Genomic DNA, 72,089 nt, shown 5'->3' with positions numbered 1-72,089 from the left:
CCACCATCCCTCCCACCACTCCTGGCTCAGAGGGAGGGGCTTCTGAGGCACCATCCTACTGCTCCTGGTCCAGAGGAAGGGGCTTCCCGGTAACCATCACTCCGGCTGCTCCCAGCCCACAGGAAAGGGCTTTTGGGTCACCATCCCTACTGCTGCTCCTGGTCCCTGTCCCACCTCACCCAGCTCAGAGGAGGTAATCCATGCAGGTGCGACCAGCCCGCCACCACAGTTAAAAAGAGAAAACACGAAAATAAGTCTCAAAATCAGACTTCCAGACCACCTACAGCAATCCCAAAGGGAAATAAGATAGAACACTCTGATACTCAAAAATCTGGAACCACTGAACTGGCAACAAAAGGGGATCTGGAAAAAATGAAATCAGAAATAATTTCTCAGATAACAGGAAAAATTGTGCCCTTAGTGCAAGACATGATAAATAAATCTAGAGAGGAGCTGAGGAACATGATGGAATCCCAACATAAGAAACAAATGGAATCCATAAAACAGATGCAAATAGATTTCCAGGACATGAAAAACTCCATTGAAAGTCTACACAGCAGAATGAGCCAGTGTGAGGACAGAATTTCAGATATAGAAGATAGGATTGCAATTAGTGACCAGGAAAAGAAAAATCGCTTCAAAATTATAAGGGAACATGAGAAATCAATCCAGCAGCTGCTAGATGATGCAAAAAAGAATAACATAAGACTGATTGGGCTCGATGAAGAAACAGGAGAGAGTGCAGATGACATAAAAAAAACTCTTCACAGAAATAATGGCAGAAAACTTCCCAAGTAGGGGAAAAGAGCTTGACATACAGATAAGTGAGGCATATAGGACTCCAAATAGCCTTGATCCAAAAAAATCTACACATAGGCATATAATTGTTAAGAATCCAGAAACACAACAGAAGAACAAAGTTCTCCAAGCAGTCAGAGAAAAGAAACAAATCACATACAAAGGAAAGCCCAGCAGAATCACAGCAGACTTCTCAACACAAACCATCAAGGCAAGAAGAGCTTGGAGTGACATATTCCAGGCCCTAAAAGAAAACAGCCTCCGACCCAGATTGATGAACCCTGCAAAACTATCTTTCAAAATGGATGGAGAAATAAGATACTTTCATGACAAAAAGCACCTTAGGAACTTCGTGAATACCAAACCAGCACTCCAAAGAATTATACACAATATCCTAGGAACAGACATTGAGGATCACAACCCCAGGGAGCAAAGCACAATGAACCCATCTGGCATGACAAGAAATTAAATGGAAAGGGGGAGAACCCAGCAAAAAGAAAAAGTCATGGGAATGATAAGTCAATACGTTTCAGTTATAACCATCAATGTTAATGGTCTCAATTCACCAATCAAAAGAAATAGACTGGCAGAATGGGTCAAGAAGCAAAATCCACCAATAGGCTGCATACAAGAAACACACTTAATTCAAAAGGAAACTCATAGACTGAAAGTTAAAGGGTGGAAAACAATACTCCATGTGACAGGAACCTGAAAAAAAGCAGAAGTAGCTATCCTCTCTGCAGATCAAGTAGATTTCAAACCAACACTGATTAAGAGAGACAAAGAAGGACATTCTATCCTTGCAAAGGGAACAATCCAACAGGAAGAGATGGCAATCATAAATATCTATGCACCAAACACTAGTGCACCACCCAACTATATAAAACAAATAATAACGGACATGAAAAGTCATATATGCACTAATACAATTGTAGTGGGGGACCTCAATACCCCACTATCACAAATAGATAGATCAACTAGACAAAAAGTAATGAAGTACTAGAACTCAATCAAACTCTTGAACAAATGAACTTAACAGATGTTTACAGAGTCTTCCACCCCACAAAATCAGAATACACATTCTTCTCAGCTCCACATGAGTCATTCTCCAAAACAGACCACATACTCATGCATAGAATGCGTTTAAGTAAGTGCAAATAAATTGAAGTTATCCCCTGCATATTATCAGACCATAGTGTAATGAAATTGGAGATCCATAGCAAAAGTAATTCAAAAAATTTCATAAACATGTGGAAATTCAACAACACACTTCTAAATAACCAATGGGTCACAGGAAATTAAAGAAGAAATCCGACAGTTCCTTCAATTAAATGACAATGACAATACAACATATTGGAATCTATGGGACACAATGAAACCAGTCTTACGAGGGAAATTCATAGCAGTGAATATGCATATTAGGAAAACAGAATGAGCCCAATTAAACAACCTGATGCTGAACCTCAAGCTTCTAGAGAAAGAAGAGCAGGACAACCCCAAAGCTTATACAAGGGAGGAAATTATAAAGATTAGAGGAGAAATCAATGCAATGGAGACTAAGAGAATGATACAAAAAATCAATGAAGCCAAGAGTTGGTTCTTCAAAGAATCAACAAAATTGACAAACCTTTAGCCAACCTTCTCAGAAAAAGGAAAGAAAAGGCCCAAATCCATGCAATTAAGAATCAAAAGGGTGAAATTACAACAGACCCAGCAGAAATCCAGAGGATCATCAATACCTACTTCCAGAACCTATATGCCAATAAGATGGACAACACAGAAGAAATGGACAGATTCCTAGATACATATGAATTACCAAAGTTGAACGAAGACCATCTAAACATTCTGGACAACCCAATATCAACCAATGAAATTGAAAATGTAATTTAAAACTTATCAACTAAGAAAAGCCCGGGCCCTGATGGCTTCACTGCTGAATTCTACAAGACATTTAGAGTGGAACTGCTGCCATTACTGTTTAAACTCTTCAGTGAAATTGAAAGGGAAGCAAGACTCCCAAATTCATTCCGGGAAGCAAGCATCACCTTGATCCCCAAAGCAGAGAAAGACCCAACTGGAAAAGAGTACTATAGGCCAATCTCACTAATGAACATAGATGCAAAAATCCTTAATAAGATAATGGCAAACAGAATGCAGAAGATCACCAAGAAGATCATACACCCTGATCAAGTAGGATTCATCCCAGGGATGCAGGGATGGTTCAATATACGAAAATCAATCAATGTAATACACTATATCAATAGAGCCAAGGACAAAAACCATATGATTATCTGCATAGACGCAGAAAAAGCATTTGACAAAATCCAACAGGCATTTATGATAAAAACCCTACAAAACATTGGAATAGATGGTCCCTACCTCAAACTGATAGAAGCCATCTATGAAACACCAACAGCCAATATCATACTAAATGGTCAAAAACTGAAATCCTTCACACTAAAATCAAGAACAAGACAAGGATGTCCACTATCACCACTCTTGGTCAATATAGTTCTGGAAACATTGGCCATGGCAATTAGGCAACAAAAAGAAATAAAAGGAATAAAGATAGGTAATGAAGAAGTCAAATTGTCATTATTGGCAGATGACATGATACTCTATATAGAAGACCCCAAGAACTCCACCAAAAGTCTTCTAGACTTAATAACCAAATTCAGTCAAGTAGCTGGTTACAAGGTCAACACACAAAAATCAATAGCTTTCCTCTACACGAATGGCAGACTAACTGAGAGAGAAATAGGGTAAATAATTCCTTTCACAATAGCATTCAAAAAACTGAAATACCTAGGAATCATCCTAACGAAAGAAATCAAAGACCTCTTCTCTGAAAACTATGGCACTCTGAAAAGAGAGATTGAAGATGATATCAGAAAATGGACAGACATCCCCTGCTCCTGGGTAGGAAGGATTAATATAGTGAAAATGTCCATACTTCCAAAACTGCTCTATAGATTTAATGCAATTCCAATTGAGATCCCAGCAGCATACTTCATAGACCTCGAGAAAAAAATCCAAAAATTCATTTGGAACAAGAAGAGACCCAGAATGGAAAAAGCAATTCTAGGTAACAGAGACATGGCAGGGGGTATCACAATCCCCATCCTGCAACTCTACTACAAAGCTACTGTGATAAAAACAGCATGGTACTGGCAAAGAAACAGACCTGAGGACCAGTGGAACAGAATAGAAGATGCAGAAACAACGCCAGACACACTCAGCCATCTCATCTTTGATAAAGGAGCCAAACACCCTCACTGGAGGAAAGATAGCCTCTTTAATAAATGGTGCTGGAGAAATTGGGCTTCAACTTGCCAAAGATTAAAACTAGACCTATATCTCTTACCATGCATTAAATTAAAATCAAAATGGATTAAAGATATAAATATTAAAATAGAAACTCTAAACCAGTTGGAACAGAGGTTAGATAGAACCCTTGAAGACACTGGTGTAGGAAAAGATTTTATGAACAAAACCTCAGTTGCCCATGAACTAGCACAAACAATCAACAAGTGGGAACTCTTCTTATTAAAAGGCTTCTGCACAGCAAGAGAAACCACCAGCAGTGTGAAGAGACAACCCACAATGTGGGAAAAAATCTTCACCTGCTCTTCCTCAGACAAAGGTCTACTATCTTGAATCTATAAAGAACTTAAAAAGATCAGACCTCTCAAATATAAAGCCCCAATCGAAAAATGGGCATCTGAAATGAACAGACATTTCTCAGACAAAGAAGTAGAAATAGCAAATAAATACATGAAAAAATGTTCAACATCACTGGTCATTCGAGAGATGCAAATGAAAATAATGCTGAGATTCCACTTCACTCCAGAAAGAATGGCTGATATGAAATCAACCAATAACAAATGTTGGTGGGCGTGTGGGGAAAGAGGAACCCTGCTGCACTGCTGGTGGGAGTGTAGACTGGTGCAAGCACTGTGGAAATCAGTATGGAGATACCTCAAAGAACTAGGACTGGAAGTCCCATTTGACCCCACTATTCCCCTGCTGGGGATCTTCCCCAAAGAATTAAAAGAATCATACCACAGTGATATATGTGCGCCCATGTTCATAGCAGCACAGTTTGTAATAGCTAAAACTTGGAAACAGCCCAAATACCCATCAACTAGAGACTGGATAAAGAAAATGTGGGTTTTTTTATAAAATGGAGTACTACTCAGCCATAAAAAATGAGAAATTAGAGGCATTTATAGCTAAGTGGATGCATATTGAGGCAATACTCTTAAGTGAAATAAATAGGACACACATGTAAATACTGAATAGTTTCTCTGGTGTGAGAAACTGAAAGTGTAAATAAGGACTAAATGTATAATAGGCAATGTGAAATAGGAAGAAAAGGGGCAAAGGGGAAGGAATTGGGAGGGCTAGGGGAAAGGATAGAAGGGAATGGGATTAATATGAGAAAATGGAAAAATAGGAACAAAATCTTTGTAAATAGGGAGGACTGGAGGGGTTGAAGGGAGGTCTGGGCAAGGGTGAAAAATAAGAACCAAGAGAGACTATGTAAAGGTGCAAATTTCCAATGATGAATGTCATTATATTGTATAGCTAAAATGTACCAATGATTAGAATGAATAATTGATAATGTAAAATAGGAAGAAAAGGTCCAAAGGGGTAGGGGTAGTGGGAGGGGCAGGGGAAAGGAAGGAAGGGAAAGGAAAAAATGCTGAGAAATGGAAAAAATGGAAATAAAGTCTTTGTAAATAGGGAAGGGTGGAGAGCATGAAGGGAGGGCTAGGAATGGGGAAAAAATAAGAACCAAAATGCATTATATAAAGGTACAATTCTCAATGAGAAATGTAATTGTGTTGTATACCTGCAATGTACCAAGAAAAGAATTTAATACAAAAAAAAATAAACCAATAAGCATGGGATGAAGAATTTATTATAATAAGTTATATAAATCATAAGATAATTATATAAATTATAACAGAATTCATACATATACTAAATTCAAGATTTCTGATTTAAATAAATAACAGCACAGCATATCCATTTTGCCTGTTTTTCTTAGCAAAAGCACAAATTACCCTTCCAAAATATTTTTCTTATGAAATATTTCTTAGATGAGAAAAATTTTTAAGCATTATTCTTGAGTGAAAAAATATTTTAAATTTCACAAATATTATGGCACTTAATTATATAAATATATTGCTTTTACTACTATCTCACTATAAACATTCCATTAGAGTATAATCTGTTTAATTGCAGATAACTGCACCTATGGATTAAATGGTATTTTCCTCATATGAAAGCCCTCTGGTTAATCCAAAACACCCTCATTAATGCTTGACCATATTGACAGTTTTTGGAGAAGTCATGCTTTTTATATTAAACATCAAGTTCAAAATACGATACACTTGCTATTGAGTATCACTAGAGTGATTCCCAGAAACTCTATCTGAATGCTTCTCCCATCTCCAGCTGTCTCTGTAAACTGTAAATTGAGTTCTGCTGAATTTTTAATCAAAACATATGATGAAACCAATACACATTTCTAAGTAGAACAAAAGATCATTTAACTCTTTCAACTTATTCTTTAAATACATTTAAACATTAAGATAAGAAAATGATTTCCAAAGACTGAAATAAAGGGAAATTTTTCTCTTGGGGAAAATAGCAATACATAATTATAGAAGTCTAAAGACTCTTTCCCAAATTTCCTTTAATGTGTTTGAGCCAGACTTGATTCAGATTTTGAGGGAATTTTTCCTAACTAACCTCAATCATCATTTTATAACTATGAAAAGTCTAGTATTCTCATGCTCTTCATTACACATTAATGGATGGAGTCACAGCCATTAGTCATGTACCCGGATCCAAGTGTAAGGGAAACTCAAGCTTGCTTGTGAATGACCTTTTTGGGGGGAGAAGGGGTCTCCTATGTTACCATGCCCACCAAGCTCTAACTGCAAAGCTCACTGGGTCCCTCCTACCTTGACCTCCTGAGTAGCTCAGACTACAAGCACTCACCAAATTGCTGGGCTTGCATTTGAAAGCCGTATAGGAAAGTTAGGAACATACACATGTAATCAATACAATCATTACATGTCTATGGAAACCATTTCATAGTGCTCCCTGCTAGAGAAGGTGGTGCAGAATTGTAAGAGACCAGAGACACCAACAGTTTGAAAACAGAAGGATTTATTTTTAGGTGTACACTGGTTCAACACATTCCTATCCAAAGGCAGAGCCCAGAACAAAGGAAAGGCTCTAGTTTTATACATGCTGTCCAGTTGGTTTGGTCTAATGACACAAAACTCATGGACAGAAGCAGAACAAACACAGTTAGTCAAGCTTGTGGTAGTTTTGTAACAGCATATATTGATGGCCTTGGTCTGGTGAAACCAGGATTTTATGAGAACAGGAGACTGTGAAACCTTACAGGGACCAAGTTATCAATTTTGTTTGTAATAGAACAAAGAACAGCAGCCATAGGGAGGGGGAAGTCTAAAGGGGAATTTTCTTAGAATGGGGAAACTTGTTTTTCCTTTTCTTTTTTTTAACTCCTGCTTCCCTTCCTGTCCCTTCTCTCTAGTGAAATCACTAAGAAATCACCTGAAGATTCACAACTTTTACTGTGCCTCCTTCCTTGGCCCTTCAAAATAATAAAAAGCATGGGAGTTCACAGCCTTCCCTTCTTGCAGAATAAATGATACAGAAACACCCCTAGACACATGCAGCTATTTGACCTTTGACAAAGGGGCCAAAAGCATACATTGGAGGAAAGACAGCCTATTGAACAAGTGGAGCTGGGAAAACTGGGTATCTGATGGCAGAAGATTGAAGAAGGATCCATATTTCTAAACATTGAAACAGAAACACTGGTCCAGTTGGAAGTCAAAATACATAAAACACTTGAAGTCATAGGTGTAGGAAAGGGTTTTCTAAACAGCCACAATTGCATAAGAAACAATAGCAAGAATCAACAAATGGGATTACATTAAATTATGAAGCTTGTGAAAGTGAAAGAAATCTATTAGTAGAGAGACAAAAATTTTTCCAGTTACTTCTCAGACAGAGGACTAATATACAGAATATATAAAGAACTAAAAAAAAATTAGACCACCTAAAATAAATGGCCCAGTCAAGAAATGGGTGACTGAAATGAACAGACACTTCATAGAGGAGGAAGTATAAATGGCCAATAAATATATTAAAAAATGCTCAACACTTCTGGCCATTACAGAAATGCAAATTAAAACAATGCTAAAATTCCACCTTGCTCTGGACAGAATGACAATCATCAAGAACTCAAAAAATGACAAATGCTGGCATGGAATAAGTAAAAAAGGAACCCTCCTGCATTGTTGGTCGGAATGTAAACTAGTATAACCATTATGGATATCAGTATGGAGATTTCTCAAAGAACTAACATTAGAAATTCCATATGATCCAGGTATTCCCCTTCTAGGACTCTTCCCCAAAGAGTTAAAATCATCATACTATGGGAATACATCCATACCAATGTTTATACGTAATACCAATGTTTAGCAGCACAATTCATAACTAAATCCTGGAAGCAGTCTGTATGACTATCAACAAATGGTTGGATAAAGAAAATGTGGTATCTTTACATAATGGAATACTCTTCTGCTATAAAGAAAGACAAATTCACAACATTTGTAGGAAGATAGATGTACCTGGAAAATAAAAGTTTGAGTGAAATAAACCAGATACACAAGCTTAAATACTGTACAGTATTTCTCATTTGAGGGATGGATAGAAGGAAATAAGGGGATGGATTTCTTGCAAATGGGAAGGGGTCTAGGAAACCAAGGGCAAGAGGAAAGGGAGAAGAGAAGGGGAAATACATAGAATAAAGTTAAGCCATGTACAGGAACCCAATAACCTCATGAATGTAAACATTATATACCACAATATGAGCTAAGTTTAATAATGTCAACAAGAATGAAAATTGGGATATTTGGTGTGTACATGTGCCCATGCCCCAAGATTATAGTAAACTTCATGTACTGCAAACATGTACTAATAAAAATTTAAAAACACAAGCCCAAAGAATATGTCTGAAGGGATTCTCACTAAATTTTTTGTACTACCCTCTTTTATTTCTTAAATTCTTTTATTGGTACATTTTAGGTATACAATATGTTTACATTTATCATTGGGTGCTTGTACCTGTATGTGATGTATCTTGGTTCTTATTTTTTCCCCATTACCTGTGAGCCCTTCACCCCCTCCACCCTTCCCTATTTACATAGGCTTCATTTTCATTTTTTTTCTCTTCTCATAATTTTTCCTTTCCCTTCTTTCCCCTTCCCCTCTCACCACCTCTACCCCTTTGGACCTTTTCTTCCTATTTCAAATTACTAATTATTCATTTTGGTCATTTTAATCCTTATTTACACTTTCAGTTTCTCACACTAGAGAAACTATTCAGTATTTACACGTGTGTCCTATTTATTTCACTTAAGAGTATGGCCTCAATATGCATTCATTGTACTACCCTCTTAGTAAACAATCTGTCCAACTTTTTTATAGTTTTCTGGTATGGGTCCTATCATGCAAGACAAATCTATTGAAGCTAAGCAAAGAAATAAAAGTGATTTGCCTTAAGTGATCCAGTCAAATTCATACTGATTACTGCATCCTACATTAAAGGCTCCTAAAATTTTCCTTTTTTGTGGTGAAACACAGACTGAGAGGCATCTAAAATACACATATACATATATAAAAAGTCCTGCACTTCAAAAGAACATATAAGGTGATTTAGTATAAAATATACTTTGGATAAAATAAAAATTTTAAATTTAAATGCAAAAATTTGACTTCAATTTGTTTAGTAGAATTAAAATTAATTTTTTGTCAAAGTATTGGAAATGTTTGTTATTATTTGTAATTGGCCAGGCTATATTTTTTAGATAGGTTTTCATATATGTTTCAAGATAGTTTTCCCATTCTCTAAGGTGCATTTTAACACAGGATTTGCAAAGCAAATGCAATGCATTAAAACTTTTGGGAGTTTTTTAATTGAAATATAGATTCTTATTGTTATTAAAATATTATATTAAAAGATACATTACCATTTATCTCTCTCAAAAAAATACCTTACTTCAAAAACACTTATCCCATCACTCTTGCCACTTTCTCAGGCAATTCTGAAAGATGTCTTTCATAAATATCTTTTGCTGTGTATTCATGGCTGTCTTGATGTTGTATTACACAAGAAATAATAACAAGAAAACAAATGGGATTATATCAAATTTAAAGGCTTCTGAACAGCAGAGGAACAATCACCAGCATGAAGAGATAACCAACAGAATGGAAAAATTCTAGCCACCCCTGGACAGAGGACTAATATCTGCAATATGAAAAACCAAAAAAATTACCCTACAAAAAAAAAAAAACCTAAACAAAATTGACCTATTGAAATTAATATACACTTGTCAAAAGAATAAAGACAAATGGCCAATAAGTACATTAAAAAATGTTTAACATATTTGGGCATTAGAGAAATGCAAATCAAAGCAACACAGATTCCATCTCAATCCAGTAAGAATGGCTGTCATCAGGGGCTCATAGAACAATGTATGCTGTTGAAATTGTGCAGCAAAAGGAACCCTTCCACATTGTTGTTACTTTTTTTTTTTTTGGTACTGGGGATCAAACTCAGGACCTTGTGCTTATGAGGCAGGTGGCAGAACCACTGAGCTAAATCCCCAGCACTACACTGTTGATAGTAAGGTAAACTCATACAACTACTATGGAAAATAGTATGGGAATTCTTCAAAAAACTAAAAATAGAAATTCCATTGTTCCCAGTTATACTTCTGGGTACCCTCATCAATGAGTTAAAGACATCAAAGCACAGTGATACATACATATCCTTGTTTATAGCTGCAAATTTATAATAGCTAAATTATGTAAGTATTCTGCATGGCCATCAACAAATGAATGCAGAAAATGTCATGTATATAATCAACGCAGTCCTACTCTAACCAGCCATAAAGAAGAGATTTGAGTCATTTATAGAGAAATGGACAGATCTTGATACCATAAAACTAAGTAAATCAGATACAGACAGTTAAATATCACTTGGCTTCTATTAATGTAAAATGCAAAAAATAAATAATTTAAAGAGCAAAATAAAGGGAGATGGTAGAAAATAGGGTGATAAACATTCTGGAGATGGAAAAGGCACCACAGAAAGGGAGCACAGAGGGAAGTAAATTGGGAAGGGAGTGAAAATGATCAGCTGTGATATGAATATGTACCAGTATTCCAAGTGAATGCAATTATTATACATTGCAAACATATACTAATAAAATAGGAATGATGACATAAGTATTTTCAAAATGAGGGAGAATATTTTGAGGGTGATTAATAGCAATGTCACTTTTACTGTAATATCATTTTCTTCTAAATTTAAACATTCACCATGTATTGTGATCACAATTGATACATCAAAATCAATAACCAAAAATTATGGCACCAGTGCATGGAGGACTAGCTGAACTTAAGCAACAGAATAGCAACAGAAATCCATAGGTGGAAACTTGATCGGCATAAAAATATTTCAGTTGAGGAAAAATTAGAGATTTGGATCCAGGTAGTACATTCCTTGTTTATTCTTGTAGAAGAAATGAACTTCAGCTCCTTCCTCCCTCCAAGTATACATACTTACACTCCCACACACAGATACACTATTCATCACAGACTGAGACTTAAATATGAAAAGCAGAACTTTAAATATTTTGAAAGAAAACATGAGAAAATAATTTTTGCTTCTGGAGTAGAGAAAATATTGTCAAACAAGAGAAAAAATACAAACTATATGCAAAATATTTCATTAATTATATTAAAGTTGAGATTTAGTATTCTTATAAAGGTGAAATATCTATTTCAGACAGTAGGGGATATAGTTAATACCTACAATTAACACTGATGTGTATGTGTGTGTGTAAAGATTATATAAATATATGCTATATACTCATGATTTAATAAATTTTATGCTGTATAAGTTTATTTTATATACTTATGTGTTTTATAAAGATAATTTTCCATTAGTAAGAAAATGTATATTCATGGACAAATACCCTAATCAAGCATTTCTAGAAAAGAAATGTTTACTATCTAAAAAATGCATGAAATATACAACCTCATTGTGGGAATATAGAGAAAAATCACAATGAAGCATAATCTTATACACAGTATACACGCATATAACATCCTGCAATGCTGATATTTATTCACTGTTGTTCAAAATGTTAATACTCCATTTTTCAATTATTCACTAAATGTGAAAATGTCAATCCAATACTCCAGAAATTATATTTCTAGGTATGGAAACTACATTAGCACTGGTACTTCTGTATTTAGAGAAATTATTGAAAACATTAATATCATACTTGGCAAAACTAAGGAAGCAGATAATTCAATTATCTTTGCCAGTAGAATAATAATGTTATATAAATGGAGTTCTATAAATGTTAAAACTGAGTGGCATATATATACATTAACTGATAATACAGAAATGTTTTTGTTGAAAAACTTTTAGAAGACTATATAATACTATTTCACATATATAGTATAAAAACGAACCATTTTGCTTAAAAATACAAAGAGTGAATAGTACAAATTAAATAAAAATTTGTCAAATGTAGGTTCAGGATATTTGATAGAATTAATCATGTGAAGTGGAGGTATTTTACTTGGGGACAAACACAAAGCTATCAGTTACCTTCTGAGCATGCTGTATTCACTTCATTACCTTTTAAATTATACGTGTACAATAACTGAATCAAAGAAAAAGAACCTCTAACCTGTTTTCTAGATCCACATGTGTTCCATCATTTTTGCATGGTTTTGAGGAAAACTCATTAATTTCAATTTCACATAGAGGTCCAGGAAATCTGGATCACAAACACATCTTTTAAACAAGAAATGCAATAATTCATTAGTGTAAATATATAAGATTAAATCTTCAATTAACTGTAGCATAGCTAATTTTTAATAATTTTACATGTCTAATTTTTCAGTTGACATTCTAAACATTCATGCACTTAGTACATCTAGATACATAGATATTTGGGGCTTTTCTTTACCTAAAACTGTGGGCCTCTTCTTCACAGTCACCATCATTGTCATCCATGTCAATTCCACAGCACACCCCAGATCCTGCAAGAGAGGTGAGACAGGTATGGAGGTGCAATATGTGCTGTTGAGTGGGAAAGTCAAGATCAGAGATTAAGGCTAGAGAATGTATGTGCTCAGGAGGAAAAATTTAAAAAGCCTCATAAAATAAAAGACCTGATCTCAAGGTTCTCGTATGTCTTTCAACATAATATGTGAATGAAATTATGACAGTTCCTAGATTAATGAGATGAAGTGAAAGAATCAAAGGAAAGTACCCTACTTAATCTGCTGGAAGCATATGGTGGCTGCTAATGTCACTATTATTTGATAAGGTGTTTAAATGTTTGAACAAGAGGAGCTAAAATGATCTGGAAAGCTAAGGGAGTTACGTGATGGCCAATCTTAAAGTAAAATTGAGCTTCAGTGATCAGATTTATTCAAGACAGTCAGCAGATGTAGCAAATTATTTAATTGCTTTTTATATGCACTGATTCAAGAAAACAAATTATTTTGATTGATAGCTACATAATCACCCATCCATTTAAACACATGCCAGTTGTACTAAATGATGAAGGTGAAAGAAACATACAGTAGAGGCAAGAACAACGATATCAACATAATTGTATCAGAAAAATATTCACAAGCTATTCCTTTTTAAACCTTTAAATATTTTAGTATTCATGATTACTATCTCCAGTTATAAAGTAAGCATAATGACAAATATACTTATTCTCATTTTTTCATGTTATATTCTTCATTATCTTTTCTGTAGCCATTTAAGAAACAAGATGATTTTCTTCTGTCTTGCTTTTTCTGTGACAAAACTAGAACTAAATAATTGCAGTAACATTATAAACACCAATGTGCAGTTGGCCTAATTTAGCTGGAGGAACAGAGCGTCAAAGTGACTTTAAGGAAACTCTGGTGAGCAGGTGTGTGGACTGAGTGGAAATGAGAAGTATCTGAAGGACAGCGTGGTCCAGCTGCCCTCGAAAGCTTGACTCCTCCCATAGTGCTGTACTTATCCCTTCCCATGTAGCTTTTGTTGCCTCTCCTGGGGTCACTGTCTTTTCAAGTGTAGTTTGACCTCATTTGTAATGTGAGCATGTGATGATATGGCATAACTTCCTCAGTCTCTGCACCCTGACTTTTCAACTTCAGCACCTACAGCTCAATGAATATCAACCTCCGGGTCTCCGTGTTCGGCGCCCTTGACTGAATACGAAATGGGACAAGTTCATCTCCAGGGCTCACAGCATCACCATTCTCCCTGGTGTCTGCAGTCAGATCCTGCTCCAGACCTGCCTGGCCCTGGAGTTCATCAGGGAGGCTGCTGTAACCTGCAAAATCTTGCTTGCACTTTACAGGTGACAATGTGAAAACTAAAAATTATTGAATTGGAAGAAAACAAAAAAGTAAAAAGGAACAAAGTACAGATGCAACAAATAGAAAACAGATAGGACGATTTTCTGTTTCTTTTGATTGCTCTTAAAAATAATTTTAAACATTCCAGTTAAAAAGCAGAGACAGGTTAGATAAAATAACAGAAGAAACTAAATACTACCTAAAAGAAACTCACTTAAAATGAAAACGCAAAGACAGATTAAACATGGAAGAAATGAAGGTGCACTATGAAACTCTAATCTAGCCGAGCACGGTGGCACAAACTTATAATCCCAGCACTCTGGGAAGGTGAGACAGGAGGGTCACAAGTTGGGGAGCCCAGGCTGGAGAATTTACTGACATAGGGAGACGTTGTCTCAAAATTAAAAAAAAAAATAAAATAAAAAGGGTGGAAATGTAACTCACTGTGAAAGCCTTGTGTTCAATCTCTAGTCCTTAAAAAAGGAAGATGAAGTACTAGTGAATATCAGTCCAGGAGAGGCAATAATTTGCCTTATATTTTTCTCAATTCTCTGAACCATTTCATTAATATTTGAGGCTAACATGCTTGCAATACATAATGTCATATGTTTAGATTTAGATGTCATATGTTTAGCATTAAAATAAAAAAATTATTTATTCCAAAATTAATATGGTTCTCTTCTTTTAGGTGAGCAGGTTGTCATTCCAAACCTCTTTTCCTTTTTCATATTTAGGAAACAAATGTGATAGTTGTAAAATACTCCTATTTTCAAAGGATATTAGTCACTTAAATATTTTACTGTTGCTACATGATTTACAAGATAAGGATTTAGAAAGTTGAGGCTCTGCAGCATTCCTACTTTTTGGATGATTGGCTTTCTTTGAGAAAAGGCATTTTGGCACTAAGATGTCACTTAGAAATGTGTTCTTGAGGTACCGGCATTTAAGGGCAGCAGCCTTAGGGTTGGCATTAGGGTTAGAGTTATGGTTGGGGCTGGGGCTGGGGCTGGGTCTGGGGATAGGGCTAGGGCTAGGGTTAGGGTTAGGGCTATGGCTAAGATTAGGCCTACGGCTTGGGCTAGGGCTAGGCCTAGGGTTAGGGCTAGGGTAGGGGTAAAGTAGGGTTAGGCCAAGGATGCCAGGAACCATCCACGATTTCTTCTGGTATGGTGAATAGCACATTTGGCCTAGGAGCTTGGATGCTTGTAGGACAGGCTTGTCTGCCTTGATTTTGGCTTATTCATCAAGGTTGACATTTCTGAGATGGAGCTTGTGACTCATTGCATGGTAATGGGTTGGAGGATATAAGAAAGATAAAATGCTGTAAATGTGTGTAGAAAAATAAGGTAAACATGGATGGCATTGAAAATAATCCAAAGCTTTACTGGGAAAGTGTATGTTTTAGGGAGTGGAAAGGAATGACGTGTACAGACAAGGTCTCAGGAACTCTTTCTGATCCTTAGGGCTAGTAGTTAAATTTCGTTCATGAAAAGGGTACTTAGTTTGAACATGCACAGTACAGTGAAAATATTGTCCAAACACCAGGCACAGTGCATCACTTCTGTGCTGTTCCTCAGTCCTTCACCCCTACCCAGAGCTATTAGGGCAACCCTCAGCGCTTTGTGTATATAGGGTCTTCACATGCACAATGCAGCATCTCAAACAGGTGGCATCTTGGTCCTGTCCTTGTGCTGTTTTGCCTATGAATGCTCCATGTGAATGTGAATGATTAATAAATAATATGATCTAACACTTTCCTGATTCTCCAAAACATTTAAAGTTAGTTATAAGGTTAGAAATAAAATCTAGGATCTATACCAACCTAGATTATAGTCACAATTTAAAATCAGTACATTTTCATTTCTAACAAGTCCAGGCGTTTTGTGTTCTGCTTTACACTGTAGAAGAGATAATAGGGGACAAAGTTTATTAACAATAGAGAAATTTTCATAAACAATTTTTGAGAAGCAATTTATCATTCTAGTTTAGTTTTAACATCTATCATTGTAGAAATAATGTCATTTGGAGTCGCTTGGAAGATGCCAAATCAGCCCGCTGTAGAAAGGCAGGTCTATGCATGCCCTACCTAGATCCTGGGTTGCACAGAAGGCATGGAATCACCCCACTACAGACAGGCAGCCACATGGTTCCACACTACAAAGACACAGAGGATACCAGACCACCAGACCAAGGTCACGCAGAAACGCCAAATCACCCTGCTACAGACAGGCAGCCACCTGGTTCCACACTACAAAGACACAGAGGATACCAGACCACCAGACCAAGGTACTGAGTCCCGTTGTTCCAGGCCCAGAGGTAGGGGCTTCTGAGCCATCGTCCCACTGCTCCTGGTCCAGAGGACAGGGCTTCCTGGTCACCATTGCTCCCACTGCTCCCAGCCCAGAGGAAAAGGCTTTTGGGCCACCTTCTGTCCAGCTGCTCCCGGCCCAGAGGAAGGGGCTTCTAGGCCACTATCCCTGCCACCACTCCCAGCCCAGAAGGAGGGCCTTCTGAGCCGCCATCCCATTGCTCCTGGTCCAGAGGAAGGGGCTTCCCGGCCACCATCCCTCCAGCTGCTTCCAGCCCACAGGAAAGGGTTTTTGGGTCACCATCCCTACCGCTGCTCCTGGCCCCTGGCCCACCTCACCCAGCTCAGAGGAGGTAATTCGTGCAGGTGCTAACAGAACCCTGTCGCAGTCAATATGAGAAAACATGTAAATAAGTCTCAAAATCAGACTTCCAGATCACCTACAGCAATCCCAAAGGGAAATGAGATGGAACACTCTGATACTCAACCACCTGGACCCACTGAACTGGAAACAAAAGGGGATCTGGAAAAAATGAAATCAGAAATAATTTCTCAGATAACAGGAAAAATTGGGCCCCTAGTGCAAAACATGATAAATAAATCTAGAGAGGAGCTGAGGAACATGATGGAATCCCAACATAAGAAACAAATGGAATCCATAAAACAGATGCAAATAGATTTCCAGGACATGAAAAACTCCATTGAAAGTCTACACAGAAGAATGAGCTAATGTGAGGACAGAATTTCAGATATAGAAGATAGGATTGCAATTAGTGACCAGGAAAAGAAAAATTGCTTCAAAATTATAAGGGAACATGAGAAATCAATCCAGCAGCTGCTAGATGATGCAAAAAAGAATAACATAAGACTGATTGGGCTCAATGAAGAAACAGGAGAGAGTGCAGATGACATAAAAAAAACTCTTCACAGAAATAATGGCAGAAAACTTCCCAAGTAGGGGAAAAGAGCTTGACATACAGATAAGTGAGGCATATAGGACTCCAAATAGCCTTGATCCAAAAAAATCTACACATAGGCATATAATTGTTAAGATTCCAGAAACACAACAGAAGAACAAAGTTCTCCAAGCAGTCAGAGAAAAGAAACAAATCACATACAAAGGAAAGCCCAGCAGAATCACAGCAGACTTCTCAACACAAACCATCAAGGCAAGAAGAGCTTGGAGTGACATATTCCAAGCCCTAAAAGAAAACAGCCTCCGACCCAGATTGATGAACCCTGCAAAACTATCTTTCAAAATGGATGGAGAAATAAGATACTTTCATGACAAAGAGCACCTTAGGAACTTCGTGAATACCAAACCAGCACTCCAAAGAATTTTGCACGATAGCCTAGGAACAGACATTGAGGATCACAACCCCAGGAAGCAAAGCAGAATGAACCCATCTGGCATGACAAGAAATTAAATGTAAAGGGGGAGAACCCAACAAAAAGAAAAAGTCATAGCAATGACAAGTTAATATGTTTCAGTTATAACCATCAATGTTAATGGTCTCAATTCACCAATCAAAAGAAAAAGACTGGCAGAATGGGTCAAGAAGCAAAATCCAACAATATGCTGCATACAAGAAACACACTTCATTCAAAAGGAAACTCACAGACTGAAAGTTAAAGGGTGGAAAACAATACTCCATGTGACAAGAACCCGAAAAAAAGCAGAAGTAGCTATCCCCTTGGCAGTTCAAGTAGATTTCGAACCAACACTGATTAAGAGAGATGAAGAAGGACACTATATCCTTGTAAAGGGAAGAATCCAAGAGGAAGAGATGACAATCATAAATATCTATGCACCAAACACTAGTGCACCAAACTATATAAAACAAATACTAATGGACATGAAAAGTCATATATGCACTAATACAATTGTAGTGGGGGACATCAACACCCCACTGTCACAAATAGATAGATCAACTAGACAAAAATAAGTAATGAAATACTAGAACTCAATCAAACTCTTGAACAAATGAACTTAAAAGATGTTTACAGAGTCTTCCACCCCATAAAATCAGAATACACATTCTTCTCAGCTGCACATGGGTCATTCTCAAAAATAGACCACATACTCACACATAGAATATGTTTAAGTAAGTGCAAAGGAATTGAAGTTATCCCCTGTATATTATCAGACCATAGTGCGATGAAATTGGAGATCCATAGCAAAAGAAACTCAAAAAATTTCATAAACATGTGGAAATTGAACAACACACTTCTGAATAACCAGTGGGTCACAGAAGAAATTAAAGAAGAAATCCGACAGATCCTTCAATTAAATGACAATGACAATATAACATATCGGAATCTATGGGAAACAATGAAAGCTGTCTTAAGAGGGAAATTCATAGCAGTGAATACACATATTAGGAAAACAAAACGAGCCCAATTAAACAACCTAATGCTGAACCTCAAGCTTCTAGAAAAAGAAGATCAGGACAACCCCAAAGCTCATACAAGGGAGGAAATTATAAAAATCAGAGGAGAAATCAATGCAATGGAGACTAAGAGAATGATACAAAAAAAATCAATGAAGCCAAGAGTTGGTTCTTCAAAAGAATCAACAAAATTTACAAACCTTTAGCCAACCTTCTCAGAAAAAGGAAAGAAAAGGCCCAAATCCATGCAATTAGGAATCAAAAGGGTGAAATTACAACAGACCCAGCAGAAATCCAGAGGATCATCAATACCTACTTCCAGAACCTATACGCCAATAAGATGGACAACACAGAAGAAATGGACAGATTCCTAGATACATATGAATTACCAAAGTTGAACGAAGACCACCTAAACATTCTGAACAACCCAATATCAACCAATGAAATTGAAAATGTAATTAAAAACTTATCAACTAAGAAAAGCCTGGGCCCTGATGGCTTCACTGCTGAATTCTACAAGACATTTAGAGTGGAACTGCTGCCACAACTGTTTAAACTCTTCAGTGAAATTGAAAGGGAAGCAAGACTCCCAAATTCATTCCTGGAAGCAAGCATCACCTTGATCCCCAAAGCAGAGAAAGACCCAACTGAAAAAGAGTACTATAGGCCAATCTCACTAATGAACATAGATGCAAAAATCCTTAATAAGATAACGGCAAACAGAATGCAGAAGATCATCAAGATCATACACCCTGACCAAGTGGCATTCATCCCAGGGATTCAAGGATGGTTCAATATATGTAAATCAATCAATGTAATACATTATATCAATAGAGCCAAGGACAAAAACCATATGATTATCTCCATAGATGCAGAAAAAGCATTTGACAAAATCCAACATGCATTTATGATAAAAACCCTACAAACAATTGGAATAGATGGTCTCTACCTCAAACTGATAGAAGCCATCTATGCAAAACCAACAGCCAATATCATACTCAATGGTCAAAAACTGAAATCCTTCACACTAAAATCAGGAACAAGACAAGGATGTCCACTATCACCACTCTTGTTCAATATAGTTCTGGAAACATTAGATAAGAATTATTTTTGTCACTGAAAAAATTTGAAATGTTTATTGAAGAAAATTGTAATGTTTTCACATATTTTGAAAACTCAGGTATTTGTTTGCTTGTAAAGTAATGCAAGGGTTCTCTTCTATAAAGATGCTGAAGAATGACATCAGTAATTTGAATCTTTTGAGATGTATTCAGCAACAGGTAAATGCCAAGTCAAATTGACCAGTCAGTTGAAAGTTGTATGTTGAAAGTAATGGGCTAGATTTTGACAAATGTGATACTGATGCCTATAAAATTGACCATATCAAGACATTGAAAGATGATTTTATCTTCTATTGGTTGTGAGTGAATAAAAACAAATGATCTTTTGTTTTTGCTTTGAATGCATAAGCTAATTCATTCATTTTCTCTCCCTCCCTCTCTCTCTCTCTCTCTCTCTCTCTTTCTCTCTCTCTCCCACTCTCTCTCTCTCTCTGTATTGCTCTAGAAAGCAAAATAAAGTCCAGTTTGGAGTGATGTATTATTATTATGATTAAATTCTTTTCTTCAAGATTTCCTAACTGAAGTGTACAAAATTGAATAATGCTGGATACAAAAGCCTTTATTACATCTGATTTTAAACTTCTGAATATTTATTCATGACTTTTATTGTTATGAGAACATCACAATGTGGGGTGTGTGAAATGGTGAGGTACAGTGCCTTGCTGGCCCAGGCTCTATCTTGTTTTCAGGTGCCCGGGTCCCTTGTGCTATTGGCCAGCTGGTGTCCCATTTTAGATCTCATCCCTTTTGATCCAGCTTGTGTCCCAGATTAGATCTCATCCCTGCTGCTTCCTTCCCTCAAATGGTAACTTTCTACAGCCTGTCTAGTGTGGCAAACCTATGGCACACATGTTATTTGTTGGGGGTTTTTTTGACAAAAGATGTTAGTGTACAGTTGCTTTTTTCTTCTAAACCAAACTCCCAGCAATCAGGTTTAACTGTAGTGTTGGCACCTTGCAATAAATAAGTGGGTTTGGGTTGCAGTTTGGGCTCTGATCTCTGAAAGTTTCACCAGCACATAGTCCTCAGATGTGTTTGGTGTTTAATTAACGCACTGCTCTTAATGAGTGTGGTAAAATGCTTATCCTTTTCCAACTCATTCATATTTTAATAAATTTTGTGATATCTTCATGTAGTTATATTTGCCAGTGAGTCTAGACAATACGTTAATACACTTGAGGACAATGGCCTTCCCAACACCGGGTACTATGTGAATTTTAACTGAAATAAAGAAATTCTCCAACTTCTATGCCAATCATAGTTTAGTGGTTTTCCACTCTTATCATGAAATTTCATTAATAGGGAGAACAAACACAGTGATCTTTTATAGGGCATTTTTGCTGGCTTGTTTTCTCTTTTTAAACATAAATCAATGCAGCATTGCAGAAACTGAGTTAACTACACTTATTAAATTTACTTGTGTTCTCATAAATTCTAAATAAGTAGCTTGACTGTTCCAGACTAGTCTTTTTTATTTTTAATTTCAGATGATAGATCCTAAAACATACACCTAGGAAAGCCATATGGCTGTTGTTACCGGTGGTCCCGACATATACCCATTCCCACTGTCCATTTCCTGTAGTTGATTTCACTCCAGTGGCTGCTCCTCTGGATTTCATGTGTTCTGTGAGAAGTTAATCTTATGCTGATGCTCTGTTCCAGGAGCAGGGCTGATCGCTCAAAGACAGTGGTTTTCACTTTAGGATACATATTCAAATCTCTGACTAGTTTATAAAATTCCTGGAGCTTAGACCAGACACAAGACAGAATGGATCTGAACTCTCCGTGTAGAATTCACGCCCCTGTGTTTTATAAGCGTTTCCAGCCTGCAGCAAGCTCTCCCTGGCTGTGTCTGTTAAGGATCACAGGTCTGAGTAGAGCTGACATGGAGAGTTATGGCATTTACTGTGATCCTGTGAGAAATTGCTCACCCTAACTAGGCACCTCCTGAAGCGATGCTTTAGGGGTGACGTCTGGTTAGTTTTGTCCTGCAGCAGTGAGTTTACAGGTACATTCCGCATATAGAAAGCTATGGAGCCAGGGAATCTCAAAGAAATGAGGTGATTTGTCTGCTACTGGGCTTCCAGTTAAACAAGTTGTTTTTGTTGTTAGTCAAAGCAGCTTGAATAATGTTTTCTTCCATTTACAGATAAAATTCTGCAGAATATACAAATAATATTTTAAAATATCTTGAAATATACTAATTTTATTTCATAAAATGTTTATTTTGTATTTGATCATCAGAGCCAAAAAAAAAGAAGGAAAGAAAGAAAGGAAGGAACTAAGCCAGGCCTGGTGCACATACTTGGTATCTCATCCCAAGCACTCTGGAAGCCCAGGCGGGGGATGGCAAGCTCGACCCAGCCTGGGCAACTTACAGATTTAGGGAGACACTGTCTCAAAAGTTAACTAATTCGGGATGGGGATTTAGCTCAGTGGTTTCGCCGCCTGCTGCGCAAGCGCAAGGACCCGAGTTCGATCCCCGGCACCAAAAAAAAATAATTTAACTAATTCATTAATGAAATAAAATAAATAAAAAAGGACTGGGGTTGTAGCTCAGTGTGGAGAGCTTGGGTTCAATCCTCAATACCAAAAAATTATAAAAAGACATTACCATTATTTTAATAGTTTGATGAATATAGGAAAAACACTCAACAATTGGTTCAATTGTAGTCGCAAGTTAAAACACACATGGGGTGGTTTTGTTTGGCAGAATGGAAGTAGAGCTATGAGACTGAAATCAATAAAATCTATAGATGTAATAATCCATACATCCATAATTGAGTGTATTTTCATCCATTTTCTTCTAGTGATATTCTACTGTCTCAAAGATGAGCACAAATCTATAATCCAAATTTGTTTAATAATTTTGGTCATTTCATATGCTACAATAATGCTATGGCAGGGCTGGGGATTTAGCTCAGTGGCACCGTGCCTGCCTCACAAGTGCAAGGTCCTAAGTTCGATCCCCTTACCAAAAAAAAAAGGAAAAAATAATGCTATGGCAATAATACTGATTACTTGAACTGAATTGCTTTTTTGGCTTTAATAATTTCATAATCTGTTTAAACTTCACTGTTATTACAAATAATTATTCTCAAGTTATTTAAAATACGTCATGAATGCCGGCTCACTCATATTTTCAATTATTCCTTCCAAAGGAATCACTATGCTGAAACTTGGTTTATTACTACCAAATATTTCTTCATAATTTTATCTAGTTATGTATCATTTAATAATAGAGTTATTCTTCTATTGTATTTTTAAGTGTGATCATATACTTTATTAATTTATATTTTGGTTCCTATTCCTTTTTATTCTTGTCCATTTAGATTTTAATAAAATCTCATATATATATAAAATCTTAGAAATCCTTTCTTTTCTACAGTTTAGGAATCCCTCTCTACCAGCATCTTCCAAAGTGAATCTGGATATGTTTTGACATTAAATCGTGTTGACATGTTGGCATCAGCAAATGAAACTGGATTTTAACTTTAATATAAATGATCATAATAATTTAGGAAATAATGCATGAAGACAAACTGTCCTGTTGACAAGGAATACTAGAATTTCAATCACTAGAAGATTTGATATATTCTAGAATTTGGCTGGGATTTCTAAAGGAAAATTAAAAGAAAACCTTTGGAAATGCTGGGGAATAAAATTAGGGATAAAAATGTGGAACATAGAGAATATTTATAATTCTTCCTTTGTAGGAAGAGACTGGATCTATGTTATTTCAGATGAAGACAGAAAAATAAGAAGCACTCATTTTAATTCAAGTGAAGAGCTGAATCCTCAGTAATGACCCCCAATTGCTCAGAAACACAGTGCTTAAAAAAAGCACAAGGTTCAAAATGACTCACAGTCCTAAATTTAATGTCCAAAACTATAAAACACATACAAGATAACTTCCATCTAAAATAAATCTCAAATCTAAATAAACCTCAATTTTAAAGTGTACAAATACTAAACTGACATTTCACAGAACAAGATACAAAGATGACAGATAAACATAGAAGATTCTCAGCATCATATGTTGTTGGGAATGGCAAGTAAGACAAAAGAAGACACCACTACAAACTTGGTGTGAGTAACATACAAAACACCAACAGCACTAAACTCTGATGAGAGGTATACCTCTCTCATTCATTAGTTGTAAAAATGCAAGATGCTACGGTAATTTTGGAAGACAGTCTGATAATTTCTTATGAAGCTAAGAAGGCATAATAGAAGTACAGAAATTTCACTCTTTTGTAGTTACTCAAATGAGTTGAAAAGAAAAATCTACATAAAAGCTTGTTTGTAGAAGTTTATATTAGTTTATTAATTATTATAGAATTTGGAATCAACCAGTGTGTGGAATCAATCACTAGGTGACATACTTTTTAAAACAATGGTGTATCCAAAAAAAAGAAGTGATACTCAATAATAAAGTGAAATTATCTATGAAGCTATATGAAGCTATACACAGCAGTGTGCTTTGCTGAGGGAAGGAAGGCAGGCAGTCTGGAAAAATGTACATATTATATGATTTGAACTCTATGATATTCTGCAAAATATCAGTAAAAAAATTCTATAGCCAAAAAAGGTAAGACTATATACCCAATAAAATGATCACTGTGGCTAATGTCCTGGGGTAGGGGGAGAAGAGTAGAAAAATAGAAGATAGAGCTCTTTTAGGACCTCAAAACTACTGTATGTTATACTATTATGATGTGTGCATTACACTATGCATCTGTCAAAACCCAAAAAGCACACAGTGAAGCCTTATACATACTTTTGGCATTAGTTAATAATAATGTATCAATATTGGTTTAAAAATGGACACACTAAATTACAAATGTCAATAATAGAAGCAAAAATGGTGTGCATGAAGGGAGAGAGGAGAAATTTGGGAATTTTTTGTACTTCCCTCACCCTTCTGTGATTGCAAAACTGCTTTAAAAATAAAATCTATTTCCAGAAGTATTTAAAAAATGGGCTGGGCTAGAATCTGCATTTTGGTCAATACATCTTTATTGAAAAGAAAAATCCTTGAGCTGAATGTGAACAGAGAATAAATATGAACACATTATAAATACATTAAAAGACAGGAGGAAATCTGTACAGAAGGTGCAAATAGTGGATTAAAATGAACTTCTCAGAAAAAGTGGAGAAAAAAACAGCTTCTGAGAAAAGCAATGTCTATATGATTTCAAAAGTTGAGAAATGCTACGTAAAGTAGTTCTATTTGAGAAGATCTATTTCACTGAAAGAAAATAACTGGCATTAAAATCATAATTTAGATAAAATGAATAGGATTAACTCGCCATCACTAAAATGTGTTTATAAAGGATCTACTAATTGAAAATAAAATGATGAAAGGTCTGGCAACACTCTAAAACAAGCAACTCAGTGGCAGTCAGGACAGAAATGCTGTTTAGTAACTATCAAAAAATATCCCCTGTCCACTGAGAATGTTTAAATGGCTATGAATGCAACACTTCTTTGTTATAACATTGAGTCATTATTCGCAAGCTGTCACTAGGTGTCTGCATTAGTCAGCTTTCTCCTAACTGGAAAAAAATACTGGACAGCAGCCACTTAACAGAAGAGAGGTTTAGTTGGGCTTGCAGTTTCAGGTGATTCATTCCACACACCCTGCAGAAAAGACATGATAAAGGGTTTGGTAGAAAATCTGCTTGCCTCATGGTGCGAGAAAGTGGAGAGAGCAGGGAGGAGCGGACACCAGAATGCCCCTGACAGGCTGCACCTCCAACAGCCTGTCTCTTCTGATCCCCCTGGCAGCTCGGTCAGCTGTAAGCTCATCAGAGGATTAAGCGCCGCAATGATGAAATCAGCTCCCAAAACCCCCGACTCTGAACCCGAGACTTTTGGAAGACATTTTACTTTTTTTCTATTAGTACAAGTCTTTTTTTTTTAGTATACGTGCTCCCGAAGCGAGCACAGTATGTCTTTAGCACATCACACGTGCATTTGTTGCAGATAATTGGTATATGGACATAATACATCTTAATTTATTTATATTCTCTTCATCTCTTCCCTCTCTCTCTCTCCCTCCATCTCGTGGTCCTGATTGGAAGACACTTTAGATCTAAACCATAAGATGCCCTTTTGGGGTATGTGAGGTGCAGGGGACACAACCCAGACTTCACACAGGCTAGGCAACTGCTCTTCCACTGAGCTGTATGCTCTGCTCACCACGGGTGTTGGAGCAGGCAGATGCCTGGGTGCAGTAGCACCGTGCTGAAACAGAGCAGCTCAGTGTCATCTGTCCACAAAGATGTACATAAAATAGATGCCTAGAGATGCAAGCAGCCGAAGTCTTCATCAATGCATGAAAATATATATATATATATATTTTATAAAAAGGTTTTGAATGTTTTGAATCAATTCAAGATATTGAGACAGTCACACCTGCACAACCAAGGCACTCATGAAAGAGGACTTCTAGTGCTGCTTTGGAAAGTGGCAAGAATGCTGTGATGATTGTGTTTGAAGCAAAGGGGGTGCATTTTGAGAGAGACAGAGGAGAAGAGAAGGGAGGATAGGGAAGGGAAAAGAAGGGAAGGGAAGGGAAGAGAATGAAGAAAAGAATAAAAAGAGGAAAGGGCAAAATACATTGGTGTTTATAACATATCTAAAGAACATCAGTTCAAAGTTTGTGAGAGTAGAAATTAGATAATTATTATGAATAATATACAAATATCTAAAAATCAGAAATATTTTGCTCTTTAATTTTACTAAAATATTTTGAGACCCATGTTTAAGTTATCATTTTATGCTATGCACTAACACATTAGTTCAGTTGTCAATTTTTGTGTAAAGCAATGTCTAATCACAAAATATATGTCTTCAGTGTATTGTAAATAGAGAAATGTTTAGGACCTAGTATATTTTATGTGAAATAACCACTCCAAAATCACTTCTATAGCTTCTAAAATTACTTTAAGTGGGTTCAAACTGTAAACACAAATTTGCTTTGGAAAAATTAAATTGCAAACATAATATTCAAAATCCATGAAAAAAAAGAAAGGTTGATACTTATAAGTGATTTCCATAGTAGGGGATATGTTAATTGTGATTTACTTTAAAAATGAAGGCAAAATATGAGGAATATATAGTTTATGCATATTATAATTTCTGATGACAAAAGGTATTTTCTTCTGCACAGTGATAATTTTTTTTGATTGTTGAGTCAAGGATGAATTTTGTGCTTGGATCTTTCAATACATGACAGTGACATACATCATGGACAATTAGTACAACTTTGCAAGAGATATGGAAATGTACAATGGTTATCTTATAAACTAATCATACAAGATAATGAAAACAATGTAACATGGTGACTTTGCAAAAAGAATTAATATTAGTTCAAATAATGTGCTCACAAGACATATGAAGGAGAAAAAGAAAAAAAAATATATATATATACTCGTGTTCAGTAGACATTCTTACTTCTTAGCTACATCCCCAGCCTGATTTCATAATTATTGCCTAAGCTTCAATTCTATGAGTTCATTTATCATTCTGGAAACTGATGGATCTTCAGGGCATGCATTTGAAATACACAAATTTATTAAGCAAAAAACACATGATTAGAAATTAACTTGGTATTTCAATATATCTAACATTTGTTAAATATTGTCATGTTCTCATAGACATATATAAGAATAGGGAGATGAGTTTCCTTTGTCCACTTTAGTTATCCTTTATTCAGATTAAATAAGTTCTTTCTATGACTTTATTTATTCTGAATAAATAAGAATGCAGATCTCTTTATGTATCCTACTATAAGGTCTATTGAAAAAATTTATATATTATTAACAACTTCTACATATTTTGGATCACAAATAACACAGGTTTTGCGAGTTAAAAATCACAGGTAGTCCAATGCATTTGAAAAGAAACTAATATATATAATTTTTGGTATTTTACTCTATGAAAGAAATAATTGCATGCTATCTGGCCACAATTATAGTAAAGTCAAATTTAAACATTTCTGTGAAAACTCTTGGTTAAACAAAAACATATAATTTATATGTATACAAATATTTTCATGCTGAAAAGAATGTATTTGTGTTCAAGGAATCGCTTACAAAGGCAAAATTTTAAAAATAACATGAGAAATAGAAAAGAACTCTAAAGGGACAAAAAGGAATTTTCTGGAATGATAAACATTTTGTATTATCTTAGTTACTTCTGTTGCTGGGACAAAGTACCAGACACCCAACAAGTTACAGGAGAGGTTTGTTTGGGGTCCATCTGTAGAGATTTCAGTCCACAGTCAGCTGGTTCCAAGGCAGAGGAGTGTGACAAACAGAAACGGGTGAGGGATCGAGGGAGGAGGAGGAACATGTGTCCAGCCCACACCTACAGTGACCACCTTTTCCCACCAGGCTTCACTTGCCAACATAAACCCAGGTTGAAACTCATCAGTGGACTAATATACTGATGATTATCACATTTAGCTATAAAATCATCAGTGGACTAATCCAATGATGAGTATCATGCCCCCATGATCCATCTAGGAGCAGATGAAGCTTTGGGGAAACATCCTGATACAAATCATAACATTCCCCCCCTGGTCCCCAATAGACTGATAGAGCAGTAACTGAATCTCTGCATCTTCCTGGTATTTGCAGAGGCCTCAGCATGGCTGAGTGTGATGAACTGAACTGTAGGGAAACAACTGCTCTTCCCCAGGCTGACCCTATCCTAGAACATGGAGCTCCGGGCCTCTTTTCTCAAAATAGTCTTTCACTTTTGCAAACTTGATGCTGAAAAGGTGAAGTCCTGCTTGTTTTTCTGATGCCCTCAGGCTATCTTTCTATTGTCCTGCTCCACAGCACTTGGGGTCTTTTACTCATTATTTTTTATTATTTTAAGTTTTTTATTTTGATTTATTATAATAAAGAAAATATAAAAGCCGTTCTGTGATAAATAATTTTTCATAACAAAAATTATTAGAGAATATGCTTTGTTCCATCTTTGCAGGTTGTAACTTTTCCAAAGCTTCCTATCTGGCCAAGCTGAAAACTTTAAATCATTATGCTGCACCATTTGTTGTTGATTTTCATGGTATAGCTGGTTAAAAGGCCCCAATAATAGCCATGCCACTCATTGAACACTACACAGCCTTAAATTTTTCCTGTCAAATTAATAAATCCACTGTCCTTAACCTCAGTATCCTGCAACGTCTCAGGATGGGAGCAAAATGTAGACAACATTTCTGCCAGAGTATAACACACATGGCCTGGCATCCAACTGCCTGTCAATGTAGTCCTATTCCTAACTGAAATGTTCTGAGCTCAGTCTTCACCAGCTCTATTTCCATCAGCATTCTGGTCTTCTGAGCTCTGACCAGAATCTCTTATTAAGCTCAGCCTATAGCATTCCAGGGGTGCTTCTTCAGCCAGCATTGAATCTTCCATACTCTTCTTGCAAACCAGATCCAAAGGCTTCTGAGCCACATGGCCAGGTAGCCTCATAGCAGTGATTCCACTTCTCTGACACCAAAGACTGTCTTAGGTATATTCTTGCTACTGGGACAAAATACCTGACATCCACTAGTTAAAGGAGGAGAGATTTATTTTGGCTTCCAGTTTGTAGAAGCTTCAGTCCACAATGGCTAGTTCCAGACAGATCAGCATGGCAGAGGGCCCTGGCAGAAGAGATGCATCAATGGCATGCTGGCAGGAAGCAGAGAATCAGGGGAGAAGAAGGGTGATATACCCTTCTGGGACCCACCACTCCACAGCCCCACCTATCAGCCCATGAACACTTGGGTAGGGGTGGGGCACCTACATGTAAACCATAACATCTGTACTTTGATCTTGCTGGTAGTTATTCAGGTAAATACACTGCCCAAATTCCTCTAAGTATAAATGTAGGATCTCTATTTTAATGCATGTGATCACATCTTAAAATAATTCAGTATCTTGTGAAAAGATTCTTGTATAACATTCCCTTCTCTGAAAAATGGGGAAAATCATAATAGAAAATAAACAATAAAGAAAAATAAGAAAAACATAGGATCTCCTGTACCATTTTCAAGAACACACCATCAAATTCTGATTAATCATCTTTCACAAAAGAAAGTACAGATTTTTCAGTAAAGATAATTATCATTTACATTCTTTCCCTTTTTTACACAACACAATATTATATTTCAACTATTTGATAAAATCCTTTTCTAGAAAACACCATAAACCTAAATCATATATTTTGTGCTTGCCATAGCAATAGAAATTGCCCTCACATGCAACATTGAATCTGTAAACAATGACTGATGTTTTTCAATTCATTTCTAATGAACCATTTCTGAATGTGTCTGGGTCATTTTTGTTTTGGTTTGTTTTATTATGTTATTATATATTGTTACATTTATTCTCACATTTTATGATTTCTAGGTTTTTACATAAAACTAGTCAATGTTCAAAACAAATGTTAAAGGAGAAGCAAAACAAAAAATGAAATCCAGTGTTTCATGAGTTGAAGTACATATTAAACTTACTCTCATGTAATTTTATTTTTAATTGATAATGAGATAATATCACTTTTAGTCTGGACTTTATGATATGGTTCTATTGAAATACTGAGATGGATCCAGCCTGCTCCAAGCAAAATGGCAGGGACCAGCCAGAAGGTGAGGACCACTTGCCACTGGCCATGCCCATGGTGGTGATCCACTTAGCCCCATGGCACCCACCCCCGGCTCTTCTGGTCTCTTGGTGGTACTGCCGCCTGGTTCCACACTATAAAGACACAGGGTACACCAGACCATCTATACTGGGTAAGTTGGAGGTATCATCACCTCCCATCAGAACATGGATTATCTTCACGGGAAGGGGAGCTGGAACCTGCAGTACAACCTTGCAGAGCTCAACCCTACAGGAGGACAGGCAGCTCAACATGGGACTTGCAGCCAGAAATCTGCCTGAATCTCATGGGTCTGTGACTGGCTTGCTGCGACTCATTGGCTTATATCTCTACACTGCTGCCCACATTGTCTATTGTGACAGCAGATACATACTCTGAAGAAGGCCCTTCATTTTCATTTTTATTTGTTATTCCCAAAATTAGTATTATTGTGAGGGGGTTGCTCTTATTTTTAATTTTTTTCCTACTCTTTTCAAATTTTTATTTTTCTCTTCTTTTTTTTTCTCTTTCCTTTCTCTCTCTCATTCACTCTCTTGCTGGCCCACATTGTTCTTCATCTTCATTTTTGTTCCTGTTCTGGCCCTAATTCTTCCTTATTTTTCTTTTACTCTCTTTTTCCTTCCCTCACCTGTGGCCTCTGGCCCCACTCCTAACCTTCCCCTATCTTTCTATCTATCCCTCCCTCCACAACTCCTTCTAACTCCCCATCCTGAAGGGTAAATTTGCTATGTTGAAAGTCTAGTCACTATAAACATATGTTGAGTAGGTCCTCAATTTTGATTTAATTCACACAGTTAAAGGTGATAGATTAATAACAATCACAAATTCTTTTCTAAGATTACTTGATGCTAGGGTGTTGCTGATTGTATCACTTGGGCTAAGGTGTTGTGATTGATCTAGTCAGTGATCCTTCCTGGGATAATGAAAATGAGACAGCCTCAGAGTCATTAAAGACTCAAAACCAAAAGACCAGCTATATCTGGAAGACACCTCTGAGGAGCAATCATTCCACAAGGGTTCTAATTACAAGCAACAAAGATACTTACAATAAGCAATTTCAAAATATGAACCCAGTAATTAAACCAAGGACAGTACCAAAAACAAAAATGAGAAGACATTTAAGCAAGGCACAAACTCAGACTTCCACCCCACCAAGGGTAAATTCTGGGGGAAACAAGATGGAAAAATCTGATAATCAACACCTGGACACCCTGAACTGATAGCACAGGAAGTAACAAAACAGAAGAATGAGGCTCTAGAAAAATTCAAAGCAGAAATAATCTCCTAGATATCTACAGAGATGTTGAGCAGAGTGAAAGACATGATTAGAGGCTCTAGAACAGAAACATATAAAAAAATGAGCTCAGAAACATTCTAGAAGCCATGAATGCCCAGAATAAGAAAGAAATGTAAGCATGATCACCCAACATAAGAAAGAAATGGAATCCATGAAACAGATATTCAGGAGATTAAAAACTCCATTGAAAGTATGTGTAGCAGATTAAGGGAATCTAAAGATAGAATATCAGATATAGAACACAGGATTGTGTAAAGACCATGAAAACAGAGATCTCTTAAAAATAGTAAGGGACCATGAGAAATCAATCAAGAAGCTGCTAGATGATGCAAAGAAGAATAACATAAGACTGATAGGAGTCCATGAAAAAACAGGAGAAAGTGTAATTGACATAAAAAAACCTGTTCACAGAAGTAACTGTTGGAAACTTCCCAGACAGAGGTAGAGAAGTGGACATACAGATAAGTGAGTCATATAGTACTCCAACTAACCACGATTAAAAAAAAATCTACAACTAGACATAGAATAGTCAAGATTCCAGAAATTCAACAGAACAAAATCCTACAACCAGTTAGAGAAAAGAAACAATTCACCTACAAAGCAAAGCCTTTCAGAATCACAGCAGACTTCTCAACACAAACCCTCAAGTCAAGGAGAGTGTGCAGTGAAGTATTTCAAGCCCTAAAAGAAAATAACTTCCAACCTAGACTGTTGCATCCTGCAAAATTATCTTTTAAAATTGTTGGGGAAATTAGATACTTCCATGACAAAGAACACCTGAGAAATTTCATGAACAGCAAACCAGCACTTCAAGCAATTCTAAATAATATGCTAGAAAAAAACAATGAAGGTCACAACTCCATGAGGCCCAACAGAGGGAAGCCACCAGGCAAGGTAAGAAACTAAAAGGGAAAGGGGGAAAAATAAAAAATAAAAGACCCAACAACAGTAAAACATCATGACAAGGATGAGTTAATATCTTATCAATTATAACCATCAATGTTAATGGCCTCAATTCACCAATCAAAAGAAATAGACTGGAAGAATGGATGAAGAAGCCAAATCCAACGATATGTTGTATACAGAAAACACAGCTAACTCAAAAAGAAATACATAGACTGAAAGTAAAAGGATGGAAAACAGTTCTCCATTCCACAGGAACCCAGAAAAAAGCAGGAGTAGCAATCTTATTTGCAGACAAAGTGGATTTCAAACCAAAACTAATTAAGAGAGACAAAGATGGTCACTACATCCTTGCGAAGGGAACAATCCAAGAGGAAGAGATGACAATCATAAATATACATGCACTAAATACGAATGTCCTCAACTATACAAAACAAATATTAATGGACATGAAAATCCAAATAAGCCCTAAAAAATTGTAGTGGGGAATCTCAATACCCCATTATCACAATTAGACAAATCATCTAGACAAAAAATTAACAACAAAATTCTAGAACTGAACCAAGCTATTGAACAAAGGGATGTAATAGATGTTTATAGAGTGTTTCACCCCATAAAAGCAGAATACACATTCTTTTTTGGCTGCACATGGGTTGTTTTCCAAAATAGACCACATGCTAGCTCATAGAACATGTCTACATAAATGTAAAAGAATTGGAGTTACTTTCTGTATATTATCAGACCATACAGCAAAAAAATTGGAGATCAATAACATAAGAAACCGCAAAACCCCCACAAACACATGAAAACTGAATAACACTTTCCTGAACAACCAGTGGGTCACAGAGGATATTAAAGAAGAAATTAGACAGGTTCTACAAGTAAATGATAATGCCAGTACAACATACAGGAATCTATGAGACACAATAAAAGGAGTTCTATGAGGGAAATTCATAACAGTGAATGCCCATTACTCTTTAAACTCTTCAATGAAATTGAAAGGAAAGCAATACTTCCAAATTCATTCCTGGAAGGAAGTGTTACTTTGATTTCAAAACCAGGGAAAGACCATACTAAAAAAGAGAACTACAGGGCAATCTCCCTGATGAATATAGATGCAAAAAACCGCAACAAGATACTGACAAACAGAATACAGAGGGTCATCAAGAAGATCATACACCCTAACCAAGTGGGATTTATCCCAGGGATGCAAGGATGGTTCTACATACATAAATCTAAAAGTGTAATACAGTATATTAACAGAACCAAGGACAAAAACCATATGATCATCTCAATAGATGCAGAAAAAGCATTTGACAAAATCCAAACCCATTCATGACAAAAACCCTCGAGAAAATTGGAATAGAAGGGCTTTATCTCAACCTATGAAAAACCAACAGCCAACATCATACTAAGTGGTCAAAAACTGAAAACTTTCATGCTAAAATCAGGAACAAGACAAGGATGCCCATTATCACCACTCCTCTTCAATATAGTTCTTGAAACACTAGCCACACCAATTAGAAAAGAGAAGGAAATAAAAGGAATAAAGATAACAAAAGAAGAAGTTAAACTGTCATTATTTGCTGATGATATGATACTTTACATAGAAGACCCCAAAAACTCTGCCAAAATACTTCTAGTATTCATTGACAGATTCAATAGAGTAGCTGGATACAAGGTCAACACTCAAAAAACAATAGCCTTATTGTAAGACTGGGGGCCTTACCAAACGCTCCAAGGAGCTGACTGCAGCGACGATCACCTGGGAAGGAACACACCGGACAAGTTGGAAAGTAAAACAGACCTTTATTAGTCTGGCCAGACGGCACTCCCAAAGCAAAGTAGCTGAGAGAGGCAACTGGCTCAGAGTCCGAGGCTGTTTTTATAGGGGGTTGAAGGGGGAGGTTACATGTAGATTTACGGGAAAAAAGGTTAATGACTCATTATTACATGCTGATGGTCAGCAGGCACACAGTAAGACCTTGTGACCATATGGTCACGACCGTCACGTACTGATAGTCAGCACATCTGGTGATGGGTTGTTTTACTGATAGTGAGTCCGGGAATTTTCCAAGTTCCGGGCAAACAAGAGGGTGGATGATTTCACTAAGAACTCTTAGTTACAGATTTTATCTAACACAGTCTAAGGGAATACATAAATTTTGAATCACACAGTCCCACATTATTATACACAAATAACAGACTGAGAGAAAAATTAGGGAAACAATTCCTTTTACAATAGCATCTAAAAAAAAAAAATATCTAGGAATCAACCTAACAAAGGAAGCAAAAGACCTCTACATTGAAAACTATAGCAATCTGAAAAAAGAGATCGAAGAGGATATAAGAAAATGGAAAGACATTCCTTGTTCCAGGGTAGGAAAAACCAATATAGTGAAAAAGGCCATACTTCCAAAACTACTAAAAAGATTTAATTCAATGGGGATAGCAAATTCAACAATATACTTAACAGAACTAGAGAAAACAATCCAAAAATTCATTTGGAACCAGAAGAGACCTAGAATTGCAAAAGCAATTCTAGGCAACAGAGACATGGAAGGGCGTATCATAATCCCCAACTTGAAACTATATTACAAAACTACTGTGATAAAAACAGAATGGTACTGGCAAAAGAACTGACCTGAGGATCAGTGCAATAGGTTGGAAGATGCATAAACACCTCCAGACATACGCAGCCACCTCATATTTGACAAAGGAGCCAACCACCATTATTGGAGGAAAGATAGCCTATTTAATAAATGGTGTTGGAAAAACTGGATTTCAACCTGCCAAAGATTAAAACTAGACCCATACCTATCACAATGCACTAAACTAAGATCGAAGTGGATTAAAGTTGTAAATATTGAACAGAAACACTAAACTCGCTGGAAGAAAAGTTAGGAAGAACTCTTAAAAACATTGGCATAGGAAAAGTCTTTATGAACAAAACTTTAGTAGCATGGGAACTAACACAAAGAATGAATAACTGGGATCTCATCTTATTAAAAAAGCTTCTGCACTACAAGAGAAACCACCAACAGAGCTAAGAGACAATGTACAATGTGGGAAAAATTTTTAGCAACTGTACCTCAGACAAAGAATTACTATCTAGAATATATAAAGAAATCAGAATCCCCAAATACAAAGACCCAATTCAAAATCAGGGATCTGAAATGAACAGACATTTCTCAGACAAAGAAGTAGAAATAGCAAGTAAATATATGAAAAAATGTTCAACATCACTGGTCATTCAAGAGATGCAGATGAAAACAAAACTGAGATTCTACCTCACCCCCCAAATAATGGCTGCTATCAAGAAATCAACCAATAACAAATGCTGGCAGGGTGTGGGGAGAAAGGAACCCTTCTCCATTCCTGGTGGGAGTGCAGACTGGCTCAACAACTGTGTAAATAAGTATGGAGATTCCTCAAAGAACTAGGACTACAGGTCCCATTTGACCCAACTAGTCGTCTGCTGGGTATCTTTCCAAAAGAATTAAAAGAATCATACCACAGGGATATATGTGTACCCATGTTTATAGCGGCACAGTTTGTAATAGCTAAGGCTTGGAAATAGGCCAAGTGCCCATCAACTGGAAACTGGATAAAGACGTGCTTTTTTTGTAAAATGGAATACTACTCAGCCATAAATATGAGAAATTAGATACATTTATAGCTAAATTGATGTATGTTGAAGCCATACTCTCAAGTGAAATAAATAGGGCACACATGTAAATACAAAATAGTTCCTCTAGTGTGAGAAACTAAAAGTGTAAATAAGGATTAAAATTATTAAAATGAATAATTGATAATTTGAAATAGGAACAAAAGGTCAAAAGGGGTAGGGGCTATGGGAGGAGAAGGGGAAAGGAAAGAAGGAAAAGGAAAAATTATGAGGAAAAAAATGGAAATGAAGTCTATGTAAACAAGGAAGGGTGGAGGGGGTGAAGGATGCACGTGCAATGGGGAAAAAAATAAGAAGCAAGATACACCATGTACAGGTACAAACAGCCAATGATAAATGTAAATGTATTGTATACCTAAAATGTACCAAGAAAAGAATTTAAGAAAGAAAGAAAGAAAAAAAACAGAAATACTGATATGACCATTAGTGTCGGATGTAGAATGTCTCCAAAGGCTCCTGTGCTGACAACTTGGTTGCTAGCCAGTGATGCTACTAGGAGGTGGTAGAAAATTTAAGAGATGGAGCCTACTTGGAGGAAGCAGTTCACAGAGAGTATACCTTTAAAAGCATATTTTATACAAGTACCCTCTTTTCTCTGCTTTCTAGGCACACTAAAGTGATTTCTTTTGTTCTAACAATCCCACCTGCCATGAGATACTACCTCAGCCCAGAACCAAAACAATGGAATCAGGTAACTGTGGGATAAATCTCTGAAACCATGAGCCAAAATCCTCCCTTCATATAGTTATTTTTCTCATATATTTTGTCACAGAAATAAACAGCCGAGAAAATTGGTATTGAAAAGTCATGACAATGATAAGTCAATACCTACCAGTTGTAACCATCAATGTTAATGGTTTCAATTTACCAATCAAAAGAAAAAGACTGGCAGAAATGGTCAAAGAGTAAAATCCCAAAATATGCTGCATACAAGAAACACACTTTTCAAACAACAGACCCAGCAGAAATCCAGAGGATCATAAATACCTACTTCAAGAATCTATATGCCAATAAGATGGAAAACACAGAAGAAATGGACAGGTTCCTAGATATGTATGAATTGCCAAACTTGAAAGAAGAAGACCTAAAAATTCTAAACAACCCAATATCGACCAATGATATTGAAAAGGTAACGAAAAATTTTCCAAATAAGAAAAGCCTGTGTCCTGATGGCTTCTCTGCTGCATTCTACAAGACATTTAGAGAGGAACCACTGCCACTACTATTTAATCTCTTCAATGAAATTGAAAGGGAAGTAATACTCATGAATTCATTGCTCAAAACAAGCATCACCTTGATCCTCAAAGCAGAGAAAGACCCAACCCAAAAAACGAACTATAGGCCAATCTCTCTCTTCAACATAGATATAAAAATTCTTAATAAGATACTGGCAAATAGAATGCAGAAGATCATCAAGAAGATCCTACACCCTGACCAAGTGGGATTCATCCCAGGGATGCAGGCATGGTTTAACATATGCAAAGCAATCAATGTAATACACTATATCAATGGAGCCAAGGACAAAAAACATATGGCTATCTCCATAGATGCATAAAAGCAAGTGACAAAATCCAACATGCATTTATGATAAAAACCATAGAGAAAATTGGAATAGATGGTCTCTACTTCAATCTGATAAAAGCCAACTATGAAAAACCAACAGCCAATATCATACTAAATGGTCAAAAATGAAATCCTTCACATGAAAATCAGAAACAAGACAAGGATGTCCACTATCACCACTCTTGTTCAATACAGTTTTGGGAACATTAGTCACAGCAATTAGACAAGAGAAAGAAATAAAAGGAATAAAGGTAGGTAATGAAGAAGTCAAATTGTCATTATTTGGAGATGACATGATACTCTATATAGAAGACCCCAAGAACTCCACCAAAAGTCTTCTAGACTTAATAACCAAATTCAGTCAAGTAGCTGGTTACAAGGTCAACACACAAAAATCAATAGCTTTCCTCTACACGAATGACAGACTCACTGAGGGAGAAATAGGGCAAATAATTCCTTTCACAATAGCGTCCAAAAAACTGAAATACCTAGGAATCAACCTAATGAATGAAATCAAAGAACTCTTCTCTGAAAACTATAGCACTCTGAAAAGAGAGAGTGAAGATGATATAAGAAAATGGAAAGACATCCCCTGCTCTGGGGTAGAAAGGATCAATATATGGCAATACTTCTGAAAGTGCTACATAGATTCAATGCAATCTCAATTGAAATCCCAGCAGCATACTTCATGGACCTGGAGAAAACAATCCAAAAATTCATTTGGAACAAGAAGAGACCCAGAATGGCAAAAGCAATTCTAGGTAACAAAGGCATGGCAGGGGGTATCACAATCCCCATCTTGAAACTATAATACAAAGCTACTGTGATAAAATCAGCATGGTACTGGCAAACAGACCTGAGGACAAGGGAACAGATTAGAAGTTGCCGAAGCAACTCCAAACACAGTCATTCATCTTATATTTGATAAAGGAGCCAAACACCCTCACTGAAGGAAAGATAGCATCTTTAATAAATGGTGCTGGAAAAATTGGGTTTCAACTTGCCAAAAATTAAATCTAGATCTATATCTCTCACCATGCACTAAAGTAAAATCGAAATGGATTAAGGATCTAAATATTAAAATAGAAACACTGAACAGGCTGGAATAGAAGTTAGGTAGAACTTTTGAAGACATCGGTGTAGGAATAGATTTTATGAACAAAACCTCAGTTGCCCGTGAACTAGCACAAACAATCAACAAGTGGGATCTCTTCTTATTGAAAAGCTTCTGCACAGCAAGAGAACCACCAGCAGTGTGAAGAAGCATCCCACAATGTGGGAAAAAATGTTCCCCTGTTGTTCCTCAAACGAAGGTCTACTATTTCGAATTTATAAAGAATTAAAAAAAATCAGACCTCCCAAATTTAAAGACCAAATCCAAAAATGGGCATCTGGAATGAACAGACATTTCTCAGACAAAGAAGTAGAAATAGCAAAAAAACATATGAAAAAGTGTTCAACATCACTGGTCATTTGAGAGTTGCAAATGAAAACAATGCTGAGATTCAACCTCACTACTCAAGAAAGAATGGCTGCTATCAAGAAATCAAACAATAACAAATTCTGGTGGGGCTGTGGGGAAAGAGGAACCCTGCTCCCCTGCTGGTGGGAGTGTAGACTGGTGCAACCACTGTGGAAATCAGTATGGAAATACCTCAAGAAAGTAGGACTGGAAGTCCCACTTGACCCAGCTATTCCCCTGCTGGGTATATTCCCCAAAGAATTAAAAGAATCATACCACAGCAATATATGTGTACCCATGTTCATAGCAGTACAATTAGTAATAGCTAAAACTCGGAAGCAGCCCAAATGCCCACCAAGTGGAGGCTGGATCAAGAATGTGTGGTTTTTTAATAAAATGGAGTACTACTCAGCCATAAAAAATGAGAAAGTAGAGACATTTATAGCTAAATGGATGCACATTGAGGCGACATTCTTAAGTGAAATAAACAGGACACACATGTATAAATACTGTATAGTTTCTCTAGTGTGAGAAACTGAAAGTGTAAGTAAGGACTATATGCTATAATAGATAATGTAAAATAGGAAGAAAAGTGGCAAAGGGGAAGGTGAAGTGGGAGAGGTAGGGGAAAGGAAAGAAGGGAATGGAATTAATATGAGGAAATGAAAAAAGGAAACAAAGTCTTTTTAAATAAGGAGGAATGGAGGTGTTGAAGGGAGGGCAGAGGCAGGGGGAAAAATAAGTACCAAGATAGATTATGTAAAGGTGCAAATTTCCAATGATGAATGTCATTATATTGTATACCTAAATTGTACCAATAAAATAAAATGAAATAAAAAAGAAACATGAACCACAGAAAATGTTATTTTGCCTGATAAAACTCCCTCTTTCTTTCCTCCTTTCAACCTATCTTTAGTGAAATTCAAAAGCTCATTTAAACATTAGAAACATAATTTTAAAGACCTTTGTAGGTTATTACTCTGTTCTAGTAGCATAGCACCACATCACTCATAAGAGACTTCCTGCAAGGTTCTATGATTCACCTTTTCTCCCTTTGTACAATTGTTACTAGAAATATATTTTACTTAGTTAAAAGACCTATTAATGAAGTTAACTGATCTTGAAATTGTTCATCAAAGAAAGTGTATTTAAACCTAGTCACACTTTTTATAAAATTAAACTTACATGAGGTTTCAACCTTTCCATTTAAAAAAAGATAATTATTTAGGCATTCACAGGTTCAATAGAAGTATGCTACTGCCTCTTCTTCATTGAAAGAGATGGACAGTATCAATATATTTGATTTTCTTGTTTTCAATTTCCTTTTCCATTCTTTTTTAATTGATACACAAAATTTTGCATGTTAATGCTGTGTTTGATACGTTTATGTACTGTGAGTTGCTTAAATAGGCTAAGCACATTAATTTCCAAAAACAGTAATCATTTCTTTGTGGTGAAAACTCTTAAAATTCTTTCTTGTAGCTTTTCAAAATTTACGTAATGTAACTTCTGTGTATAATCATCGTATGGCACAGTACTTCCCATATGTCTTAGTCTTGCCTAACTGAAATACCCATGGATCAGCCTTTCCTCTTTTTTCTGCACCTAAGGTCAGTCCTCAGCTTCTGTAACCACCATTCTCCTCTCAATATCCATCTTAGCAACTTTTTTTAGATCCTCTACAGGGATGACATCAAGCTGTATTTGTCTATGCTTGAATTATTTCACTTAATACAGTGATCTGCTGTTCTATTCATGTTGCTGCAATTGACAGATTTCATTCTTTCTATGGCTGGATAGTACTCCATTGGGCATAGGTAAAATATTTTCTTTGACGTTTCATCAGCTAACAGACTTTAGATAGTTTCAATTTCTTGGTGATGATGACTAGAAGAGCTAGGAATATTGGAGTGTAGATATCTCTATAACATACTAATTTTATTTTTTATATATAGCCATAGTGTGATTGTTACAACACGTGGTAGATCTAATTTTAATGTTTTCAGAAGTCTCTAATGGTTGTAATAATCTAGATTTCCACCACCAGTATGCAAAGGTTTCCTTTTCTACATAACCTCAGTCATATTTGTTATTGTTTGTTTTAAATAGCCTGCTGTCACTTCATATTTCTTTGTGGTTCTGATTATCATTTCCCTGATGTTTAGGGATACCAAATATTTTTTCATGAACCTGTTGGCCATATGAATACCTTCATCTGATAACTAGATATTTGCCTATTCATAATTGAGTTATTTTATTCTTGCTATAGTCTTTGATGTTCTTTATAGAGTCTAGATTTCAATCACTTATCAATTTTATATATTGTAAATATTTTCTTCTATTTTGTAAGTCGTTTGAGAACTGTTTATTGTTTCTTTTACTGTACAGAAGAGTTTTTTTCAAAGTGTTTCCATTTGTCAATTTTGATTCTTATTCTTTGGGGATCTTGTCCAAAATATCTTTGCTTTCCCCAATGTCCTGAAACATATCCCCAAAGAACTGTTCTATACTTTTATACTTTCAATCTTACAATTAGGTATTATATTCATTTTGAGTTGATCTTTATAACCATTCAGATATGAACATCTAAAGTGATTACTGTGCTGAAGATATCCAATTTTTGCAACACCATTTTGCAAAAAAGGTTTCGTTTCTCCCATGCATATTCTCAGTAGCTTTGTCAAAATAAGAATCAAGATACATCATGTAAAGATACAAGATCCCAATGATGAATGTAACTGTATTGTATACCTAAAATGTACCAATAAACTTAATGGAAAAAAAAATCAGTTGGCTGGCGATATGTGAGTTTACTCCTAGGGGCTCTATTCTTTTCCATGTATCAATGCATCTGATACTAATCTGTTTAGATTAGTAAAGTTTCATAGTTTATTTTGAAATCATCCTGATTTGTCTTTTTTGCTATGACTGGTTATTTGTGTGTTTGTGTGTGTGTGGTTTTATGTAAATTTTAGAATTGTTTATTTTAGTTCTGTAAAGAGTGCCATTATTAATTTGACAGAGGTTGCATTTAATTTGTAAATTGATTTGGGTAGAATGAACATTTTTACAATATTGATTCTTTCAATCTTTGAACATGGAATGTTTTTTCACTATTTTGTTTCCTTTTCAATGATTTTTATCAACATATAAATTTCACTGTAGAGATTTTTAACTTACTTGATTAAATTTATTTCTTGGTATTTTATTGCAAATGTGATTTCTTTCTTGAATTTTATTTTAGATAATTGACTATTGGCATATGTCATTGCTATTGATCTCTGTTGATTTTGTATCCTACAACTGTCTCATGTCATCTGCAAGCAGTGATGATATGAACAATATTAACTTCTTGTTTTCCTATTTGGATACCCATTTTTCATAACTGATTGTTCTGGCTAGGACTACTAGCATTTTCTAGAGCAGAAGTAGGGAAAGTAGCAACCTTTGTTTAATTTCAGATTTTAGAGAGAAAGCTTTTGTGTATCTTCCATTCAAATTAATATTAGCTGTTGGCTTATTATAGAAGGTCTTTAATATGTTGAAGCATGTTCCTTGTATATGTAATTTTGTGAATGCTCTTTTTATCATGAAGACATGTTTTCTTTTTCTTATCAATTGAGATTACCATATGGTTTCTTTGTTTTCATTTTGTTCCTAAGGTTTATCATGTATATTGGTTTGTATGTTGGGATGAATCCAGCTTGTCCATGGTAAATAATGTTTAAAATATGCTGTTGGATTTTATTTGCTAAGATTTTTGTTTATGTTTATCAAACATATTTGCCTGTGTTTTATTTTTCCCACTGTAGCTTTATCTGGTATTGATATTGTCAATTCTGACCTCAGAGAATGTGTTTGGAAGAATCATTTTCTTGTCTACATTTTGGAAAATTTATTTAAAATTTTATATTAGAAGATCACCATATCTTGATTCATGGTTATATGAAAGAATTCTAGTCAAGGAGACCTTGTGCTAATAGTCAGATATAAGTTACAAAAAATATCTATGTCGTGGTTACCTCATTTGATACAAAAGAGCATAAATAAAACATCACTAAGAGATTTGTTTATGCATAAAATGAAATAAAGCCTATGTATGTTACAGTCACATTAGCTGCATCTGTGAATATTAAATCTGTCCAAAAATAGCTTGACAAAAGCTGTCCAAATCTTGAATACAATATACTTTAATCTGGAAATTTCATACCTAGGAATTTTTTTTCTGCAAATCCATTTACACACATACATGTAGAGAGGCACTTAAAATTAATTCCCTAAATAATAGATTATTATGAAATATTTAAAATTTATATATGCATATTATGCCTGTAAACTAAAGTATGGTTCAGCTATTGCAAAAGGGAGCTAAATCTTCCTTCCTATAGATTTTTTTGAAAAATATGCCTTTGGTAAAGAAAATAAATTCCAATTCTTATAAGTAGATGTTGTACCATGGATTGTTATTGTCAAAATTAAAATTTTATTGTGGTTTTATTTTTGTATTATGATTTAAGGTTATATACATACGAAAAAATAAGAATTTTCTTAGGTTTCATTCAACAGACATAATTATAAATCAACATTGATTTGGCTTATGAAACTGGATATTTTTAGTTATGATATCCTTTAAAATGTTGTGTATTCTTATAAAAAACAGAAAATTTTAATGGGTTTTGCTTCATAATTTAAGACATTTGAGAGAAGTTCTCATACACTATAAACTGAGACAGAGAAAAGAAAGGAGCAAAGCATAACATCAACTGGGAGGAAGCCTTCATGTTTTCTGAAAGTCTACTTTGTAGTGTCCATAGAAAAACAGGCCAAGTACCAACAGGAATGTCAATTACCCAGGCAGCAAAGGGGCCAGATGCTGTTGGCAAAACATGCTCTAGAGAGTGACATCTGGGCCCGATAACTGCCATACAGAGCCCCATCTGTAGCGAAAGCTGTTGACTCTGCTTTGGGGGAAGAAAAATCAGAAATAAAGAAGGCAGCTAAAATTTAAATCGTGCCAGGAATAGCACAAGACAGGTTGCAGTCAGCATTCAAATTACATCCCTAGTCCAATTTTCTTTTTAATGTCTTGAAACTGTGTAAACACTAAACTGTGTTAACTCCAGTAGTTAGGAGAGATAAGCACATATAGATAGTTTGGTAACTAAGACACATGCATCCTGTATTCCAGCAAATGTTAATTTCCTCAAAGTTTTTCTTCTCAAGTTCTATAAGCAAAATTCAATGAGATGAAATTCTAATTTGCTCCATTAAGACATTTAAAAATTCTTTATTATAAATAATTTTATTTTCTTCAAATATTATGAAATTTAAGGATCTCTTTTGGGATTTTTCCAAGGATGACTTTATAGGAACTCGCAACAAAACTAAATAATATTAACTTTAACCTTTATGATTCTTGAAATTTTTGTTCAGCAGAAATTTGTGGGAATGATACGTAGAGCCTTAAACTTTAACTAAATAAACTCTTCCTGGTTTAGTATCAAATTTTTATCAGTATATTTTGATCATATGTACATTCATGGGGGGTAATTGGTATGTATACATACCGTATCTTCATCTATTTTTACTCCCTCTTCTCCCCTGCATTTCCTCTCTTCCCATTCCCAGATCCCCTTCCCATGTTCACAAAGCCTTTCTCCCTGTATCCTATCATTTATCTTTTATTTTGCTCTGTAATTTAAAATTTGGAGTTTCTCAAATAAGAAAAACAACAAAATATATGTTTCTGCATCTGATTTAACTTTAGCATTATGGTCTCAAGATACATTCATCTGCTGATGGACATACAGGCCACTGCCAAGATTTAGCTATTGTGAGTTGTGCTGCTATCAACATGGGTGTGCATATATGAGCAATATGATGTTTTTAGCGCTTTGGGGCAAGATACATAGAAGGAAAACAGCTGGGTCGATTGGAATTTTTAATTTTAGTTTTCTGAGAAATCTCCATACTGATTTTAATAGCAGTTATACTAGTTAACATCCCCATCAAAAATGCAAGATTCTTTATAACCTATCATTTCTCCAACATTTAATGTTTATGAGTTATTGATGATAGCCATTCTTACTCAAAGAAGATCTGAGTGTGCTTTGATTTGCATTTCTCTAATGGTCAAAGATACTGAACATATTTTATACTCCCATTGGACATTCCTACTACTTCTTTTCAGAGATGTGTATTAATTTCAATTGTTCATGTTTTTGATTGAGTCTTTTAATTTGGGAAATATCTAATTTTTTTAGTTCTTTTGATATTATAAATGTTAGTGCTCTGAGGAATAGCTGGTGATATTTTTTCCTCTTCTTTAAGCTGTCTCTTCATCTCTTTGCTTCTTGTCCTGTGCAGAAGCTTTTAAATTTAATATAATTGTATTTGTTGAGTATTATTGTTACTGCTTGTACAATTGCATTCTGTTCAGAAATTTCTTTCTAGGCCTGTGCATTTAAGAGGTTTTTTTAAAAAATTTCATCATCAAGCTGATTCAATGTTTCTGTTTTACACCTAACCATTGGCACATTTTGATTTTAGTATAGGGTGAGAGATATGGGTCTAGATTTTTCTGGATATTGATGGCTAGTTTTCCGACCACCACTTGCTAAGGAGTCTATCTTTATGTCCAGGGTAAATTTTGGTCCCAGTGTGAGGATCACATGATTGAATGCACCTGGGGTTGTTTCTGTATTTTCAGTTCTGTTCTAGTAATCCATGTTTCTGTTTTTGTGCCAGAATTATGCTGTTTTATCACTGTAGCTTTGTAATATAACTTGGAATCTGGGATTGTGATGCTTCCTGTTTTGCTCTTTCTCCTAATTGTTTTGACTCTTCTGGCTCTATTCTGGTTCCATATAAATTTTAGGATTTTTTTCTAGTTCTGTGAAGAATCATTTTGATAATTTTATTGGCATGCTATAAAATCTATATATCATTTTTCATAATATGGCCATCTTGACAGTTAGATTCTGCATATCCAGGAATAGAGTATGGATTTCATTTTCCACTGTCTACTTCCATCTTATTTTTCAGCATAGCATAGTTTTCATTAGAGGTGTTTCCACTTTCTTGGAAAGGTTAATTTCTTGGGGTTTAATTTTTTGAAGTTCCTGTGAGTGGGATTGTTTTCCAATTTTTTGGTGGATTCATTGTTGCTATACAGAAATTTTATTGATTTTTGTATATTGATTCTGTACCCTACTACTTTGCTGAATTTATTGGCTCTACGTGTCTTAATGTAGAGTTCTTTTGGTGGTCTTCTGTGTAAAGGATTATATCATCTACAAATAAGGATAGTTTGATTTTTGCTTTCCATTTACTTCAAAAACTTCTTTAAAAACTCTGTCAACTTATTTATCTTGGCTTATCATAAGTTAACAGTAAAACTTCAATGACTTCACTTAACAAGGGAAATACTAAGCAAATAGCAGAGATAACACAGGAGCAACAGAAGGAAACAAGCAGTATCTAATTTCTGGGTTTTCCAAAATATGTAATTTAAAAAATAACATTATCAGAAAAATTGAGGGCTCTACAAACACTCATAATCAATAGAAAGCATCTATGAGAAAACCTGCATATTTGACTATGCTGAGAAAACTTTTAAATCACCTATAATAAATATATTCCGAGATAAATAGAATTTATCTGAAATAACAAGGAATAAAGCATACTGGATTAAGTCATTATAATCTTAGATTGGTCAAAAGATGCTACGACAATGAAAGGAACAGTGAAAACAAAAACAGATAACTGGCTGTCAAAGTTAAAATCTATGTGGCTCAGAGGAAACCATCAAGAAAAAGACAACAACATAGAACAGGAGAAAATATATGAAAATAATGCCTAATATGTTAATCATATCCAAAATGTGTGAAAATTCATACAACTCAAAAGATAAATAACTCAATTTTCAAACAGACTAAGGATGTGAAGACATACAGTATTCTACAAAGACGATTCAGGAGTAGGTAAAAATCACGTCTTAAAATGTTCAAACTAATTGGTCTACAGGGAAATGAAAATGGTTATCAGATGCACATTGAGAAACCATTTTAAAATCACTAAAATCATCAAAATAAAGTGGTGAACTTTAATGACAAGGTGTGGAGGATTTGGAAATCTCATATATTGCTGGTGCTACTGTCAAATAGTACATTTATTCTGAAAACGGGTCTTCATGGGTAGAAAAATTAAGCTTGAAAAGTCCAAAGTAGAAAAATCTATATATACAGAAAGACCACTGGTTTCAAGAACTTTATGCTAAAAGAGGATGGGGAAGGACAATTAGGTAACGGGTATGCGTTTCTTTTGGATTGATGAAAATATCCTAAAATTAAATTGTGGTAATTATTGAACTTTTTTATAAATATACTAAAATTATTGAAATGTACACTTTAATCAGTGAAATATGTGATGCAAAACTTATGTCTCAATGTTGCAAAATAATAACTTGGTCAGGGAATTCATCAGTAGTAAGTTATATTTTTAACACACGTAATATGCAAATGTACAGAATATTTAGTGAATATTCTCTCCTCACAATCTAGTAAAGTAAATGAGGATAATATTCATATTAAGCATGACCCTTCAAAACACAAAGAAAGATAACAATCAGAAAGTTTACTTCAGGTGGAAGTCTGTTTTCTTTAAACAAGCAATGGTTAATACGATGGAAATAAAGCCAGTAATCTATCAAAATCTCAGGAATGATGAAATGACTGAAAGTCTGTGCTAATTCAAGTGACAAAGTCTTCTGACACATTTATAAATGTGATTCATTAGTTCACAATTACTGTTGTCACAGTTATCAAGGATGACCGATTTGATTGTGTCTCACGAATATTAAAATAAAGCATATTTTAATTAAGTCTTATGGATTTTGTTGCTTGTGTCCTCAATCCTTAACACTTCTTTATTAACAGCAATATTATTTGAATAAAATAATATAATAAATTAATATTTGAGTGCACTTATTTTGATACATGTTATTAGAATAATATATTTTGTACCAAAGCACATACAAAAATAAGTGATGTATTTTATATCCATACAATACTCACATGCAGTGGAACCAGGAACAACCCTCAGTTGAAGTGTGGGTCTACTTATATGTGAATTTTTGTTTTTCAAATTTGCAACAATTTGAAAAAACTTTGCATTCTAGAAATATCAATATGTTAAGCAAACATTAGGTAGTTATGAATACATGTAATGTAAATAGATAGCAGTCTAGTTTATAATTCATTATCATAAAATGGGCACAAATATTTTATGAAAAGTTAAAATCCATCAGATTTTATATATATGCTTACAGACTAAATGGTGCCGTGCACAAATGCGGTGCATATTGCACCACAGTGATGGTGTCACAACCGCCTCCCATTAGCATGATGCACTCATGTCTGGAGCATGCCTGGCCAAAATGCCATGGGATGTCCATCCTCCCAGGTGAGCATTTGGTCTTTCCAGTAAATTGTGTACTGCAGTAGGAAGTAATCTCTCACAACTGCTGTGTATTTTTCATCATGTGTAATACACAGAACATAAAAATCTGTGTTGATCCACTATTACTGATGAAGAGCAAACTATCAGTAGCTAAGTTTTGGGGTAATTCAAGACACATGGGCTGATTTTTGTTCTGCATGGAAGTTCAAACTACACATCTTGCATATGTGGTTAAGGCTGCATTTTGAGAAAGAACAAACCAGCTTCTGTACCCAGAATATTCAGTAGCTTCCTAGATACTCTAAACTAGATTTACCGCCAGATCTGGAGATTCTGCTATTTCCACCTTTCAGCTAATACATTCAGAGCATCAATGTCAGACAATACCACTGTCCATCCTGATGGATCAGACAAAAACTAGACCACCCTGTAAACGCGTGAACAGAGAAAAATACTTTCACTCAGATGACAAAGGAGAACCAAACATTCTTCTATTGTGTCTAATATGGCTAACTGCTCTTTTTTTAAAATAAATAGTGAAATTCATTCCTTTGTCTTCTACTCTAGACAAGATGAACGATGATTTATACATAAAATTCTGCCCACTTTCTGACAAGACCATATGCAGATTGATAACCCTCCTCCAAAATCCATCAAGCCCCATCACTACTTGTCCTTGTCAGAGCCTTTTCACTGGGGCTCCTGCAGGGCCAGAGAGTGTGGCTACTCACGCACTGCAGTGAGCTACAAACTGAGCTTCAGCACCCTCAAGTCTATTCCTAAAGGCATTCGGTGATTCCTGACAATATTGGTGTTCATGGATGTGAAGGATGTTTACAAATTAAATAAAGAGCAAGTGCTAAAGTATTTTATCAGCATCTCAAAGAAAGGAATACTGAAAATGTAAAATATGTGTTAAATATATATTAAATAACTCTATGAATTTATAATTCATAGTTACTTAAGGAAAGCAAAATGGAGACAATGACAACATTTTTCTTTTACAGTCCATCACAGTAGATTGCTTCCACCAATGAACAGACAGAGGGGATGTTAGTATCAATTTGTGAGAATGTATCAACCTTAACCATCAATGAAGGTCACAAAAACAGTTCTGGATATTGCTATTTGTTGTATTTAAAATTAATATTCACTATTAACTTGTAGGTTCCTGTACATATTAACCCTAACCCCACACTATATATGTGATTCTAAGCTTTTGATTTAACAGTATTAGCTCCACAGAATTTAATAGCTCTACAGATTTAATAGTATTAGCTCTACTGAAAAAACTTGTCTTTTTAGACTTCTTATCGAAGACCTATTAAATGCAATTTAATTAGGGTATGTAATGATAATTTATGTTCTAAAATTTTGACAATTTTAAATATCTCCTGTGTAATAGGTTGAAAAGTTCAAATGTAATGGGCCCACTTTTTTTATGTCACATTGTAATCCTCATTTTACATGGAATTCTCCAAAACAACAGTGGGACAGCAAAAATGTGTTTTATATGAGTAAATGCATCTGTAACATGTCCCACATCTCAAAATTGCATTGCCAAGTTAAACTTAATTATTCCCTTATTACTTGACGTCTGGACTTTGATATTTGCACATTTCAAATGAACATGGCATTAGTTTATCAAGAAATGCTTCCAACTCTGGATGCTTAGTTCTAATTAAATCCATGTAAGGTGAAAATATTTGGATACATCTCAAGGACATCATGCAGCTCAAGTAATCTCATGAAGAAAAATTTAAAAATATTACTCACCCATAGCTTTTATACAGGCCAGTATAAGTGGAATTGTTCTTACACGGATTCTTCTCACATTCATTAATATCTTGTTTCCATAAAGATCTTTTCTAAACAGATACATACATTCATAGCTTTAAGGGAATATGAGAATTTATAAAAGTGTTAGACTATTTTTTATTTCTCTTATAATCCAGACATTACACTTGGGTATTTTGATCTATTAATTTATATACTTTCTGCAGTTTCTTATATCAATAGTTCCCCAAAATGAATTTTGCTACATTTCAAAAACTGTGAACAGTATTTTCTAGTTTTTAATTGACTAAAACACTGAATATGTCAATAATACTATATTTATGCATAATCTTCAGAATAATCTATTAATGATAGTGAGTGATATGAGTAAAAGAACTAAACATACAAATCAGCAAATAACTCCCTAGTTAAAAAAAAAACAAAAAACAAACTGCAGCAATAAAAGCCTTCTGAATGCCTTGTAGGGTTACTAAAAAATAATTAACATATAAATATCAGTGCTAGGGCCAAAGGAAATTGTAAAAGTTTATATAATATTCTGAAAGAATTGATCTACAGCAATATTACTCAAAATGCTAAATTAAAATTTTGCTTTTCCAGATTTAGGGAGACAAAACATTGAAATTACTGAGAAACAATAGTTCCTACCCAGAAATTATTTTAAAGAATAGGGTTCTTATGAAAAATTAGAATTTATGTTTTCATGTTTATAAAATCTCAACATAACATTATGAAAATGTCAACACTGTTAACTAGTAGCCAGATTTACACTTTTCAGCATAAGTAATTAGCTACACATAGTTATAGATTATTGAAAAGTGGCTAGTACCAACTGAGATGTGCCACAAATTAAGTATAGATTAGAGTTTGAAGACAGTATAAAAGTAATATCAAGTATCTGCTTAATAATTTTATTATGTATACGTTAAAATGACAATAGTTTAGATTTAAAGTGTTGGACCAAAAATATTATTCCAATTGATTTAATTCGCTTTAACTTTTTTCAATGTGGCTTCTAGAAAATTAGATAAACGTACATGGGCCTCATTGCATTACTGTCAGACAGAGCCATGCTAGGAGATTCCTACTCACCCTGGACATTCGTGAATGGAGTTAAGTCTATATAGTTATTTACAATCACGTATCTGAAGTATGTAAGTTCCTAAGATTAGAGAATCATAGTTTAATAAGTTCCAGCATTTTCTATAGTCTAGTACCCACAACAGGCTTGATTAATGTTGATTGAACAAAAAAGAATAAATACGATAAGCAAAATAAAGTCTAGAGTTCATATCTGAAATTCTAAAAGGATTTACAGTTTTTTTAGAAGTAGATAGCAGACATTACAGTGGAGAAAAAACCATATTAACCAAAAGACAAAATATATACATCCTTCATATATCTGCACCTAAATTGTGATAATTTAAAAGTAGGGGAAGTCCGAGGCAGTCTGTTGGTTTAAAAGGTCAACTGGTTCTCAATAGCTGTTGAGTGGCTGAAAAGCCAAGGAATGACAGCCACGCTGCTCCACCTTGGACTGCACTTGCTACACAAGTGCGATGTACACACGGAATGTTCACCAATAGCCCTCAGAATCTCCTAGAGCTGTGCAGCAATCTCTGAATACTTTTTGCCACATACACCGGAAACTTCTTCCATGAGCATGATACTATTGATGTTTTTCATGCATTGGTTTTGGATCATTTTCTGCTTTTTTTGGTAAGCAATAAAAGACAATATATATAAAACTTGAATGCAATTATATTTTGTTTTATGGATGTGCTATTTGAAAAGGAAACAGTTCTACAAGAGCTAAGATGATTTTGGCTGTGAAGGGGGAGAAGACTCATCTCCGCAGTGGAAGCGAGGACATAGGTAAGAAGTCTGTGGGATCATCCGTGGTGCCCTTTAGGTGCCCACTTACAAGTGATATGAATCTTTTCTAAAAAACATTAAAGCATAACAGAGGGATGGTTTTTATTTTGATATCTGTGTAATACTTTGAAGTAAACTTAGTAAATCAAAGAACAACAGACAGAAAATATTGCAACTGGATCAGAACCCATCTATGCATGATTTATTTTTATAAACAACAAACTATTCCACGTGAGAAAACACGAAGATTATCGGGCTAAGAAAAATGAAGAAGGAAAAGGAAGAGAATTCAGCAATGTGACATGATTCAAACTTTGATAAAGTGAACAAATATGAGAAAATATGAATTTGGAAAACTGATTCAAAGAGCAAAAGAAAACCGTGCTAAGCCCTGAGATATTTCATAATGCATCAAAGGAGGGAGATTGGCAGTAGACTGATAAGACTCAGAAAATTACTCCCAAATCTTTAAGTCTTCTACATCGTACAGGTGAAAGAACTGAGCAGGGGAAACTGCTAAACTTACTTTTTGAGACTAGTGAAATCTATCTATTGAAATCTAGAAAGCACACAACAAGAAATCCAATGTTGGGCCGGGGATTTAGCTCAGTGGTTCCACCGCCTGCCTCGCAAGCGCAAGGTCCTGAGTTCGATCCCTGGTACCAAAAAAAAAAAAAAAAAAAAGAAAGAAAGAAATCCAATGTTAGCCAGTCTCACTATTGATATAAAAAGTAAAATTAAAATATATTTAATTAAATCTAAAGCTATCTTCACCTATGTACTGTGAACAGATAGGCCTTTCCCCAGAAACAAAGTGTAACAAAAAAATGTACAGAGAAATAATAGGGTTTTATCATTTCAGATACAGTTAACTTATTATATAAAATTCAACAGGGCTGGCGACTTAGCTCAGTGGTTCTGGTGCCTGCCTTGCAGGCACAAGTTTCCGAGTTCCATCCCAGGTACAAAAAAAAAAAAAAAATCAACATACACCCAGTAAAATTCTCTTAATAAATGTTAAGGGAATGGCCACACATTAGTAAAAGCTATCCACAAAACAATCATGTGCACTAAAACCTTTATTAGCTATGTTTACCAAAAAATAACCAGAGAAGCTAGATTAAATAGAGAAAGCAAGTGCAAAGTTCTTAGAACAATGGGGCTTGATAATTTAAATTTTAGAGAGAAGGGAAGCTAAGAAAGGCAAGATAAACTTGACTCTATTTTTCATCTGTCTCCATTTGCCTGTTTGCATCCAGATAAATAAGATCAATGTACAAAGAAGTAGCTGGAATTGCAGGATTCTCTTTAAATGGAAAGAAATTATGCAGCTCAGTTTGGAGGGGGAGACAGGTATTTGAAGGCATTTTTCCCTCCTAAACTTATAGTCATAGTGAGAAGCCACACACAAGAAAAGATTCAGAATGTAGTGGTTTGGGGGAGGCTAGGCGCTAAAGTTTAGGACCTACAAAGTGGACAGGTGCTCTTAAAGACAAACTCATGGACTACAAGGGAAGACAAACCCGCAAAAAAACCCAGGCCACTAGGTGACGCCAGAACTGCACTTGAATGCAATGAGGCAGTCTATTAGCACTATCTGCCTATCAGAGAAAATAAAATCCTCTCTGGAAGATGTTAAGATTATATAAAGCTTTTCAATGTTGGAAACAAAGTGTCTGCTGTTAAAATGTTAAATTGGGAGTAATGCTGATGATCACATTCAAGAGAAAAACAGTACAAGCAGACTATTAAGATGTTCAGTTTTTTTTAAAAAAATTATTAAGTTTATTGGTACATTTTAGGCATACATTATGATCACATTCATCATTGGGAATTTGTACCTGCACATAATATATCTTGGTTCTTATCTTTTCCCATTCCCTTTCCCTCCCGTCAACCTCTCTACCCCTCCTTATTTACAAAAGCTTTATTTCCATTTTCTCCTTCTCTTTTCATTTTTCCTTTCCCTTCTTTCCTCCCCTTTCCAGTTCCCCTTCCTCTTTGAACTTTTTCTTCCTATTTCACAATATCTATTATACATTTATTTCCTCATTTACATTTTCAGTTTCTCACTCCAGAGAGACAATTCAGTATTTACACATATGTGTCCTATTTATTTCACATAAGAGTATGGCCTCAAGGTGCATTCATTTAGCTGTAAATGTCTCTAGTTTCTCATTCTTTATGGCTGAGTAGTACTCCATTTTATTTAAAAAAAATTCTCTTTATCCAGTCACCAGTTGATGGGCATTTGGGCTCTTTCCAAGATTTAGCTATTACAAACAGTACTGCTATATACATGGGTGTGCATATATCACTGTGGATTCTTTTGGAACATACCCAGAAGAGGAATAGCTGGGTCAAATGGAACCTATAATTCTAGTTTTTTGATGAATCTCCATACTGATATCCACAGTGGTTGCACCAGTCTACACTCCCACCAACAGTGGAGAAGGGTTCCTTTTCCCCACAGCCCCACCAGCATGTTATTGGTTTTCTTGGTAATAGCCTTTTTTTCTGGAGTGAGATGGAATCTGTGTCATTTTAATTAGCATCTCTCAAATGACCAGTGATGTTGAACATTTTTTCATATATTTATTTGCTGCTTCTACTTCTTCATCTGAGAATTGTCTGTTCATTTCAGATGCCCATATTTGGACTGGGTCTTTAAATTTGAGAAGTCTGATTTTTTTTTGAGTTTTTTTTATATATTCTAGATAGTAGGCCTCTGTCTGAGGAACAGCTGGTAAAAATTCTTTCCCATGCTTTAGGTTGTCTCTTCACTCTGTTGGTGGTTTCTCTTACTGTGAAAAAAGATTTTAATAAGATGAGATCCCAGTTGTTGATTCTTTGTGTGAGTTTCCATAGGACTGAAGTTAGAGATATTCTGTTTTTTGGAAAATTTAAAAAACCCTATAATCAGTAAATGTAAAAATATGGAGAACAAATAAGAAATTTCATGCCTACCAATGCTTTAAGCAGAACAACTCAATGTGTATCAACAGGTGAATGGATAAAGAAAATGTAGTATCTATACCGAATGGAATACTACTTGGTTATAAAGAAGGATAAATTTCAGACATTGTAGGAAAATGGATACACCTTGAAAACATAACGCTAAGTGAAATAAATCAGACACACAAGCTTATATACCATATGGTTTCTCTCACTTGAGTAATTCAAAGTACAAATGAAAAGCAAAATAGAAGCAATAGAAGGAAACAGACAGATGGATCTTTTGCAAATGGGAAGGGGGAATAAAAAGATTCAAGCTGCGGTGAGTATATGTGTAAAATAGCCACAGTGAATGTAAACCTTATATGTTGTAAACATGAACTAAAGCTTAGCAACAATGACAATAACAATGTAAATGGAGAAAGGGGGATCTAGAGAGGTGGAGAAGGAAAGGGAAATAAAAATGTGTTGACGAGCTATGTATATGCACGTATCGACTCTCTGAAATGAATGTGAACTTCATGCACTGCAAATGTGCTAATAAAGTTTTAAAAAAATGAACAAATGTCAAACAAGTACCACATCTTACTTTAATTCCTTTGTCTGGTACACTGTTCACATCTTACTTTAATTCCTTTGTCTGGTATACTGTTCTGTCTTTTAATATTGTTTTATCCTTCATGACACTTTAAATGATATTGCCATTTATGTATACTAAACATGTTTTCTGCTTAGCATTAGTGTATTTTAAAAATATCTGTCTCATTAACTTGTAAGAAGTAAATTCTAAATTTCTTGTTCTGCTTTGTTCACTAAGCGCCAGTATTGGAAACTACTTTAGATTGGTTAAAAAGTGGATGTTTTTACTTGAAATATTTATAATTAAATTAATTGGAAATAATACTGTCATCTAGAATATTTTCTTCATGATTTACTGATTTTGGTGATCTCATTTTCTTAGAAAATATTATTTAAGAATTTCTCACAAAGTGTTTACAACAAAACAAAAGCAGTAGTATAAATGAAAATTTTATATCAGGATGGAAGAAAAATTGATTTGTTTCATAATGGATTGTGTTTGATTTAGTCTTACACAGAACATTCATCTTACTACAATGTATGTTTTATGACTCTTACTATTAGATTCCTAGAAATTTAGTTGTGCACATAAAATAAAAGTGAATATTTCAAATTCTATTTGTTCCAATTCATTATTCATGATTCCAGACAAAAGAGACACAGATCTTTCTTTTCTTTAAAAGAAAAAAATGTTAAAGTGAAAATACATAATGAATCCATGCCTTTTAAGAGTACAGGGCTCTATCTAGCAACTTATTGTCATGCTTATTTAAACGTTACTCTAAGTATTCATTTTAATCTCTAGAAGTGGCCATATACACAAATATTTTCTAATACTAGATAAGTATTCTTAGTATGTAATAATCTTTATTTTTTTAAAAAAAATAAATAAATCTATGTTAATGTGAGTTCACTGAACCAAAGAGAATGATTTATCTCAGTGTTTCAAATCCAAAGTGAAAAATATGCATTATTCTGACAGAAAGTTAATGGAATATTAAAAAAACAATTTCTAAAAAAAGTTAAAAATGCTCCATTTGATTGAATATATTTGGAAATAAGGCAATGGAATATACATTACGATGAATGATACTTTCAAAACAAAGTTGTTGCAGAAAGATAACTTGGAAAAATGCCATATAAACATAGGCAGTGAGTGGAAAACATCACAGAAGATGTGGAAATTATAGGGTATAATTCAAGCTACTATGGTTTTGAAAAAATTTTTTCTAAGGAAATATAAACCTGTAAGAAACTTAGATATTTTCATGTGATTTCATTGTAGTAATAAAAAGAGCATGTGAGTATTTTTAATGCCTACAATTCTAAGTGAATGTGAAATAGGAAGAAAAGGGGCAAAAGGGGAAGTAGGAGGGGTAGGGGAAAGGAAAGAAGGGAATGGAATTAATATGAGAAAATGAAAAAATGGAAACAAAGTCTTTGTAAATAGGGAGGGGTGGAGGGGTAGAAGGGAGGGCAGGGGAATGGGGAAAAAATAAGAACCAAGATATATTATGTAAAGGCACAAACTTTCAATGATGAATGTCATTATATTGCATACCTAAAATGTACCAATAAAAATAATTTTTTAAAAAAGACATATAAGAGCTCTTTAAAAAAATAAACTAGTACTAAGTATAAATTTTCACTAAGTTTATTTCCTAGTTTCTGGTCAATTTACTAGTGAAATTAATATAATACTAGTCAAAATAACTTCAGCTGTCTGTCTACTATACTACTTTGAATTACGGTTTCTTTTAGTAACCATTCCTTCTAATTTAGGAATGTATGGCATATCCTATCTTTACAAACCATTTATAATCCTTTGAAAGGGTTCCCTTACCTTTGACAGTGAGTTTAAGAAAAGGCAAAGAAAGAGTTGTAAACTAGGATAAAGGGCTTAGACTATCCAAATAATGTGTTTGCCATGAATATGTTCTAACACAATCTTTGCATCTTGAATACTATTTCACATACTGATTCCATTTGACATTTGAAGATATAGTGTGTTACCCTAAGCTTTATCTGCAGGACACATAAAATTTGGAAAGTATACTTGTCTGAGAAACTATCACACATGAGTAGATGCCAAAATATGAATCTAACTTTGCGATTGATACTTTAGATGTTTAGGACCATTACATGTTAATCTGAAAGCCAAATGACAATACTGCTTGCACACTATGGACTAAAAATTCACCCTTTTAGCCCATCAGGTGTTTTCCAAAATAATATATAGAAGGATAGCAATACATTATTCACTCATATTCTGTTTTACAGAATATTAGTAAGCTTCTCTCATTATATACCATTTATTGCTCAAATGTATCTTAAACATTACATTCTTTGGTTCAGTGCTTTTAAGATTTTGTTAATTTTAAATAAGAAACCCTTCTACAAACACATTTCCCTGGGATATGTAAATAAAGCAGAGCTGTCCTGGCTGCACAAGGAAGGAAGCCCAGAGCCTTGGCCACTTAGCTTAGCTGCTCTGTCCACCCCGCATCCCCCAGGACCCCATTGGCTATGCCCTCATGTGTCTCAAAGCCCACATGGGAATCACTGATCCTTCAGACCTACTGCATGTTGTAAGGCAGCTGAAACCTTGGAGGTTAATTGTTCAACTACTGTTACCTATTTGATGACACATAGAATTAGAACTCAAGTCTTCTGATTCATTCTTCTGTACTGTCAAATGTAGTTGTAAAATTAAAATATACATCTAGTTAACAATTTCAAAGATACATTTTTTGAAATATACCATGGAGAAAGCTGATGATTCTATAAAGTATCCTTCCAGTGACATGGAGATGTTTCTTGGTGTTCATGTGGAAATGGGTCCTGGACCCTTTGTGGATATTCAGATTCATGATGCTAAATTCCCAGCATAAGATGGCAAAATATCTGCATATAATCTATGCCTATCCCTCCATGTACTTCAAATCATTTCTAGGTTTATAATACATAATACAATGTAAATGTTACATAAATCATTGTGATACTATGTTGTTCAGATAATAGTGACAAAATCCCAGCTTGTACATGTCCAGTGCAGCTGTATCCATTATAGCCCTAACATATACTATATGAAGGAAACATGAGGTGAATAATGTCCAAGCTATCAGTACAAGAGAGATGCTGAGCATTCGTGAAATGATGGCAGTTACAGCAGATTGCTTTTACATGTTGCTTTATTTAACTGGATTCAGTGAGGTACTTGGAGTGAGACAAATTAATGTTTTGCTTTTTAGAGACTTTCTGGAATTTTTTACTTCCAAATATTCTTGGGTTGCAGTTGGTTGAACCAACTGATGCAGAAATTATGAAATGAAGGGCAAAGCCCATACTAAATATAATCCTCTTAACATGTGAAGCCTCACCTTAATTTTTTTGTATACCATAAAGCTATTAATGATATATTTGAGAACAATATGTCACAACAATTGAAGTAACCAGTAGTCATTGAGGCTAACCTTATACTAGAACTGACAATGGAGAAACCCTGATATTAACACAAATTTATGTAAATATTCAGCTTTAATTGTGTACACATGGAATAAATAGAACTATGCTGACAATACAGATTATTTTCAGGTTGCATATTGGCTACATCTTTCCTGAATTTGATAGAGATAGCCAAATATTTTGACAGACAAATGTACTCACAGATATTTGCAGCCCTAGGGTATATGTAAATTAGTGTGTCAAAGTTTTTAAACCACAAGTAGAGAACTCATTCTGGCAGAGTGATCCCCAAATAAAACTTGGCATTTATAAAAGAGAAACAGCAACTTAAGCTTTTTCCCAGAAACAATAGAAGCAAGTACCAAACAAACACTATAATGTTTGTTATTTTTGCACACATTTAAACAATCTCTTAGAATAACACATTTCATCAGTAGGTAATATAAACAAAATAATCAACATGAGATAACTTAAAGATATTTTCAACTGTATTTGTTTTGAATATTTTGTGCTCTGTTGAACTTTTTGAATATTCTGACAATATTTTACCTTTATTAGGATTTTAAGTTCTATAAGTCTAGGTAAAGTTTTAAAGTTTAGATGGACCATGTATGTATGATTATGCATATATATTTATAAAATATACAATTATATGTACAATTTATTGCATATGATTATATTATTAGTATATATGATGATGTACGCAGGAAGCATACATCATATATATTGTGTAAATTCTATGTATAACATTGAATTTACTGCCATCAGAATCTAAAGCTTATTGTCACAGAAAGTAAGGAGTAATCCAGCAAACGACACACAAAAACCTCACAGTGTTTTCGGCCATTCTTCCTTTTTAAAATAGGGTTACTTCCTCACAATTACAAAGAGGAATTGCAAGCGTATTACAGCTGAAAGAGCATTCGTTGCACAGGAAGTTATCTAAACTGGCTTCCGCTCCAATACTCTTAATCATTTTTTGGAAGCTCTGTGCACTTAGAGTTTCTTGATATAAGGCTTGCTTTGTTGCATGGTGAACATCGTGCTTTTAGTGCATGCCAATCAGCTACCTTTAAATAGAAACCATAAGGAGAAGCCTGATACATGAACACGGCCACAGCTATTGTAACCAAAGAAGTGCCAGGTGAGAAAGGAGTGGAACTGTAAAAGTGCTCAGAACAGTGAATTACCATTTTAAATGTCCCTTTCAGCATCAGCAGGTTAGGATTCTATGAACTTCCAGTAATAGTTCCAGGAAGCAAATTCTCAAAATACCCCATTAAAATCTGGCCTACAATGTGTGTGTATTAACTCAGGATTTACGGGAGTTTAGGTGATCAATGCTCTCACTACTCTTTTCTCTCCTCTGGGTAATCAGAGGGCAGAAAGTTGAGCCCTACCTACCCCTTTACTTCTTCCTTCCTTGTCTCCTCCTCCATGGTAAAAGTCGAAGATTCCCCTTGCCGTTCTCTCCATAAGGAAACACTTTCTACATATATTACACCACTTAGAGTGGTGTTAATGTGAACGTGCACATGGGTAAGAACCCTAGGCAGGTGTCAGAGTTTGTAATTTTGGTCCAGAATGCCACTACATGGATGCTACTGAGCATTTCGCTTAACTGGTCGTAACAGATTTTAGTTTTAAATCAATAACTTTGCCCTCGGTTTGTATTTTCGTTTGCTAACACCTTCACTTCTAAAATTGCCATATTTTATTGCTTTATTTATATTTCCTAGATGAGCCAGGTATTAACAAGACCAGTCTATTGGGCCAAGTATCCCCACTAGCTGTCTGAACCATTCCCGGTCATTCGGTAATTCCTACTTAATAAAATTATGCTCTGAAACTGCAGCTGGGAACACAGTAAGTGCTCTAAAACTGACAGTTTTTCTTAGGAGACTCACTGCTAAAGTTTGGCGTTGATTATGATCCCTTAACAATGGCTCACAAGACAAATGTGTCTTTAAACACAGGGAGAGAAATCAGTCTTACTACGTCACAATGATTAATATTTATTCATTAACCACATAAGAGATGTTAGTCTTAATGTCTTCCAGTGGAGTGAAATCAATGGCCATTGTCACTGTCCAGAGGAAGAAGTGTCTAATGGCTAAATGTAGCTTGTAATTTAAAATTCACAAATACGTAGTTTTACATTTTCTTTGTACCTTCTTATGCAAAACAACCATAAGGAGAGAAAATTTGTGAGATTATTAAGATAGTCTGTGATTATGTGGCATATGGAATCAGTAGTGGCTTTATATTTATCATATAACCATTTTCTTGTAAAATAAGCTATAAATTCTAGCAATTATCTAAAATTTTTAAGACAAAAATGATTTGGGCAGGATTTTTTTTCCAGTAACTGGTTTATTTATGTACTACACTTACAATAGTTATTTTAAAATTCACTCCTCCTTAGAAAATAAGATATTTTTAGAGCAGTCTCAGGAAGGTCTGTCAGAGGCATCCCAGACAAAGGCTGATGTAGGAGATGACAACTCCACGGAAAGACTGATGGGAAGAGACGAGGAAGTACAAGGAAGTGATACCAATGACCCAGCCCCTCAGTGGGCGCAGGCTAATGTGGCGGGACCTGTGTCTGAGTTTTCATTTAAAAAGTATCTTAAAAATTCAAATAACAAGAGGCCGGCAGGATATGGATATAAAGAAAAAAACTTTTTTGTGTGCAGCTGCGTCATCCATTTGTCTTTTAAACTATTATAACAAGTCAAAGACTTTTAAAAAAAAATTTAAAAGCTTATAAAGTAAAAAGGTTACTGTTAGCTAAGTTATTTATTTCTGAGAAAAGTGTTTGGAATAGATAGAACCCAGGCCAGGCATATCATGTTTGTAAAATTTGCAGTGGAGTCCAGTAACTCTCTAGGTTCCACATTGGTCCCAATCTCTCAGTGACTCCTCCAGAGAAACTCCACTTCTCTAAGCCCTGGCCATACATGAACCATTTCTAATGTTTATGCTACTTTTTACTGTAGCTTTTCTCTCATTAGATTCATAAACATTTACCATTTTGATGTGCTTCCCTGCAGGGTTCGCTACAGCGTCACACTGTACATGTTCATAGCTTAGGAGCAACAGGCTCTGAGCCTTGTAAGCTAGGTGTGTAGTTACCTATGCCATCCTGGGCTATTTGAGCGCATCGGATGTATGTGCAATGATGAAATCACCTAATGATGCCTTCACGGAGCGTATCTCTAGCACTGACCCTGACTCTGTGTGTGCACACATAAGTCATCTGTATCCATAAAACTTTATTTCTCTGTAGAATGGTCAGCTAATCAGCTCACTCTTCAGGCATCTGTAAGCTAGGAATGGTATTTTTAAAATCCAGGCCCTTTCAATAGAGTGGCATAAGTCTAAACAGAATTTGTAAGGCATTTTCATGTATTCTATCCATTCTATTATATTCATTTTATTGCATTATTTATTACATCACCAACTTGTTCCATCATCCATCAACAAACTCATGTACTACTGGATTGCTGGGTAAGCTGAGATGTAATCCACCTGCTGTTTTCTGCCTGCACTCTGCTGAGCAACTTATCTTTTAGCCATGAAACTGAGTTAAGATTAAGCATATCTGGAGAAAATTTTAAAGAGCTCATGCCTGTATGAACATATTAATAATTCATATATATTATTATTTTATTGTTCCATTGGGGATTGTAAAACAATAAATCCATAGTTCCTAGACATTGCTGTGCTGAAGCACACAGCCATAACTTGTTCTCCTCTGTAAAGATATTCTTCACCTGCAAACCCCGAGACCTGGCATTGGACTTTGGAACTATTTCTGAGAGTCTTACCTCTCCTGACTCTCCACTTCTCTTCAACCTGTTCTATCAGGACTTCTCATTTCCGTGCTTGATTTCTATTCCTAGTTCCCTTGGTTCTCTTCCTATTTCAACCACCTTCTATGTATTTTTTCCAAAAATGGGATACATATATTCCATTAGTGATATATGACATGATCTGTGAAGCACAGGTGAATTTTAATTTAAAATTTATTCATTTCTTTTACAATATGAATTGTATTAGAAAAATAAAACAAATGCTTCAAATTATGAATATATTACTTAAGATTAAATGCATTTTAATATAAACTTTAGTAGTGGGTAACACAGTGAGGTAGTGGATGGGGGAGGTAATTTCACACTTATTTCCAAATATTTATAGCTATGGAAATGTACCAAGTCAATTAAAATTATTTCTATGTCCAAATAGACTTCCTTTTCTCCCTCCAAATCCTAAGTTCTATTCACATCCATTTTGTCAGGTAACTGGAACAGGCTTCCTTCACTTTATCACAAATGTTACTGAGTAATTAATAATTTATAAGAACATAAATTACTATTTATCAACAGCAAAATACTGCTTTAGAAAATAAAATATATCTTTAAAAGAGTATTACACACAGTAACAGTATATTCTACATCCCTTTGCAGTTGGTGGAAACCTGGATGAATACATCGCCAACTTTCACACAAACAGGATTGATATTTTATGTCAACAGGTTAGGCAGCATTTGTGTAAATAGTAAACATTTTTATATCCACAATTTAATTTTGAACTAATTACTATTTTCACATTTTTGAGACCTCCAATCTTAAAACTATTTGTTTATGATTAAGTGATTTTTTCAGTGTTTATTTTTTAAGGAAAAATCTTTTTGAAATTTTACTGAGTACTTTCACAGCCTTACATCAATAATATAATGTGTCAATTTAGAGTGCCCTATGGTAAATCCTAATATAATTAGTTTTTAGTTCATTTTCTATCCATTGAAATTACTCACACATGCTAATTTTTATACATTTGTTGACAATTTTGTCTTTTGTAGTAAGCAGTTGCTCAAAATATGAGCTTTATCTTTTGCTGGTGAGAGGCTCCAGATAAATGTAAAATTGATCTTTTCGCCTAAGAAATAAAGATCTGGTTATTAATAAAGTTAATAACAGTTGAGCTCATATAAATGGATTTTACAAAAAACAACTTATCCTCATGATTACGTGTAAAAATAAATGCTATTAAATCATGTCTTCATAATATTAATAAACAAAAACTAAATAGAAACAAAACATTTTTAGTCTTTTAAAAAATACTACCAACACTTACTAAATCTGTATTCTAGCTGTCTGAGACACTTTAGTGAATAAACAAATAAACAGTCCTGCTTCCACATTTGCCTGATGGTTGCTGTCATTTTCACATAAGATTACAACATTGAGCCTAAAAATTATAAAAATTTCTATTATTTTTAGGATTTGGGATTAACATGCTATATATATTATACTTTCATAAAAATACATTGGTATATTTGTGAATTAGCTAATTAGCTCAGTGTGAGTTGGAGACAAGTAGAGATAAATGAAGGTTCAAATTTTGGATCTTGATTTGCATGAGTGAAGCAATATTATAAAACAAAGGACACTCAAAAAGGCAAATTTTCTAACTCTAATTAACTCATGAATACCCATGACTTTCATTCTTCCTAATCATAAATTTGTTAATGTTTATATTATTGTCAGTCCTCCTACAACACATACTGACAATTCAGTTTTTATGACTGCTTGTTTCTACTTTAGCAGACATTTGCAAAAACTTTTATTTTAGGATATAGCTATATACAAATAGGATCATTACTGAAAATAGACTATTCCCTACAGATAGAAATGTTTAGATTGTGAAACACTTTATGACAATATTTTTTTTTTATTTTTAAGACAGGGTCTTGCTGTGTAGTTCAGGCTGTCCAGGAACTCACTATGTAGCTCCGGCTGGTCTCCAATTCGTGAAGAACTTCCTGCCTCAGCCTTCCAGGTGCTGGGATTACAGGCGTGTACCACCATGACTAGCTGTGACAGTATTGTTTTATTGTAAGTTCTTTCTTCTTTAAAACCCAAGGACTTACAACGTGTTATGTGCATGTACCAACTCCGCACAAAGAATGCAAACATTTTGTATTCCAAACACATACTAATAAAATAATTTTTTTAAAAGTGTCCAGCATACTACCTAGTGAAAATCACGTGTTTGGAGTGTGTGTGTGTGTGTGTGTGTGTGTGTGTGTGTATGTGTACAGTATGGTACCTAAAGTAATACCTCACTTCACAAATACTTCTGTTTGGGAACAAGTGGTTCTCCAATAGAACTGTTTTACAAATTTTGCTTCCATTCTCAAATTCTGCATGGGGGTACAAACATGACAACAGCCAGTTTCCCAGCATAAACATAACTGTGGAACTGTTCTGTACCTAAGTGTGTGTGTGTGTTTTGGAAAGAGATTATTCAAAAGCCTTGTCTATTTTACTAGATTGAAAAATGGCTAAAAATATGCCAGGAAATTTAATTAAATCTGTCTCCAGAAAGTTACCTTATGTTTTTCATTTAGAGAAGAGAGAATTAATAAATTCATACAAAGCAGAATCTATTCTGAGTGATTTTCTCATACCAACACAGATAATCATCCAAGGGAAGAGAGATGTTTCATCTGTCCAGCGTAGTAATTGGTTGACAGATTATTTTCAGTTATGAGAAACAAGAATTCCAATGAGTTTGTTTATAGAGCCTGTCAACATTTAGGAAGCAAAAGAAGTATCCTTCAGTATGTTGAAGATTCTAGGTTTGCGGCAGTTTGACAGTCCTGGTGTTTTCATTTCAGGAGTGAAATGCAGCATATTCAATTAAGGTCAAGGTGATTTAGCATTAATATCACAACTATGAAGGCCAGCAGAGTATGAAGTCAGGGTCCCCTCCTGCAGGGAGGCTGCCCAGAGCCCTGTGGTCCATGCTTATGGACAAGGATCTGGGGTACACCATCCTTCAGGAGGCTTGGGGGCCCGTTTCCTGCCTTCTCCAGCTCTAGAGCTGCTCCCTGTCATGCTGGCATCATGGCCCCATCTTGCCATCTGAAATTAACTGCCTACCTCAGCCTCTCGGTGCCTCTGTGACTTCAGCTCTCTGCCTCCTCTGCTGAGGCTTCGTGAGAGTGCAGTCAGGGCCTGGCAGGAGAATCCAGGGCGATCTGCTCAGACATTTCGTTTGCCACATTTGTAAGGCTCTGTTGTCCTACAGAGTTCACAGGTTCCTGGACCAGGCCTGGGTGTATATAGGCTGTTACTCAGCCCACCCTTGTCCACCTGGTGACTCTCGGGCCTTCTGTGCACCACGACAGGGCTGAGCACCTCAGGTAAGCCATGATTTTCAGGTTAAAAACCATTACAGCCTAAATTTCACTTGAGCCATGACTTCAGGTCAATCTGGTTTTTCCTTAGACTTTTTAAGCAACCAGCCCACCTTCCCTCTGGGTTCCTGTGTAGCCAGCTGTAGGCTCAGGATTTCTCTAACTTCATTTGAGCCAGACTTACTCCGCTAGAAAGCAAACACAACCTCAATACCCAGCTCCTATGAATGTCCTCGATGAAAGCTCCAATACGGAAGGCCCATGCACTCTGTATTGCTTACTACTCTCTATTCTAGTATAGTCAGAAACAAAAACCCCATCCTCTCTTTCCACTGGATGTAGTATCATCCAGTGTACCATACATCCTAACTACACTCGGAATTACCTCTATGCTATAAACGTGCACTGTACAATTAACTCTAGTTTTCTATTTGGAGAACTCCTTTGTATCCTTCAAAAAGCAGAGTAAGTTCAGCAAGTTATCTCAGCTACTCAGGAGCCTGAGGCAGGAGGATTGCAAGTTCAGGCAAAACCTGTACAACACAGCAAGATTCCATCTCAATCAATCAATCAACAGTAAGGGTATAGCTCAGTGGTAGAGAACTTGACTAGCATGTGCAAGGCTATGGGTTCAAATCCCCAGTACTGAAAACAAATGGAAAGAGAGAAAGAAAGCAAGCAAGAAAGAGTGAAAGAGCAAAAGAAAGAAAGAAAGAAAAGAAAAGAAAAGAAAAGAAATACTGAGTAAATTTCATGATGCCTTTTGTTCCTTCAATGCAAAAGAAATGGAGAAATGGCAGCTCCATTGCTGCATCTGCACAATTTGATTACATTTCCTTTACAGTGCTTGTTATGTGGTTTCTTCTATAGTGCTTAATTAAAAACCCCACTTTCTGTCCTCAGCATGGATTTGTGGGTGTGGGCAGTGCTGTACCAGACTCATTCTTGTCCCCCAAAGCCTGGGGCCTGATGGGAGGACCACACATCACAAATGCGATCACTGCAGCTGATGAGGAGCGCTGGGGGCATCTGAAGGTGATGGATGCTCCTGACAGTCATGTAACTGATGACTACACTCTCTCCAAGAATCCTGCCATATAACACACTCGGTAACTTTCCCGAAATAATCTGTGATTCAACATCAAATTAGCTTCTTTGTTTTCTAATTAATACAAAATTGTATTCCTTATTCTTATAGAGACATTAGAGAGAGTATCAAAAATATCTGCTAAAATACACACATGTCCCCAGGCTTACTTGACTAGAATTTTAAAACTACATAATAAAACAGCTTTATACATTTTCCACTGCTTTCTAAACTAGATCTTGAAGATTCAAAATTTATAGCATAGTATAACTACAGAAATCAAATGATGAAAAATTACTATTTATAAATAATCCCAGTGCTCACTTCGGCAGCACATATACTAAAATATAAATAATCCCAGTGCTAAAACTTGCTATTCTTTCAAAATATATTTACAGAAGTTCTTTAATTTACCTGTCAAATAAACATTTAGCAAAATACTGATTTTTAAAACCTCTGAATTCTCAAAGATATCCCTGTGAAATCTATTTTTAAAAATTTTATTTTCAAGGATAGACAGTGTTTTATTGTTTTGCTAGGGCCCAAAGCAGTACTGCTTTCCACAAAACAAAATAAAGTACAGTAGTCCTATCACAAAGGGTACCCATCTGGCTTACTAAATTCTACTGGTGCCAAGTTGGGTGCTGAGACAATGTTTGTTTTCTTTCCTGCTAAGTAGCACTGGGGTTGCAGTGGGTGCTGGGATGTGTACCCCAGGCCCTTCTCCCTGTCTGAGTTCCTCTGAATCCTAGCTGAGAGCTCTCTGAGGTTTTGCCAGCTGACAAGTCACAGCTGAGGCTTTAGTTTGTCTCTGCCTGCTCATAGCCTTGCTAATGCTGTGTTATCACCTGCAACCTCCAGCCCCCATCTGAATGCTACTTCATGCAGAGCCCTTGTGCTTCCATTCCAGGCCTTCCTAACGGGGTACCTGAACTTTTGATAGTTGAGTGGGAAAGAAAGCTGTCAGCAGCTGGAGGTGGACTGCAGATGCTGAGAACATGCTGCAGTCCTGAGACAACTGAAATACACCACCTGAGACTCAGCACCAGTGCACGTGGAAGATGGAGAGTCCACAGGAAATGCAAGGCCTGTATTGGGGAGGGAAAGAGAAAACAGAAATGATACTAGTGGAATCAGCTGGCTCTTGTACAGTGCCACGGAGGCACTGAAAAAGACAAAGACTAAAGACAAGTAATCATCATTTTAGAGTGAAGGTGTTATGGCTATGTCTAGATGTCCCTAAAAGGCCTCATTCAGACATAGATGAGACTTTTCAGAGGTGTTTGGATCTAGGGTGACTGATGCTGAGATTAAGTGTGTGATGCTGGGATCAAGGGTGTCTGATCATTAAATTGGTCCATTGATTGGTTTGGCATAGTTCTGGGTGTGATTAGGAAGGCCTTCCCTGGATGTGGGTGCTACCACCTAAATGGTGGGTAAAGGGAGAGGCAGGCTGCTGTTGCTGCTTCCTCGCTACTTGCTGCCTTCTGCCTGCCATAAACTGTTTCTCCTCTGAGCTTCCACCCTGCCTTGAAGCCAGCCAACTATGCACTTAAACCTCCACAAAATGACCCAAATACATCTTTCCTCCTTTAACTTTGGGTGAGGGTTATTTTGTCTCGGCAACAAAAAAAGTAACTAAGACAGAAGGTTAGGAGAGCTCATGGGAAGTGCATAAAGAGACACTCATTCTGCAGCTGGAGATGTGTAAAACCTGAGGGCCAAGGCCAGAACTTACCTACAAAGACAGAGAGTACTGATTTCTGAACATCCTAGGTTGTGGATGAAGCCACTCCTCTCTCACACAGCTGCTGTGCTCTAGGATTAGGCCATCTACCTAGAGGATTCAAGGTTATACAACAAGACCACCAAGTCTGCTTTCCCTCAGAGCTCATGGGTTTCTCCATGATTACAGAAGCCATGCATGGTCTAAACAGTTGTTCCAAAGGCCTGATACTGTTTGACAGTGGCATCCCTCAGTTGTGACCCTGTATTTACCTGAGGCCACCAAGTCCTTTAGTCTGTAACACTGCTGTAGATTGTGTAATGACTCACAGTTTATCTGTGGCTTGAATACAGTAGCTGTTTGCATAAAAATGCAATATATGTTAACTAAAAATATTACATTTCCTATCATAGGTATTACTTTTATAATCAAAGGTCTTCCCAGTTTCACTCTAATTTAGATGAACTAGGATTAAATTAATAAGAGATTAAGAATAATTACTGTTAGGGTCGGGGATTTAGTTCAGTGGTTCTACTGCCTGCCTCTCAAGTGTAAGGTCCCGAATTTGATCCCGGGGACCAAAAAAAAAAAAAAAAAAAAGAATAATTACTGTTAGAAAACTCTGCAGATATTTTAGTGTTATTTTATTCTACCATTGAAAATGATATAATTACAAATATGAGTCATTGTTTACTATTCTTTACTATTGTTTTCTACTACATATATTTGTATTTATATTCTTGGGTATGAAACTATTACTTTTTATAGAAGACAAGAATAATTCAGTAAAGGTTTAATTTTCCTTGGCAAAATAGCACACTTATGAGAATCCTAGCTTTTCAGATAATGAATCTTTAAAAAGGCATTGTGTTCCTTCACTTAGTAGATATGTAGTGACTAAGCAGTATCGATAGGATACTGTGATCCATAAGTTAGGTATATAGTGTCACTTCTCTCAGGTCACAGTGCACTGGGGCTTACTTCAGTGGGTTAGAAAGACAGAGAGGAGAAAGCCCTGTGTGTCCATCTGGCACAGTGTATATAAAACCAGCATGGTCTTGCAGTGCAGAGCAGTGACAGTGAATGCTGAGGATGTTGTGACCCATATCTAACAGGAACAGACATTGTGACTCAGCCGGCCATGTGGTATTTTATCACTGTGTAGTAAAGGCAGTTCATTTCCCTCTGTCTGTAAGTCTCCTGAGAGAATGGATCATTTATTTCTCCTTATTCCACACTCCTTGCAGAGCACAGCACTGTGAGCCTCCTCTGTTTTTGAGAGTACAGAACCTAATCTCAGGAGCAGACTGAGAACAGTTGGCATCAGGGTCTCCAGCACAGACTGATACAGACAGTGACAGGCTCTGTCCTGCATCTTCAACATGCAAACTACTCTGTGGTACAACAGCAGAAACCAAAAAGGAAGTACAATATTTTGAAATATTACATGAATGTTTCATCAATTTGTGCAACAGTTATGATTTTTTTAAAATAAGTTTTACTATTATTTTCAAGCCAGAATGGTGAAATAACTTGTTTGATATAAAAATGGATATGGAATGTTACAGTATGGACAAAATAAAATATATAGAAATATAATTGTTTTCTTTCAAAATCAAATTTACAGTTACTAAAAAATTAGAGAACAAACATACATTGAGGAAAGTGATATACAGTGTAGCATAATAAGTATTTTGCATTTAATTACATCATCAAATTACATATATGAGCTGTTAAGAATTCGCAGGTAACATGCAAAATGTTTAAGTTTTTAAAAGCATCTTTGTAAATTATTTAAAAGTGCCCTTAAAGAACAATTAGATCTGGGTGGCAGAGGCAGGAGGATCACTGGTTTAAACCCAGCCTAGGATACTTAGCAAATTAGCAAGAACCTGTTTCAGGATAGAGAAGTATAGAAGGGCTGAGAATGTAGCTCAGTGAAAAGGACCTGATTCAATCTCCAGTACTGATGGAAAAAAAGCCAGAAACATGATTCAACATACTCAGCCTAAAGCACAGGCTCAGGACAGATCTCAAGGAAGTCAACCAAAAGAAAGAAACCCAAGAGAGGGAACAAACGTATGTGAACACAAATGGGTCATTATACAAGAAATATGGGTACAGTCTCCGAAGGGAATTCCTGGTAAGAATCAAGCCAATTCCTGTGAGTCCAGAGGTGATCTTTGCTGGTCCATCTGAGCCACCTGAAATGATTCTTAAAAAGGAAAGATTCTTAAACCCCAG

At 35.5% G+C, this 72,089-nt stretch overlaps 1 long non-coding RNA gene across 1 annotated transcript; it reads right to left on the bottom strand.

Annotated features, from left to right (window-relative positions):
• Positions 1-12,620: 12,620 nt before the first annotated feature.
• LOC110349523 (uncharacterized) lies at positions 12,621-51,050 on the bottom strand. The gene is made up of 3 exons (XR_002395547.2): positions 50,931-51,050; positions 12,903-12,975; positions 12,621-12,727 (listed from the first exon to the last, which is right to left on the bottom strand). It is a non-coding gene; the product is annotated as an uncharacterized LOC110349523 (long non-coding RNA).
• Positions 51,051-72,089: the final 21,039 nt, after the last annotated feature.

This window comes from Heterocephalus glaber, unplaced genomic scaffold (assembly GCF_053883595.1).
Source record: "Heterocephalus glaber isolate CG9 unplaced genomic scaffold, H.glaber_assembly_v1.0 deba00000594, whole genome shotgun sequence".
Taxonomy (NCBI): domain Eukaryota; kingdom Metazoa; phylum Chordata; class Mammalia; order Rodentia; family Bathyergidae; genus Heterocephalus; species Heterocephalus glaber.
The sequence above is the reverse complement of the archived record's forward strand: the minus strand, read 5'-3'. Positions and strand labels throughout refer to the sequence as shown.